A 72,089-nucleotide genomic window follows, 5' to 3' on the forward strand; every position below is an offset into this window, starting at 1 on the left:
TACGTATAATTTTTCACGCTGGTTCCTAAAGTGCATATGAGCGTAGCCACTATAAATTTAGCCTTTTATATACATATTTACTATTTTTGGGGGATGTGTCCAATTAAATAATAAAAAATTAAATGATAAATTTTCTAGGTTTATTTTTCAATTCAAATTGGCAAAAGAAATGGAGAAAATTAATGTCGTTGTTGACATTATATTTACCTACTTAGTATCAAGGGCTTCTAGGAATTAATTTCACAATGTACAGTATTTGTTTTGGATTTTCAAGGCTAATTGTGCGCACCTGCGCATGGATGCCTCGTCACCTAGGCCCGGAAATAAGGAGGGGAAGGGGGGGGGCACGTGCCCTAGGTGGCAGATTCCAGGGGGCGGGGCGAAATGTTTGAAGGGTTATTTTTTAGTAAAAAGTTAATTTATTTTTTCAACATTACAAAACCACAATTAATAGTTTGATTTTCTAGGTTTTCCCCGTGAACGGGTCAAGTTTGAGCAACAGACTTAGACCTAAAAAACATTTTTTAAGGTTAATAACCTAAATAGCCAACAACTGAATGCATAAAATTTTTACTTTCTTAACTGATTTATAAAACCACTATGTCTAACATTTCTTAAGTTAAAACATCAAAATTAGACAATTCATTGAAAAAAATCCGTGGAAACGTGCCCCTATCCACCATACGCTGATTAAAAAAAAGCAAATTTATTTCTGACAAGCAATGTGGATACTTATTTATGTAGCTTCATTGAATTTGTTTCCTTATTTTATCATAGTAAGTCAAATATGATTTAAAACGGTACAGCCGCTCTTGATTTATAAATGGTGTAACAAATCTATGCATTAAATGTAAGGCGGTGCAAATCTCGCCGGGTCAGCGGATTATAAATAAAAATAACCACTCACAGAAAGAACACACAGTGAGAATTTAAACACACAGCCTGAAAGAACATCATACAGCATGCTCGTGGTTTCGAAGCTCCATCAGGAGACGAGGAATTATCTTGAAGGGGTCCTGGTATACGCTGACTGACGCTGATAGAAGGAATCTTATCTTCGTGGATAATTGTACACAAAAGAAGAAAAAAATAAATGCAGAGCGAAACACATGGCACCTTCGCTTTGGATGCATAGAACTAACGAGGTGAACCAAACACACTTGTGGCTCGAGGTGATGACACCCAAGGAGAAGACAGAGAGAAGGCAGTGAGCTCATACGGAAGATATCGCATCTCATGCTAAAGTAGCTGACCCTTCTTGACGTCTCACAAGCAGAATAGGCAGCAGTTTTTAACATTGCGCCGTTAAAGAAAGGCGTTGATTTTTAAGACCAAATTCGTCAACTCGTTGATTTCATGCGGAATTTCATAGAAACATTAGAAAAAAACCAGAAGGTATAAAATCGCTATGAATATTTTATTGGAAAGGAAAACATTTCTCCAAAAAGTAGAGTAATTAATTTTTATTTAAAATACAATATCTGACGGAGAAAAAATATTATACACAGAAGTTCAGGAAGCGTACTGGGTACGCCTGACGGCGGTAAACGAAATTTAAAAGGCGCTTACTGGGTACGCATGACGGCGTTGAGGGGTTGAAAAACATATGGAGCGGTAGTTTGGATTTCAAATGCTCCTCGACCCGTATTTTGCCCAGCTCTGGTCAAGATCACACGGCCAGTTATCGCGGCTGCATTAAACATAATGAGGCCAAAGACGGTGACCGTGCTCGCCGCGCAGCGCGTCAAACGGCCACTGGACGGCTTTCTGTTCTTCCCCCACCTCCCCTCATAAGATCGTTTGCGCCGCCTTTCAGAATTCCCTTCACTTGATACTCCACTTCAACTCCACCTCCCTTCCTTTCAGCCATCAGCATGCAACAATGAAAAAAGTTTAGTTAGAAATAGCAAATTCTAATAAAATTTTTCAAAGTTTTCGGTTCATATGGAACGTTAAATATTTCGGTAACAATGACCAAAACAGTTAGATAAATGCAGTTTGATAAATATTATAAAAATGTACTCCGCAGTTCGATAAGAACTATTAAAATCAAAAGGATAATAAAACGGACTCGTCGGTTTTACGACGTAGCGTGCGCATATGAAAGATTTTCCAACCAGGAAAAAACATTGTTCTGATTGAAAATCATAAAATTAGGAGTTTCTCATTAGTTTTCGCTGAGAAAATACAAAAAAAAGTTGAGAAAAAATACGTTTTCAGGAAACATTGAATGTGCATTCCAGTTTGACAGTTTTTAACAAATCTTTTTTTCCGTAAATTAAAATATTTTTTCTTGGTTTATACGAATATCGCCTCTCAACGGTCAGCTAAGCAAACTATGGCTGAAAAAAAGGATCTCACCAGTCACAACTGCTCGTACTCCAAACTGAGTAATCGTTCAGGATGCAAGGTAATATTTAAAACTTTTACGGACTCATCCATGCATATACTGCCTCAAAATACCCTTCTACGGATCTTTCGTACGTGTTTACCTCCTTCTAATAAAAGGCTTTTGAGTAATGTTATGTATCAACGCTTTTGCAGTACTTGCTAAAACTAAGTAAAATGGGAAAAATACTAATAATAGCTAAATCAAATTACCAGATTGGTAATTAAAGAAGACAAAAAATACCAATGAATTGTGTGATAAGCTCGAATGCCCACAAATTATGTGCTGAGGTCAAATCATAGGCTTAATTGGCTAACCTAATTCCATGGATAGATATGTACAAATGAGTGCGACTGCGAATATGGAACTGTTTGATATTATTATTTTTACTGCCAAAAAATGCTATCGCTGTAGAAGGAATCATCCTGGGGTTGAGGGCTCTTGTCATTTCAATTCAATTCAATTTTCAATGTACGTCCTGAATAAAGAGCTTCATTGCATGAACCAACCATTCAGCTGTACAACATCATGTTGAGCATATTCTATAGCAATGCACGCCAAGTGCTGTTATAGGTAGGTACTCAGTTAATTTTTGCACATCGTATTTGTGGCTGTTTTTTATAATGCTACGTTTAAATTGATAACGGGTGAGAAATTAATGCGAAAAGGTCGGTCAGGGGCTGTAAAGGGCGCCGTGAAATTCTCTCGCCCAGGTGTAAATGTTAATTTTAATTAATTTACTTAGGTGGGCCCTGTTTATGTGTTGTTTTTGCTCCGATTACCATTTGTCTTCCTAATGTTCTCTGCTGACGGTTGCCGAATTTACCTGCGTGTGGTATGCTGGCAACCTTTTAACCCTTTAAATGCAGGGATCGTATGTGTAGGATTGTGCAGACAATTACGGGAGAAACTAACGGGTAATGGTATGGTCAATCTTATCCTCCTACTTGTTCTCCAACCCTCCATTAATACCCAAACTTGTCCCTCCCTGACTAACTAAGGCCCACATTCCAGCGCAATGAGCTATAGCTCCTTCTCCCGTTTACCTTCTATGGGCTCTGTCTAACTTGTAGTAAATTTTAACGGCCTTAATATATTTTTGCCATTAGGTCATTTACAAAATAGCGAAAAATAACGTAATATGCTATCCAAGGTGAATGTCTGTCACCCAAATTTTAATAATAACATCCGAAAAATCGATCATTTGATTTTAAAATGAAGTAAATCAAGGTGAAGAGGTCCAAATTACAATTTCCTTAGAAAAGCGGATCGGGAAATAACGCAGTTTGACTTTTGCATGTATAACTCATGTACAAATGAGAATCACATCATGGCAATTCGTAGCATTAATGAGAAACCCATAAATTACAATGCATATATATCTATAGATAGGATAATTTAGACGACTTTATCCGCTTTGCTACTACAAATTTGTAAGTGTCGAGTCGTCTAGTTACCTATGCATTCAGATGCCATTTTGTTTCTGAGCGCACAATGAAGACATAATTTACATAAAAACAGTATGCACACCATGATTTTAAGAGGTTTAATTGGATAACATAATTTTACAATTCAATGAGCGGTCTTCAAACTTGGGTGATGGAATTTTCCAGCGAATGGTGGTAGTTGATTTAATAGTTATCTACCACTGATTAATAGTTAATCTACTCCTGCCAAAACAAAATTACCCAGTTATGAGTAACTTCGCTGATCCGTCACCGAATTTCCATGGCCTTGCCAGAAGAACGTTAAGAGAAGGGTCGGGAGGTAATTAAAAGGGTTTTCTACCCCTCACAGTGCCTCTCCTCTTCTGAATATTTCCTCGTGCTGTGGAAACTCACACCCTCCCCTCCTGGACCAGCTTGCTCCTCTCACTCATCTGTCGCGGCATTCCCGTAACGCGCGTGACGGACAGCAAGCCCGTCGGACGCATTCCTGGAACCCTTCCTGCCGCGAATTAATTATGACGGAAGGCGACGGTTTTTACACTCGCCACCGTGAAAGTCGCACCGTGATATTTTCAAGGTTAGAGCGGCAGATTTTTTGTTGACCTTGTCCACGTGCCTATGTAAAAGAGACTTGATTACATAAATAAATGGACACAAATAGTTGTATGCATACAATGTACCCACGCGGAAGTGATAAATCGGTCATCGGCTTCGGTCTTCATTTCATTAGAATGCCCTCTTTGGTGTGACTGTGTATTTATCTAAAAAATATAACACCAAAATGAACACCCAGAGGGAAAATTTCAGAGAAAATATTTCACTCGACCGTGATCCGAACTTTTTCAACATACTCTCGATGAGGTATGCTAACAACAAGGAGAATTAAAAACTATTATTTATAACGTATTTATTGTTAAATATTTTAGTACTTAAAAAGTTACACCAGCCAGTTGCACCAGCACATCTAGCTGAAAATTGAAGAAGACGAGTTCGGATTGCGTTCGGACCGAATAATTTTTTCACCACGAATTTCCTCCGTCGGTATTTGTATCTATGCACGCTTGCGCGCGAATACGCACAAAGTGTCTTGTTTGTGCTGCGCTTTGATATCAGCCAGCCTTTTCGTATTTTTTCCAAAGGTGATCGTTGCCAGGAACTTATTGATGGATGGTATTTATTTGGACGGGCGCGCCCGCGGGCGTTCCTTTCAAGGGGCTTCATTAAAAGGCATTTCGGGAGGGAGAAGTAGCTTAACTGCGGAAGTATTCATTTTGAAGGCTGTGATTAATCCTTAATTTCATTTAGCACCCGTTACTTGTAGCTGACACCGCTGGGGGGGTTGTTGAATCGGTCAAAATAAATCCCGTGAGGCAGCCCGGAGGGTTCTTTTTCGATCATTCAATTTTTTTCAAGAAATACAGGCATTGGATTGAAATTCAATGCTTGGAATTTTGTTGAAATCGATGTGCTCATCAAAGATCGAAGAATGGTACCCAATGTATGTAAAAGCTAGCTAGCTAATATGTATTAGGGACCCAACTGAGAAGTAGCAAAACTAGGGAAAGGAGTTAGACAAGTGTGCTCTCTTGCCCGTAGCATTCAATGTGTACATTGAGACAGCCATTCATGTAATCAAAGAGCCTCATAGATTCCCCATAGATGCTGAATCATGTTCATGATCCATGATTTTCATGATTCAGCATCTATGGGGAAATATTATTGCTGCGATTGGCTTTCGACATACAAGTCACATCTGAGATAGACTGGGATTCGAGAAAGACTCCAATAAACATGGAAGGACGATAGCTTGGTATTATCGTGAAATCAATGAAAATAATATAAAAGTGTAGGTACTCTGCAGAAGGGAAGACAAGACAAAGATAAGATTTTGAAAAACAGTTATTGAAGTGGTAAAGAGTTTTGCAGCTTAGGTAGCCGAGTATCCAGCAATGGACGAAGTACGAAAAAAGTAATCTGCAGTTGAATAGCACCGTCGGAGAGGGCACTTTTGAAGAATCTTATTTACAGCGGAGAATGTAAGCCCTGAAGTAAGGAAAAAATCGTCAAATTGTACTTCTTGATTGTGTTTCTTCATGGTAGCGAAGCAAAGACGATCACAGCGGCGGGATAATCACGAATTCGAAACGTGGTGCTACAAAAGGATGATGAAGATAAAAGATTTGAAGCGAGTGAGTAAAGAGGAAGGCCTTAAAAGAGTAGGTGAAAAGAAAAATCTTCCAAAGCCCTTTGGGAGAAGATGGGGCAACTAATCGGCTATATCGTGAGGCATAATACCTTAATTATGGAAATCATCGAGGGGTAAGTGGACGGTAAGATTGGCAAAGGAAGGCCCTGAGTGAGTTAAATAGGATCGTATGCTGTCCCGGCGAACTAATTGAAGAAATTTTTCTCAGGGTCTCCAGCAATTCAGTTTTCTATGGCCGACATTTCGATGATCAAGTCACGTATCGTCATCTGGGCAGATGAATGTCGAACTGAGGTTGCCCTGATGACGATGCTAGAGTTTAGCATCGAAACGTCGGTCATGGAAAAGCTGACCCTGTAGAGAACTGTAAAAGAATTTCTACTGTCTACGTGAGCTATATCTATAGGGCAAACTCGCTTTCGCTGGCTTTTCTGGTGAGCGAACTTTTCAACATATTTTTCTGCTGGGATTTGAATATAGGCCACCGGAAGGGTAAGCCCATGTCCATACTAATTATTTCCAAACTTCTTAATTTGTGAAACATTTGTGCATAAAATAATCGGGTATCGGGGAGAGCATTGAGCCGGCGTCCCACGGTCAAATTTGCATTAAAATTTTTGGACCAAAAATTTTGATGCAAAATTTTGTATGCAACGGGACGGGGGTGTCCCACGATGCATCTCATTTGGACCAAAAACAAACGAAAGACGATATATGTGTTAACAAATTTGGAAGCTTGTGGAAGTGAAGGACTCTTGTCTTTTTTAGCAGGCGAAATTGTCTGAACAGGTCTCTTGAACATTAAAGAGGCGAAAAAAAGAAAACAGACGGAATGCTGAACTTGGCCTTGGCTGGAAAGGGGTTTTGAAAGCGTTGGAATAAGCGTGCTAAACATGTTGGAGAAGGAGTTGGTCGCCGATGTTCCCGTATATTATCGATAATAATTGACGATAAGTGAGGATATTTTCATGTCCCTTATCAGCAAGGTTGAGGGCAGAATAAAACGCCGGGATACAAACGTGAGGCAGTTTATTCCCGCGAGGAAAATGTTATTGATAAATGATGGACATTGTGGTTGAGAAGATGTTATGAATAGCGCTGTAAATGTGCATTTAATTCACATTTTATCTCTCCTAATCTAGCAGTTGCTAAAATAATGTCCTTATTCTATAATAATTGTGATAGAAACGGGTAGCTGTAGTGTTTCACAGGTATAATCATCATTTCATATTAGTCATTTCTCCAGCTGCTCGCTCGCTTGGATTGCATGCCCTCCACAAAGGTAACCTGTAGAATTCGGCCTCGAAACCTTAAGTAAATCTTTTATTCTTTCCAAAACATCGTCATTGTATTGCGATTATAAAGATCGCTTCCTTCTTATTAAGATCAACTCATTATTACGGATTTCATAGTTGAGGGTTTCCATCGCCTATCGAGACCAATTTTTGCTCATTTTTACTTTTAGGACCACACCAGGCGATGAAATATACGATCACGAACGTATATATTTTGAACGTATTTGAAATAATGTTTTGTGAATTCACTTCGCGGTATGGTGATATTATAAATTTAAAACTAAACCTTTTAGTATTCAATACAGTACTAATGAAAAAACTCAACCGGTTTCGATCTTTTCAGGTCTTCATTTAGAGGTTTACGATAATGATAATGACCTGAAAAGGTGGGCACCGGTTGGGTTTATTATGCATACTTTGTGGAATACAACAAAGTTTATTTTTTTGCCATAATATATTTATTTATTAATTAAAACACTCATGCAGACGATAAATAAGTTTTGACTAAGTGGACTGTGTGGCCTGTGTGTCAGCGCTTGGCGATGTTTTTTTGGTCAAAGGCCCTGTGATTGGTTGGTTTCATCCAATTGGATAAAAATTTAGAACCTGTCCTATCCATTTGGACAAAACGGTGTTTTGTACAAACGATAGGACCAAAAGCCAGTTGGATGAAATTTTGACCGTGGGACATCGGCTTTAGAAAGTTCAAGATTCGAAGGGGAGGGTCAATATTTCAGTACTCATGTGGATAGATGGGAAAAAAAATCTCTTCCCTTGGAGTATCGGTGTGGTTACATCTGACGGAATTCTTAAGAATAATCTTGTATTTTTGTATTCATTTAAAATTAATTTCTGTTATAATACTTCTGCTGGTGTCATTTTGAAATAAGCCATAAAATAAGATTAAATGTGGGTTATCTAATGATAAGTCCACTCCATTCACAAATTTGCGTGTTTAATTTCATTATTTTGGCAAGGGTTTTCCGTTCGATAAAGGCAGGTAAAATAAATAAAACAATGCTGTTGGAACAAAGAAATTTATTGTAGGAACCATGCCTCCCTGAGTTTTTTTTTAGGATTTGCTTCTTCTCTCGTATAAAAGTAAAAACATTTACCTTTTAAGTTAAGTAAAGAAAATACATAATTGTCATCCACAGAATGACAGTAAGTAATTCGTTTATCTGGCTCATAGAGACAGAATCAACAATAGTTATACTTAATTGCATAGCTGCACAGTCATTTATTTTGTGCGTTTGAGCTGCATTTGTAAACCTGGTTTTCACCGATATCCACGCTGGTAAAATCTGACTGCACGTTAATCAAACATGTGCTCAGCGTGCTGCTAAATTTCCTCCAAACTTTGCCAGCCTCGGTGAGTTTTTAATCATAAATATACAGTAATACTTGAGGAGGAATGGCTCTTGGCTCTTGCCTACTGAACAATTATGAAGACACAATTAACACATACTGACCCTATACTCGAAGATAATATTCAACACGACTCTGTGAATGCTCGTTGGCTTAAGGTGCTTATTCTTCAATATTTGCATCGAATTTATATTTTTTCTGTTCTAAACACTACTAAATTAATGCTCATAATTAATGAGAGCATTAAAATATCTTATAATCCACAGCTCAATGAAATGCAAGAAAGACCCGTGGAAAATTAAGAATATTTTTTTTAAGAAATGCGGAAATGGACTAAAATTCTTGAGCATTAAATTTTGCTTCTTAACTGAGCATTTATATCAACATATCGTCTTGATGAATATATAATATCACATAAGGATTCTTTCATCGACTAACTTAACATCTACAATATTTAAATGGACATTTATAACATAATATTTTGTGATAAATATGTATAATGAAGGCAGGGAGACGTGTCTTTAACGGATTTCGTACATCAAATATCGGTGAAGGATCTGTGGCAATGGCAATTCATGCACCTTGTCTGGTAACGACAAGCCCATGTACTGCCTGATAGCCAGACGGCACTGATGTCTCAGGGATAAGGGTTGTGACGACATGGCCAGTATGATAGACTTCTGTGCGGGCGTTAGCAGAGGTGATCGCCGGATCATCAACGGGTCATATCCTTCTGCCGCTTCCAGCAGGAGCAGTATCTGCGGTCCTTGGGTTGGTGCGTGGGTTAATGAGTTCAGGATTCCCAGAGGATGACGGAATTGAGTCTTCACCACAACCTGAAAGAAAATGACGTATTAAATATTTAATAATAAGCACACATTATCATCATGACACATGTTATAGAAATGATATTAGTACAATAAATAGTCGCGTATTAAACCCTTCCTTTGCTTTTGCTCTCCTGAGCAATTAAAGTTTCATGTAGCGGATTAATTATTGAGAAGCTTTACTGAAGAAGAAAGCAAGTAGAATATTAGTACGTTATTTACTTATCATTTGGTTATTCGAATAAGGATTTCTATAATTGATTTTACTGACAGTAGAATTTATCTGCCGCATTATGCATTTGAAAAAATTGTAATCGCGTTATGCCTGATTGTAATTGCTGTTATTTAATTTCATTTCAACTTAAGTATACCTTATCAAAATTTTTCTATCATTCAGCTATAAAAGTAAAAATATGTGACGTTGCTGCTTTGTCCTTAGTTTTTAGGGTACATTTTAGAAAATTTTTAATTGATTGTTTTTAATATTCTTATGTAAGATTTCAGTTTACTTCAAAACATCAAGCAACTCTGGCCATTTTTATATTTTTACTCGGAATTTCATTGATTGCTCGTGGGGACGTTTTTATGTTTGAAAATGTTAATTTCAGTTACTATTTCGTGTCACTACGCTTTTTTCGCAAACTTCGAATTAATAATTCACTTAATGACTTGAAAGTATTAGTGTAACTATTAACCTCTCTGAAGGAGAAAAATTCAATGTGAACATTCATTGGCAAATTTTCATGGGGGATAATTTATGTTGTACAATACTCACTCTGGCTCCGTATCTCATCAGTAAATTCAGCACAATAGGACAAGGGTTTTCATTCGAGGCCAAGTACTCTGCGAGGACAGGTCGCAAATTTGGACCTCCATCTCCGCTGTCCACTATTAGGTTAGGATCAGCCTTTCCAACTCCCAGCAGTAAATGCAAAATTTCGGCGCAGTGAGGAATTCCATCGGCGCATGCAACGTGCAGTGGTGTGCCGATCACACGGGCTGGAACATTGGCATCAGCTCCTGTTAAAACAATGAAATTGGTTGGTGGATATGGTACTGAGAATAGGTTGTTTACTTGATTTTTGTTTGTCACGTTCGCGTTATAGAATTCAAGGGTACGGTTAAATTTTAGAGCTTTTTGATTGAAACCCAATTGGTTTTCAATTCGGATAAGAACTGGAGTTCAGCCGCCTCTCTATACTGGGCTAGTTCAAACGTTTCCCGATCGATGCAGGTTGCTTCTTGGGATAAGGGAATGATTTTATTATAAATGTATTGACGACATCATAATATTGAGGGAATGATGGCATCATTATAATCAGTGTGACAATTCGTATGTCTCCAGTTGGTGTAAAGAAGACTGGTCTATGCTTGCTACGTATTCCTTTGCCTAGCCCAAATTTTTAATTACATTTAATTATGACGGCTCCATTATTGTCAGCGGCAATAGAATTAGAGCATGGGACATTATAGAGAGGATCTTACGCTTGAGGATTCGAAAACGAAGGGAAAAATTATCACCATGCCGGTATTTAATCTAGGTACTCCGATATTATTACTGTTGCGATATCCCAAGTGAATATTTGTAATATATGGTTGTTGCAGATGATTCAGTGACGACATTGTGCTAGCAAGACTTGCTTTCCGTGTATTCCGATGTGACCAGGTTTTCAAGATACGATTACGGTAAAATTAAATTGGTCAGCTACGCTTATGATGCTACGCTTCTACTACTATTTGGTTTTCAATCACAGGGTAAGATGAAGTCCTTTAATCTTTTATATCTTCGTCTGCCCCGTCAATTATAGCGAATAATGTCTACAGCAACCTCGAGAGGTTTGGCATTAACGTAATTACATAATTTAGACATACATTTATGCTTTATTTGTATTTACTCAAAAAGCATCTTCAGAAAATTTACTGTACATTATTTTCTAAAAATCAACAGAGGGTATTGATTGAGGAGAGAAATTTGATGCAGTAACTGCAAATACTACCCTCCTTAGTGTGAAGAGTCGTAAAAATGTGACACCATAACACTACTAGTGGATATTTATAAAAATGAAAACTCTCTTCTAATATCGTACATGATCTGGGGTAGAAACCAATTACGGAAAGTAACTATCAGACAAAATAAGTAACAGGATATCAGACCAAATGATATGCTACAGTTAAATATACAGGATTTTTATACTATTTGCTAATAAATTACGCAGAAAATTCTATCCAATACAAAAATATTATTAAATTTCTAAACTATTTTCAGCGTTTTAATTGATTGTAAATAAATGTTTTGCTGAATTTTCATGGAAGAAGATATCAATTTATCTGGAGCACAAGATGAGCAGTCAAGGATATTAGCAGAGAGTAGTGTTGAAGTTTATTCGGGATTGCCACCGGATAAGGTTCTCCATCTCTGCCGACGTTTCGATGGCCAAGTCGTCCATCGTCATCAGGGCTGATGACGATGGACGACTTGGCTATCGAAACGTCGGCAGAGATGGAGAACCTTATCCGGTGGCAATCCCGAATAAACTTCAACATCAGCATACGCCGGGAAAACCTCAGATCTTTCTTCGCAGAGAGTAGTATTAGGCACCCTTGGTATAAGGTATATGATCTACTGACGTAATTAAAGAGAGCTATAAATTTGGATATCTCACCAGCTTCCAGCAGAAGGCGAACTATTTCTGGATCGCCCCGTAGCACGGCCAAATGCATTGGAGTTGGATATCCGTAGTCTGAGGGAAAGTTGGGTTTGGCGCCTTGGCGCAACAGGAGGTTGACAGTGGCAACATTCCCGGAGAGGACAGCGTAATGCAGCACTGATCGAAGATCATTCCGCTCGTCCGCGCAGGCGTTCACATCGGCTCCAAACGATATTAGCAGGAGTACTGATTCAATACCCTGTTGCAACGATAACCATTGTGCCAATGTTTATTAACTTTTTCTAGTCACATAACTTTACAACCGTTTTATTTTAATGAAACTATAGTGGTAGAATGTGGTTCCATTGGATTAAAATGTGAATATCTGACCTTTTTTGCTTAAAGTAAAAAAACGCCTTCAAGTGACTTAAAATAACATCATTCTATTATCTTTAAACTTTCCTTGGATACATTTCTTTGAAAGTTTACATTCTGTGTGAACTTAAAGCCAAAAATTTTGGGAGGCAAAATATTTTTACTTATACTTTTGATGATTTTTTTTAAATGTCCATATTTTTGAAATGTTAAAGTTTTATTGATAATGATACTCGCGAGAAAATAATTAAAGCAATTCTAGCTTTTCATTTTCATTGCGGTTATTCACTTACTATAATTATTAATTTTAGGACATCAGCTTAAATATGTTACTTGAATAAATGAGGTTATTGAACCCTTATAGTGCCGGAAAGCGCTATTGCGCTCTTCCTTTCTCTCGCGAAAAGTGCCAGGAGGATTATAAAATTAGCTCATATTACCAAAAATTCGTCAAATAATACTATATAAAGGTGAAACCACATATGATAATGATTTCCTAAAGTTTTTGAATATGTACCTTTAGTTAGTTTTGAGGCCTAATTTTTTCCTAACCTACTGCAAAATCAGCAAAAATGCCTCGGCACTTTTAGCATATTACCTAGAAAATTAGTTGGCTCTGAAAAGGTTAATTTATAACTCCTTTTGTTATTCAAATAATTTCCTTAATTTAATTCATAATGTTTTCCGTTTTTGTTCGTTAATTTGTGAAATATTGAGATGCTTATTAGAACGAACATAAAATACCAATAAAAATAAAGGAGACAATGAAAAATACAGAATCAAATTAAGGTTAATTATGCATTAAATATGAATCTGAAACGAATAATCAAGTATTTAACTTGATCAGTAGGAACAATCCATAATTTGTCGTTTCAGGAATTTCTTACTTGTGGTAGTCTCGCTGCTTTCATCAATGGGGTGAGCCCGGCTCTGTCCCTTGTGTCCGGGTCGGCTCCGTACGTAAGCAGAAGGTGAAGTACGTCGACCTGCATTGGTGGTACTAAGTTGATTTCTGCTCCGAAGAAATACCTCCTATTGGGATCCGCGCCAGCCTCCAGTAACATTCTCGCCACCTGATAAACAGTGGACGAATACCTTGAGAATTTATCACTTGGTGAGTGTTGAGAAAATTTTGCAAAGTAACTACACATTTATGATTTTTATTTGCTTGACAATGCTCACCTACTGCATTGTTTTCAATAATAGCATTAGCCCAGTGATATATCCATAAGAAACGTATACACAAAACATAGTAAAGAGAATAGCATATATAGTAAATGACTTAGCACAGATGAAGTACTAGAAATAACTTAATGACTTCATTTTAATGGAGATCACCCAATGCCATCAGATCAATTTCTGGGGTTTTCATCCAAGTCAAAGGTGTTATCCCCGATAAGTTTCAGCAGCTTACTTCTCAATCGTCTTCAGGGATGTAGTGGCGAAGAGAGGGAATCGTTACTTCAGCCCTGAAAATGGTAGCGGAGCAAGCTGCCGAAACATTTCGCTCATAACTCCCTAGCACACATTAAGTTGGAAACCTGAGAAGTTTCTCCGTATAGCTTTCAACGGGAAATCCTCAAATTCTGCAGAGATGGCCAGCTAGGTTTGCAAATGCGTACGAGGGCAGAAAAAAGCACCTACGTTCTGAGGAAGCGAATTGATAGGAGAAGGTACGCAGAAAAATGTGAGCTTTGAGTGAGCGACAATCTGGGAACTGGTTATTGAAATAGAGAGTGTACGAGCTTAGGAAGGGAATGGAATTTATTAATGAAAAGAATTCAGGGCAGTCCGTGATGGAGTTGAGAATGTTGCGATTACCTTTCAGGTCACTTTCAACGCGGATTCAAGGAATATTGCAAATGGGGAGACAAGGCAGAATAGTGTCAGTCCTTCATTAGGATTCATAAATTATTTTCATGCTAGAAACTCTAGCAAATTATATATACGTACAAAAGTCCTCAAGTTAGTATAGTAAAAATAAAGAACCAAATTCTGAAATGTCGCGTACCATAGAGAAATTTGGATTATAAGCATTACATGTATGTTAGGGGAGTGGGCGCTATACTTCTCCCTGCATTTATTATTTGTTGTATTGTATTGCATTGGAATAAATTACCTCCAAATGTCCATTTTTGATTGCCAAGCGTAGCGGTTCATCACACAATTCGGTCCTTGGGAATAGTTTCTCCTCCACATACACAGAAACCTCTGGTCTCTCTCTTTCCTCCCCTTCTCCGGCCACCTGCCCACGAAAAATAAAAGACGGTCTATTTTACTTGATTTGCTCAAATTTTACGAGCTTAGTTACCGATACCGATTTTATGTATAGATATATTTTTATATTGGTCATTTTTTGATCAATAAGATTCCATGTTTGGATGACTCTTTAAGGGTATTTTGCGGGGTAGCTTGAATTTTAATTTATTGACCGATTATTGAAACCACATGCATGTTTCATTAATTAATATCATTCTAAAAACCGTGGGAAATACGGTAAAAAAAAGCCTCTGGGGCTATGGTCATCCGATGATCTCAAAGAAAAAAGCACCAAGTTTTGAAATACCAGAGGAAAATTTGAAGAAATCTTGAAGCGAGCGCAAGAAATACCTAAATGATAAATACGATACTTATGCTAATGCATTTTTAAACGGTCTTCAAAACAGCAGTATCACATCATGAATACAATATAATGTACTTCAGAGTTGAATAGATCTTATTCACAATATCAGCCTAGCTGTAAAATATATCATTGAATTCGGCAAAGGAATTGAATGGAGGAATTTTAGGCTGCACAATTTTTTCTTGCTATGGAACAACAGGTTCTGTCGAATATTTAAACTTCATAAATTGGGGGGAGTTTTCCAGACCCCTGGCCCTCTGGATGAGGGGCCTCCTCACAAACATGGTAATTGTATTCAAGGTGTGCCTCGTCTATTTCAACGAAAAACTAAACTGAGTTCAACTAATAATTCTGAATGGGGAAATCCCGGGTGCTGTTCTGGGAATACTTTGATGGCCGGAAGTGCCTGTTTTAAGAAAATTTTTGATTTTCAAGGACCAAAAATGGCTGTATTGGCTACATTTTGGTGAAAAGACAGATATTGAAATTGATTAATATTTATTATTAATTTTATATCAGATATTAATTTTTCTGTGATTATTAATTAAAAAAGTATAAAAAGCGTACGTCGGGAGTCGGGTTGACTCGCAAGGCTCAATGGGCCTTTTTGCAAAATTTTGATTTTTCAAGTCCCAAAGTCGGCTTTTAATGGCTACTTCTACGGATATTATGAAAATATTATCCTTGATTGATAACAAAAACGTATAAATTAGAGCCTATTAAAAATAATTTTTATTTTTATTCGTTTTGGAATGAAATTTTGTCGTTCAAACTAGCTGAATACTTTTTCTTTTTAGCGGTATCGTACACAAATTTCGATTTCATCCTGAATAAATTTCGACGAAATGGGAGGCTGTGGTCCCTTAGGATCCGCCGCTGCGTTGGGGCGAATCCTTCTCACCTCGTTGGCGTCCCTGTTCGCATCTGGTGCCTCATATCCGTCCACTCTGTCATTTCCATTCTCGTCCCGTCTCCTGCCTTCGTCTTCATCGACCAGCCGGCTGCGCCCTCCTTGGCGTCCCCCGAGTCGGCGTCCCGGCCGCGGCGACGGCGGCGGGAAGTTGACGGTGGCCCCGTGTTCAATGAGCAGTGCCACGAGGTCTCCGGAGCCGTGCTCGGCCGCCAGATGCAGCGCGCTGTAGCCGCAGTCATCTCGGGCGTCCACGTCCGCTCCACGGGTCAGCAGGAGCTTCACCGCCTCCGCATAGTGCTGCCAGACGGCATAGTGCAATGGGCGCAGTCCCTGGAAGCATTTAATAAACACACGGTGAACCGGACGAGGAAAAGTGACATGAAATGACGGGCTTAGAATAATCTTTGACTTAGCCTGAAATATGCTGCCTCAAATTATCGAGCTTAGTTACTCTTTAACGATATTGAAATACATACTTGCAATTTTACACGATTATAAAATTAATTACGACCTAAGTTTCAATGTTAGCACATCATCTTCAAGGTGAAACGTAGGTTGTAAAAAATTTTAAGGTGGAAGATTGCAAGTATTTATTCCAATATGGAAAAATTCCACTCCAACGCGCTTGAATCTTCGGATTTTTATACTCTTAGCGATATTCCTCCAAAGAAAATTGGGTGGAGCAGGTAATGGCCGAATTGAATATTGAAAGTAGGTAGGTGTCGTGAAGCCATTTTAAATAAGAATTTAAGTCTCTGGAACCGATTTTCAACCATGCTCGAGGAGAAGAATGTGTAATAATCTGTCGGAACACAGGGTAAGACTCTCTTACGCACTCTGCGTCCTTGACAGGTTATGTCACATTCTCATTCCCGATGATGGTTTCCTACCAAGCGAATAACCGGTTTTAGATACTTTGGTTCCTATTTTAATTGGCCTTAGGATACACTCTTCTTATTTGGATATTCATCTATATCTGCATGACATTTGAAGAGTGTGTGGCCTCTTTCAATGAAATCGGGCTTAATTACGCATTTCATCATAATAGTTAAACACTGTTTGGAGAATACGACAGTGTATTAGGTAGCCCCAATGTTTCCTGAACGACTCAGGTCTTGTTTTCAAGCAAATCTCGAGGCTATCGTGGGAAAAAGCGATGAGCATCAATGAGGAAACGTTGGAAGCACCCAACCAGTAATGTGAAGAATCATCCCTGAACTTTTTATCTGTAGTGAAGAACGCCAGTATAAATTTTGATTGAAGAGATCAAATCGTGTACTTGAGTGTTCCTAACTGATGCCACGTGCCGTCAGTTTCGCGAGAATTATAAGTGCTGGGATTAGGCAGTTGAACTTACCTGGGTTACGGGACCGTTAGCCTTGGCACCGCATGCTAGTAATATGCGTATGTCATCCAGTGGTGCCATCCGCACGATGCTGTCCGCCAGTTCCCGCTGCAGCGGATTGGTTATGCATTCAGTTGGCATCCTTGAATGCAATCCGGCCTCTAGCGCCCTTCGCTCAATTATTCCTCCTCACCTCCCCTTTCTTAAACTAAAAATATCCCCTCCCTTCCACCTCCCCCTTCTCCTCCTCAAAAGTCCTTCTGTGAACGGAAAAATGAGAAAAGCCGACAATTAGCATTGCTGTAAGGTCAATTTAGGGCATCATGTTCTTTTTTTAAATTACGATTTCAAATTGCTATATTATAACAATCAAACATCATAGTATCATTTTCATCAAGCCATCCCTTTCCTGGCATTATAGGGTGAATTTTTGGTATTATTTACATTTTGTAAACGCGATTTGATTTTTGTGATTTGACCTGTAGATTGGTCTTAAAATATGTATTTTTTTGCAAACCTTTTATCTTGGTAATTTTGGTTCCCGTGCTTATACAGTTTTTCTTGAAGAAAGAATTACTAGTTCTTCTTCTTTGTGGATAATAAAAAGAATTAATTTTTACGCGGGAGAGAAATTTTAAAATGTAATTACCACATAATTCAGTCGTTATACGGGAGAATTCTACCATTTCCAATCAGATTTACTGGTGTAATACACAGTGAGATGAATTTTCTGAAATTTCACAAATATCATGATGCATTATCAAATTTTAATCAACCGCTTGAGGTGGAATATTGCGTCGAGATATCGTAAAATCCTTTGTTCATATACCATCATATTCATAAGTATTAATGTTTCCAACGATATCTGATTCACTTTTACTCGCCGGCACATACATTCAAAGTACTTCTCGACCTGATGTGAAGCATACTTCGTTTGAATGTACTTAAAACTGTGTAGAGGGATTACACGCATTTGCCTAAATGAGGTACAGGACGAGAAAGTAGGATTTTCCATCATTCATGGATGAAGCGTACATCGTCACAAGGCAGATGGCTTATGTCGACCCACTGACCAAACTCTTTCGCTCCTTGACGAAGCTTGGATTTAGGAATAGCGGGTATGAACTTGAACTGAGCCACTTGCTGTTTTAAATCCGTTCCACCTCCTTCCCCTTTCTATCTTCCCCTCCCCACTCACTCTCCCTTCCCCTTATCAGCTCACAGGGAGCGTTTTGAGTGGCACAAGATGGACAGCAAGCGCATCATGCGAATCCCCTCCCTTAGAACTATTTCTGTCGTCCGGGAAATTAATAATGACGGAGAGACGATCGCTTTCAGAGTCACATCCGCGAAGAGAGCTCACAGTGTCATGACTTCATATCTCTCAAGTTTTCATTCTGGGTGGCGGTATTAAACCATCTTATACAGGTGAGAGCGGCCTCCCAAGAATGTTTATCCTAGCGAAATCGAACGCTGGCCATTTCAGTTTTTTGTTGTCTCATTGACATAGGCATGTTTAGGTTTCTGTTTACAAATTCAGTATCTGGGATAAATGATTATTAACTGAATGTCATAATGAATAAAAAATAAAACAAGCACTACGTATTGACGGTGTGTACTGTGAAGAAGTTAGAGCTTTTACCCATTTTGTTATCTTGGGTTTTTAGGATTGAAGTTTACAATTTATATTAGATTGTTTGTGATTTTAAACTTAATTTTGTGTAAATACACTTATATTCATTAATTATCACCTTGCTTATTCATCTGATGAAATGAAAATCTAATAAAAACCTCATTAAGCCAGGGATTAAGTTGAGATTAATAAGATTAGGCGTTTTTTTATGATTTTTTTCGACAAGAAATAAGAATATATCTCAAAATATGTAGTTATTTTTTTGTAATAAATTGATATGCATCCAAAACCTGTCAACTACATTCGGGGAACCTTATTTCCGGTGTATTTTTCGTCTTCAAGAACCGAACTAACGATAAAAAGAGAACTGCATGAATGGTAGTAAGTACCAATTTCCCTTAGGTTATCAGTATTGGATCGTTTCTAGCCTGGTTAAAAATCCACTGTTGAAATTTCATAGAATTTTCAGCGATTTTTAGTACTGTCCATGGCGTAATTACCCGTTAGTAACAAAAATTTCTTTAGCATTAGTAGGTATTGGCAATGCAAATAATGGCTCCATGGTTGCGAGGCATATATGAAATAAAATGATGCAGTTGAAAGAGTATTCTAGTAATGATACTTTCAGTAAATTTTTGGGACCTCTACGATGCCTGTGGAATATGAAGTGAGCCCAACAAACCTTTTGGTATCTACTTTTTGTTACTGGCGTTATTTCAAAAAGTAACTTTTCGAGTCTGTGCCTACCTGTTTGAATTACGCGTGAATGGCCTACTTTAGAATATTATTTTGCAGTTAAACTATTTTATCTTTTATCTCATCATCACTGGTCAACAATCCTAGGATTTGTTTGACGCAGCTCTCCACTCAGTTCTCCTATCAGGTAATCTTTTCACACCTACGTATTTCTTCTCTTTCACATCTCTCTTTACTTATCTGCTACCTAAAATATTTTCATATGTAAGTACTATATCTAATTCAGTTGGAGTGTGCGACCTCTTTGATGCTTAAATATATTTCCTTATACTTATACTACTCCTTTTGACACGAATGTGCTACGCGGTGCATATTAAACGCGAAAACGGAAACACATTGCTAAATGAAAGTCTTTGGGCATTCTCCTTTAAGTTATAATGCCTCCTAATGTTTTTTTAATATGCGAAATCTTAAAGATAAGGATAGAATTAGGAGAAAACGGTTCGTTAAATAGTTGACCAATGAAACTGATGTTGATGGTGGAACGTGACCTTTTCTTTTCGGTATAACGCTTTGACAAAGTTGGAAGGGACGGTTTTATACGGAGGCTAATTTTTATAAAAATTTCAATCATGTTTTCAAAAAGTTTAAGTGAAAACTTTTACCGTGAGTAAAAGGCCCAAGGGAGAATGTAGAGGGAGAGTTTGAACCTTCTTCCGTCCGTCACCGTGACATTTGGTCTAATTTTATAATTCGGATCGAAGAGCGAGCCAATGAAAGAGAGAAGTGCATTTCCTCGCACAAACCTCAACCCCTTCCCCTATGGAACGAAAGTTTGACGGCAGGGTGAACGCGAGACGAGGGGTGGGGGGAGGTAATGGGAAACCGTGGCCTGATTAATTACGCGCGTACCTCGCGGCGGATGCGAGTAGTGTCCCCCTAGCAACCTAGGTACCCTTTGAGGCGCAATTATGCGGAGAGGACTGATACGCTTGGACCGAACCTCTTCCACGCACTTCTTCTCGTTTTCTGGAAAATTGCCCCCGAGCCGAAAATATTGAGGAATAAACGCAAGATCCCACTTATTCCGAGTCGGCAATTATATTTTCGTCTCTGAAACTCGAACCATTTAATGTTTTTTTTAAACATCCCATCGTTTTTACGCTCAAGTTCGGAGTTAGGATCTTACTGAATCCAAACTGCGTTATCAGAAACTATCAAAAGTAATAGCACTGTGGCAAAGTGTGGCAATCGTTACTTAAATACAAGTGTAAAATACATAAAAAGTAGTTCAAAGTACGGTATGATATCATGTATGCTTGATGCAAGGCTGTCATTTGGAAATTTTTGAAGCCGTATGCACCTAAATTACTCAGCTCTTATTTTTAAGAGGAGTTGTATACTGTCATCGCGTCGCTTTATATCTGCGTTTCGTCTTTCAAGTTCGGAGTTAGGATGAAACTGAATCCAAATTCTATCATCAGGAGCTATTAAAAGTAATAAATACATGGAAAATTGTGGCTTTTGTTACTTAAATACGTAAAAGGTTGTTACAAGTATGGCAGGGTATATCCATACATGCTTGATACAAGGTTATCATGAAGAGATTTTCGAAGATGTTTGCTCTTTACTTATTCAGCTAGTATTTTTAGGAGAAGTTCCAGACTATACTTATATACATGTCTTTATGAATTTGATATAAAACTGTTAAACGTGTTTGTAATTGTGGGTATAATTTATGAGTAATAGTAGAATTTGGAAGAGGAATTCGCTTCCTTCCTAGAATGTATATAATTTGGCTAAGTTCGATGTTTTTCAACGCACAAAAGTTTGCGATTAGAGATTTCTGTTGAATGACTGGATGAGTTAATGGATCTCCTATTTCCGGGCTTTTTCATGATTGCTGATTTCATTAAAGCAAAGCACCAAGTATTTAACTCTGATAACGTCCTCAAAACACGTCTTGGAAGATGCAAGATGACTTATTCTAACCTTTCGGATATAATGATAGACGTGAGAGAGCGAATCAGATTCTATTACGAAAAGATTGCAAGACAAGCACCGGATATGCAGGGAAAATATACGTGGGAAATATTTGATAATAAGCACGTGATAAGCAGTGGGCTCCTCATTTTATACATGCTACTGTATGTCCAGCGACGGATTCAGAAAATCGAGCAACAAAACAGCATAGCAGTGATTCCTTAAGCCGATAAATGGCATCTAACCACGCTGCAAAAGTTCACGCTCTACAATTTTTGTTATCAAGTTCTCGTATCTCATGCGATACGCGTTAATTGCTTATCTGGATGAATCGCGTAGAATACAATACTTTCTCAATAGGGTTTATCAATTCATCATTCGTTGGTTTAATAACACTTATGCAACGTCGCGATGACGGTGAAAGTTCAGCTGAGTGTTTTGTATGTGGGTGGTTGCCTTTGGTGTGAATACCACAGATGCTGGAATTAATCTATTCGAGCAATTATGGCTTATATATTTTTTTATTTTCTGCTTAAATACTAATTTTTGCGCCATTATAATGCTTGTTATCACACCAATAGATAAGAAAAATGTTAGCAGTTACCCTTAACAAGCGATCAAACAAAATCAAAGGCTCATGTCATATTCAAAACATCGTTTTCAGTTGCATATTTTTTTGAAATCCCGTTTTTGGGGGTTTTTCATAACCTGTAAATCCCCTGGTGATCACCAAACATGGTATTTCTAACAGAAGTTTGGTACAAGGTTACGAACCAGTTGCTCTCTACCAATGAATATGTATTAATTATCTCTAATGATACACCGGCGACGACGCGAAGAAGAAGGCCATACAGCGGAACGCTAAAGCTCCACTATTGTCAACCACATTGCCTGGTCAAAGCAACCTGATGCCGCAAACGTCACGTGATCTTTTGAGCGTCGGTAAAATTCACATTAAGTGATACGGGAAAAATTTCCTTAGGATCAAATTGGCAATCGAACCGCGTACCTTGAGTATTGCGGGCCTCTGCGTAGACCACTACGCTATTCAAATTCCTTAATTTCAATTGCAATTTCATTGCCATTAAAAAAAACTTGGCATCGTGTGGTCTGCACTCAAGGCCTGGAAAGTCGGGATCCGGGGTTCGATCAGGTCCAGGGGAATTTAATCTCATGGCATTGGGTTCGTTCACTTAGATAGGAAATCGTAACTCGTTGAAAGAATTGAATAGATAGAATGGAACAACAAGTTATTACGACAAAAATCTTCCTAACTCAGCCCAATCCCCGAGTTTTAAAGTAAAAGAAAACATTAAAGATGCGTCTCACTCACAACTTCGTAAATTGATGATGTCATTAGAGTTTCAGTTCTTAAACTCGTTAAGGAATAACCGCTCATGGATGAATGGAGTCACTCACGATAGTGTAAACAACGACAAACATCGTGAGGTCGATGCGAGGAGAAGAGGAGTAGCTGAGAAGCGGTGACCCACACGGCAAGAGTGCGTGACGACACGTACTTATCTGCGAGAGGGCCATCGATTTATTGCCTTAAACAGCTCGTAAAGTATGTTAAGGATCGGAAATAGAAAAATATGGGTCTCTTTAATCTTTTAAATCATATCACATCAAAACATCAATTTAACACGATATTTTTACGATATAGTGACCTATCAATTAAAATTGCTGTCCGTTTTGCATCCGGGTCAGGATCTCCATTCTTGCCGAAGTTTTAATCGTGAGTCTTCAATCCGTTGATAACTATTTTGAACTTCCATCCATTTGGTCCGACGTTTCGATGGAAGACTCGAAACGTCGGCAACAATGGATATCCTGACTCCGCTTGCAAACCCGACAGCAATTTGCCGACATCGTACGTCGGGAAAAATTAAGAACTCTCTTGACCCAGTAAGGTTTTTGATTGATCGAAAAATTCTTCTCCTTTGAGATATTGTCTTTCTACCGTCAGGCCCCTATGTATCTGGAGAGAATTTTTAATGTATACTAGCTGAATTTTCATAGATAATTGCGAAAACCAAGGAATAAGTAATGTAAGTAAAATTTAACTGCATTCCATCTGTCCTATATAGGACGCGTATCTGGATGGAGACCGAGCGAATTTCACGCTAGGATGCACATCTCTCCAATAATATGGACTCCCTCTCCTCAAGACCCCCTTGCAGTTTTCTCAACTCCCCCTCCTCCCCTCAGTTCCCCCCCCCTAACCTTTCCCTGCTCCTCATACCACCGTCCTGCACCCCACGCTTCCTCGTACGTCTAAAAGCGGAGTCTATTCTCGCCGCCTGCTTTGATAAACGTCCCTCGTCTCCCCCCACCCCTTCTCCTTCGCGAGTGCAAGATAGCAGGGAATCCCCAGGTTCCTGGAAATGTTCGCCGAGAGATAGAGGAAGAAAGGGAGAAAGAAAGATAGAAAGAGCGATGGGGCAGAAGGGTATCTTTCGCTCGCCACATGTTTCGCGAAATCCTCCTCCCTCCCACTGCGAAATCTACCTTGCTTTTGAAAATGGATGAGCTTTCGGGGAAGTTATTTCTGATTCCCTCCGTTTACGTTCAGATTTCAGCCTCCAAATTGCTGTATTTGTTTGACAAGGTCCCTACGGACATTTTGGTCGAAGATGACGTTATTTGGTAAGCCTCGTATTTGAAAGTATTAAAAATATCCATGCATTTTTTTTGCGGAGACAAAGGAATAAGTAATGCAACTGGAAAAATGTTATAAAATAAAAAATTAGTAATAACGGAATCTTTTACGCAAAATATTTTGTTTGAAGTGCCATTATGCTATTTTGAGACGGCAAGAAAAAATTTGTCAAGAAGCTTAATTTTAGTAAAGGATAAAACAGATGAATTAAACTGATTAAGTGTGAAATGAGAGTCTACTGGATATATGTAATGAGAAAAGAATGTTTCTAAGAAAATTTTGGTCTGTTAAACGCTGATGTGTCTATCAAGAAAATTAGTTAGCCTTATGTGTGTGTAGCTAGAGAAGCAGCCGGTGGCGTAACTACATTATTAAGGACGTGGGGCATTTATCGGCATTGGCCTTACCCAGTTAACTTCCATGTATTTCACTCGCATAGAAACAAAACAACATAAAATATAATTAAGCCATTTGATGAAGGCGAGGGTTGGCAAAAATCTGCTCCTCCCTTCACCTCCTATTTGCGCCTCCGTGATTCGTATCTATGCGTAAATAATTTAGGTTCCTCCAGATTCATCGTAAATATTTGCTCGCGAGAGCCAAAGCCCCTTCCTTTGCATCTTCTGAAGTTCCTGCCATCGTATTTTGCGAACTTCTCCACATGGAGTCAAAATCTACCCAGCGTTTGCAAATGGAAGAGTTGTCGGAAAAGGTATTTTGGGTTTCTTCCGTATAGGTTACGATTTTAGCCTACAAAGTGGAAGTAGTTGTTGTGATGAAAGGCCTTTTCGAGTACTCAATGTCCTTTTATGCTCTTTTCTCCTTCAAGGATATCTATTTCTTGCTCGGTAAACTGTATGCTATACTTTGAGAAAACTTTATTTTGCTGGTTGTCCTTGGGTCGGAGGTTGTCCTTTTCCCTTGGCAACGTTATTTTTTTACTTCATCTTTGAGCGTAAAATATATTTTCCTCCGATTAAGTTTCAGTTAGGGTAACTTCATCAACGTATTTATTGTCACAATTTGAACCACCAGAAAAACAATTTTACTCAGCGTAATTTTTGAAGATCCATCGAACAAAATAAATCATAATTACTAAAGGCTCAAGTTTAATTTTTTCCCTTTAATAATGAACACGTGGTGGTGAATATACCGTTTTATTAGTTGGCTAGGAAGAAATGACATTGCCACTCCAATGTTAAATAAAGAAATCATCCACTATTTTTGCTACTACGGATATCCAGTTGAATTTAGTTTCACTACTGGTTTATAGGGACATATATTTTCAAGAAAAATAAATCCCTCTCTCAATTTTCGATACAACTGCTGCTCTAATTCATCCAGCATTTTTGCTACTCCGGATATCCCGTTGACTTTAGTGACGCTACAGGTTTACATGAATTTTATTTGTTCAAGGAAAATAAAATCTGAAACGTTGTTGGTATATCGTCCATAAAAAATAGCATTTTGATACATATACACATTATATTCATCACTAAGCATTTCCCTACACTTATTTGTAGAACTGTACCTATGCCTTTCACTCGCTAAGATCAGCTGTGAGGTCAGCAAACGCACGATTTCAGTAAAAATGCGTACATCATTCTTAATTTTGAAAAATAATTATGAAAAAATATTTATATGACCTTCTCTCATTGTTTACATTCTGTGATGGTGAAATAAAAATGGTAATAGTTCGCTGTGTTCGCGTTCCTTCTCCAAAATTCAATGATACTGCATGTCCCTTACTGAACTCACCTAAGCACTATACTATCTGTTGAAAGATCAGCCTACGCTTGGTTAATGATCATTTTACATAAATTATTTATTTGGATATGACGCGGGATAAATAATCTTGGAGCAAAGCGGTGGAAATATTTTGCATGCTATCGTAGAAATTTACCCTTTGGGGCGGTTCGTCTGCGGCAGTAGACCAAATTCTCATTTTTTTTAAGCTTATCGCCTTTAAATCTCCCTGGATTGCAGATATAAAGTTATTTATAGCTTAGTGGAACACATCACAAATGATCCCTTCACCCCAGGATATTTTTAGTGAGCATTAAGAGAACCTACTCGGTGGGTATCATAAAATAAATCTACAGCTGGCGTAAGCGTTTGGAAAATGCCGTGTTGGCTGGAAAGTTCCGTGGCTACAGAGAATTGGATCACCACAAAACTGGCTACGCCATGTCAACGCAAAAGGTTAGGGATGAAACAAAATTTATTATCTTGCACTTGTCAGGGGATTAATTTGTTACCTAATTCTGCCAGGGTAGGAATATATAAGTAGAAGTATTTAACCTCAACGTGATTATTTAGAGCTTTTATCTTTACTCTTTATTTCAAGAGGTAATATTGTAATGGCGAGAAAATTTTCTCAATACTATGCTATTACAGATCCTAATCATTTGTACCTGTGAAATTGCTACCGATAGAATGGTGTTGGAATTTCAACCAGATTGGTTAAAAAAAATACTTTCTCAGTTGTTATATGTTCAGAAAATCGTCAGTTTAGAGGTTAAAAAATATTTTTTCCTCTCTTTTGAATATTTAAAGTAAAATGAAAAGCATATCTTCTTGCGTAAAATACATGCATTCATTTTTCTCCCCACCTACACTTCGAGTAAAATGTAATTACTACATATTTTTTTATATTTATTCTAGATTGAGTACATCCGGGGTACACCCAGCCTGGGTACTTGGGAGTCATTTCTCATGTATTACTTGAAGTAATACTTAAAGTAATTTTCATTGTTAATATTAAGCTAGGAAAATGTAAAAAGTTGTTTTTCCTCTCCATAAAAATAGCAATGATTTAAAATGAAAAATTTTGAGCGTATGTAAACGTATGCACATATTAGAAGATAATGGGACAGCCTGCATCAAAATAAATATTCAATTGACTCCTGGTTTTGTAGAAAACCGGAAGTAGGCAATAAAAATCGTTATGGTGTCGTAGAAGAAACAAGTCTGGATGAAATATTGTGTTCATTGACCTCTAGAGCTTGTGTAACTAGTATTTTTCCGTCGTAACTCGCACCACCCGGACCCAGTGGCGGATACAGAAAAAACTCAAGGGGGGGGCGCAACATATCTTGAGTTGTCTTTACTTTTATCGTAATAAAATATGATCAAGTCGCAGGCAAAGTATTTGAAAATTGTATTTAAAGTGATTATAAACATGTAAAAGACAATGCCATCTTATGATATAAAAAAGTTACAATTGTGGTTTTGCAATGTTCGGCAATACAAGCGGACCCGCAAGGGGGGGGCGCGCGCCCCCTGCGCCCCCCATCTGTATCCGCCACTGCCCGGACCTATATTGTACGCTATGTATTCTTTTTCCATTTATCGATAGGGTCTGCCCAATTGTCGGATTATTTTTATTTAATATTGTTTTCCTGAGGCAGACCTTTGAACACATCGGACAAACAATCTTCGAATTGCGCACTTGCCTAGGGAAAGAAAAGTTGTGAAAGTCGCAAGATTTTTGCTTATTCCAGGATGAGCTTTAACCTAACCTGCCCAGAAGAATCTTCGGATCGAATCACTAAGTGAGAGCGGTATTTTGAATGAAATCCACTATTTTCAAATCGTTACAACTTCATGTTAGTTAAAACACTTTGTGGGGTATGTCGTCGCGTCAATTTTCGGGTTGCTTAAACGTTTCCCGGCTAGTCAGTTTTCGAAGAAAATCTGTTTTCAGGAGATTTCCTTGAAAAAGCCACCAACACAGGTCGGGAAACGTTGAGGCCACCCGAATATTGACGAGGCGACATAGCTTAAGACATAAAAAAATAACATGACGAGTATCCGCGAAATTTATAACGAAGAATTACGCTACAACGTCATTATAAAAGGCGATGCATTTTTTCATTATTTGCTCCATTCAAAAGGTGGCTTTATCCTCACATATGAAGATAATAATTTGTATTGGTTGTATGGCACGCCTAACTGCCTATAGTTCTTCTTTTTAGAATTATGTATGGCTGGACTTATTGTTTTCAGGGCAAGGGAAAGAAGGATATGATTTGGGAGGACTACGACGCAGGAGTTTGAGGCGGGACGACTCGGTCTCGATGCCAGCTGATAAAGCGTCCGCCTTTGCCAAACTTTCCATCTCCTTTCCCCTATCTCTTTAACATTCAGTTATTGCTTCGCCGGCTCCTCTTTGTCTCCCCTGCGCAATATCATCGTCCACACCCCCTCACTGCCATTCAATTAACAGGTTATTTCCGTGTTTGATTGCAAATAGATATCTGTGCACAGGGGGCCACAGCTGGTAGAGGTCCCCTTCAAACATCAGCTGATGGCTCTTTGGTAATATAAAGGGTTTGACGTCCAGAAAAACTCATTTCTGGCTTTCCATATTTATTTTTGGCATTTTTTTCTATAGGAATTATATGAAACTGTCGTTTCCTTGTCCTAATAACCTGTAATTAGTCTTAAGCCAATCAGAGGATTATTTTGTATCTCAATCTCGTTTATTCTACAGTCATTGCGATGAATTTTGTCCTGGATTAAATTCTCGCGCCATAGTGTATATTTCATGCCACGCCGAATATTCGAACTTTATTTTCAATATGGATTAAAAATTAAAAATGGTTTATTTATCTTCGACTGCGGTAGAATTTCAACATGTAAGGAAATTTCGTTGACTTTAATTATCGATGCAAATTATTACTAGTCCTCATTAATTCAAAACAAGACGCAAATGAATGACGAAAAAAGCCACTCAAGCCATCGGTTTATAATAATCTCTAGCTTTTTAAGCTGTGATAAGTTACTTTAATCTCCTTGCACTGGATAGGTGTTCATGATTTTTTTTTAAAGTTTTCCTCCTAGATAAGGGAGCATTCTCAATTTATCGCATTAGTCTTCGCTATCTACTACTACTAGCACTTGATGGAATTACTATTAAGTACACAGGCTTATGTGTTCTTATTTACTTTTGATGCTAATTTTAATGGTACTTTCTTTCCTCACGCCATCCTGTACCTCTTTCTGAAGTTAATAGTAAATTTATGCTCATTTATTGTTCGTTCATGATGAGTTGTTTGCACTGTACTTGATGTGATTGACACTTTTCATGTGAATGCCAACACTTGTTGTGAAGAGATTCAATAATCACACACGCTAATAATTGCTTTCTTTTTAAATGCGGCTCGTCAGCAATGTTTCCTGTATTTTGATGGAGTATTAATCTTGATTGTGTGCATCGTGATAAGCTTACTACCACTTTCCTAAATACATACTGGTATAATGTCAAAGTGGAGTATCAAATCATAGTAAGACCTTTAGTCGTAGTTTTAGTAGAAAAGTCTTATTCTCAGATGATTTTATATATTTAAATAGGGTACTATAAAATAGATCCGAACTGATTGAAATCTCCCAACAAGCCGATTGACACATTTGAAGTTCTTCGCAGGCAATATTTCTTTTACTTTGTGAACAAGGTAAATTTGTTTTTGGTTTGGTGAAACAGAAGCTCATAGATCATTGAGTTTTGTAGTCATCACATTTATGATCCGATATTTTAGTGCAAAACAGACGTTTTACATGCTTTGAGGGAATGCTCTGAAAAAACGCCACCTAATTTACCCCGCTTTGTGAGGTTTGTGACATATACCAAGTGTTCACTTAGTGGAACTACATATCTAGAGTGCGAAATGACTCACTTCGTAATGTTCCACAAAAAGTTATTATTCCAACCCTGGTTTTCAACAATTAGATAGTCAATATAAAGGTAAAACGACTAGAACTTAATAATGATTATGTAGTAGTTGAAGCCAAGGGTCGGAATAATAAAGATTTGTGGAACATTACAAAGTAAGTTATTTCGCCTTATCTGAGAATTAATTCCATCTACAAGATAGCCCTTGATAATGATATGTTATGCTATTATAACTTTTTTTATGGCTTTATTCCACAAAGTAAACAAAGACACGGTGAACAGTTCTAGAAATGCAGCATGGTAATCGTCGAATATATCGGTCCTGTCATTTACTTTCCCCTCCTTATCCCACGAGTAGTGCATATGAATCGGAATCATTGCGATGTGGACAAGTACAACGTCCCGTCACGGAAGACCTTTTACTATTGCGTGATCCTTTTGCGAAAGAGAAAGGTCTCCTTGGCTAGTAGTGAGGGTGCCTTTTCCCAGAGAAGCCCTTTCGATCTACGTCGCCCATTTCCGTAAACCCTCGCAGGAACTCGGCCAACTGGGAAGGTCTTACCTGAACGATGACACGGTGACAGCGTGGATTTGGCGCACGGGAGACCCTCTGCGCGTGTGTGTTGCAAGTAAAAGTCGCGCTGTCAGTTCCATTCAGTGTTTCCAGCTGTCGACAGTCCAACGGACGAAATCTCACGGATAGGCTCCACCAGAAGCTTAATTTTTTTTTTAGGAACCGGAAGTTACGGTGGTGTATAATTTTAAGGTGTCCAAAAATTCTGTTGGCATCGTGGCCGGCTGTAATTTTTTCCCTGAGAAATCGTCCTAAAGTCTAATTTCTGTCTTTTCCATGCTCCTTTCGTCGTTGAAGAGATTTCTTGTTGCCTTGTGAAAATCTAGCCGAGTAGACCGGTCATCATGGGCGGAGTTTTGGGGAGGCCAGGGGAACCTGACCCCCTCAAATTATATGGTAATTTGTTCGAGAAAATACGAAATATGTATATTCAAGTACAATGAAAACAAAAAGATTGAAATTTTAAATAAACTTTAGTCTTAAATAGAGCTTGAAATATTTTCAGAGGTTGATTTAAAAAAATTTTCAGGAGCACGTATGAGCTATAGAATACATCTAGGGGGTGTTCCATAGCCCCTAAACCACTCTAAACATCACCCATGCTGATCATATTGGGTAGTGTAAACATTACCTTTGTTCAATTTGCGTGAAAACAGCATTTTTCGAAGTCATTGTTGATAAATCTCAATACAACCTATCATACGTAGTAAAATTGTAATGCATTGGCTGTATCGTATGGTGCGGTACCTTAAAATATTTTACTAGTTGTGGAAATTTTTTTCTCCGGCAAGAACTTGAAATGGAACTGTTTTTTTTCAAATTAATATCGTCAGTCGTATCAGTGTCAATTATGTTTTTTCCACCGCCTTTCTTCGTCAGTGTGATTTTTGTAAGCCACCTGAAAATTTTTGGCGCCAAGAGAAAAAGTATGTAGGTGAGAAGTTGTGTGAAAATCAACCTCGTTCAGTCCGACTTTCCATTTCCTCCAAGTATTTGCAAAGATAAATAACAGTTTTTAGAGCATCAATATTATGTATCTATTTAGTTTAAACATTTTCATGCATCCGTTGTATCACTTTTGTACGGTGAGGCTAGTAAAAGTTATCAGTTAAAGTAAGAGAGTGAAAAATAAAAATCATTTGTTGAGTAAAATTCAGTATTTTCAAATTATGGACATCGTTCTCACCTGTCAGGACTGATGTGAAGTTATTATTATAATTTAAAACATGCAATGATATCAAGTTGAATTTTTAACTCAGAAAATATTCTTTGCAATTATGTTAAAAACATCGCAGCATAGAGAAAATTGTTATTTGCAACAATGTTAGGTGCGGGTATACTTTGCTATCAAAAATATTTGCGTAACTATGCATCAAGTTCAATTGTGAATGTGTCTTACATGAATTCATAGCTATTAGGAATTTGGAGTTGCGAAATTTCTATCTAAAATTTTTCTAATGAAAAATTACATAATGAGTGCAAAGGTTATGGGTTCATTGTGGCTTAGGTATAAATTAGTTGTGTGATGCAACTAAAGAGTCCAGTCACATTATAATTTCAGAAACTTCAGCTTGAAGGAATAAATATTTCAATTCGTTTGCTCTTTACAAGCATATCAAGAAGAGTAATAGATATCATAAACCGGATTTTGTTCCAAATGCTTAAGGAAAGCTTCATGAACGTCTTATCTCCACGCATCACAGAACGATTGCCATCTTGGATTATTTATATTGACCTAGACAACTTTGGACCAAATTCAAGTGTCGTGCTTTGAACTTCCTACGCTGTATATAATATGATGTTGTAATGTTGTTGCCAGGTGCGGTCCTCGAATTTTTCATAATTCTTTCCGACATATTCCACCTAGATTTAATGATTATTTTACCCTATGGGAATACATATCGGGAAATTGCGCTTTTAACTCTGCGTGCATTTATAAGCTCAAAGTTATCATGCTCACTCAACGGGAATCTTTAGTGGATTATAACATTTTTATTGTTCTTGAAATATGTAAGCAAAGAAAAGTATGACTGATTGTGAGTTGAATGAATAGCACAATCCCCTCATAGTGACGCACAATAGATGCATGTAAAAATAAATCACTTTAGAGGAATCAAAATTCCTTTCATCGGTCAAGCTCTTTTGAATTCATAACCAGATAAGATTTCACAGAGCGTATGAACTCCAGTAAAAATCTAGTCCACAAAAAATCGATCCCTATGGATTAAACACAATGATATCGGCCTCTCAGGACAGAGGAGGCTCTTTCTGGTCAATAAAATGATTTCATCCACGGAGACTAATGCTAAGGTGGCCAATTAACGCGTCGTAATATCGGCCCTGATTATCGAAAACCCATTTCAGAACACGATAGTCCATTATTCATGTTATTCACCGACGAAGCACCAAATTTTCCGTCACTCATCAGTCCCTTACTCACTCAAACAGTCCTTTGAACACCTAAACGCACATAGTTGACTTTTATGTAACAAAAATGGCCTTTCTTGTCACTTTTCGCACAGAGTCATCCTCAGGAGTCCACGAGGTAGCAGACTCTTGTCAAAAACCCGAAGTTGAATCCTTCCGCTTACCGGAATTGCGATGAAGGATCCTCTTCGGATGTGCGGGGTCGTGGTTCGATCTATTGTTTTCTCCCAACAAATCTTCTCCAGCCACCTCCTTTATTTACCGGTTGAGTTGTCGAAGCACAAAATAATTATTATATTGCGTTCAGCGTATTTCTCCTCCCTCCTTCAAGCTTTCTTCTCTCGTCTTGTCAACGTTGTTTTCAAGTATGGCGTGGGCCGCGATCCCACCACCCTTATATATAATCACTGGTCTGCGCGCGGGTTCGACGCATGGACTCTTCCGCTATGCCTTGTCTCTCTTTCGTCTTCCCTCTCCCTCCCAACTCCTCCTCCCTCCTCTTTGGCACCGGTATAAACACAAGGGCACGTGACCCCGTGGAAATAAGGCGGGATTGGTTGCATTCGGCGAGGATGGACGACGGTTCCTCGGCCCGTCACATGCAAAGTGTGCCTGGCAACGGCTTCCACGCCGAGTTAATTCTGGACGCCTGTGGCAAGTGGTCGGGGGTTTGCGGAGAGGGACACGGGCGAGGGGGAGATCCCAAAGGTTTTGGGAGAGCCTGGCGGAGGCGAGGGAGCAGCTGATCCCGCGACGCGGATGCGGCGTCACAGCGCGGAAGGGCGGTGGGGGGGAGATCTGTTGTTTTAACGTTTTCTTTTCTCATCTTGGGTGCGACGCCACGGGGTTATTGTTTATAAGAAGAGTGTTTTCTCGATGCGGAAAAGATATCTACAGTTTATTAATAACAATGGCCTCGTGATGCGCGCAGCATTCGTAATAAAGTGAGGATTTCCACGACTACCGTGTTTGTCCGCCGAAAAAAAACGGAGCAAGGAGAAAAAAATTCATCATACTTATGATGAGCGGATGACAGACTTTTTTAAATTTTTTAAGGAATGGATCTGAACAGGAAAGAAATATTACGTCGAATTTCATTTTTCAAGGCAAAAAAAACATAAATTAACTAAATTTGAAAAGTTATTGATATCGAAAATTCAGGCTAAAATTACGAATAAAAAATTAGTTTTATTTGTTACACACGCTTCATTTCCTATATCACTCTCTTTAATGTGCATCCTTACGTGGTGAGTATACATTGTATTTTTCAGTGAGGAAAAGATTCAGATTTTACTCGCAATCATAACCAATTGATGCGCACAACCTATTATTTGTAATTGGAAGAAGAATCCGAAGACTTCTGTCTTTTCTTGGTACAAAAAAAGAGGAGAAAGGTTGGCAAAATAATAAATCATAGGTGTTTTTAATTAAAGTGAGTTATTAACAGGATGGTGTTAAAATTATAAAGTATTTTTTTCTTCAAGCTCTTTCAAATAATACGGAAATACACCATATTAGGGCAACATCTGAAAGAAATATATCATTGGTATTACAAATACAAAAATAAGTGATGTTCAGTCGTAAATATTAAAGTTAACTCCCTCCGGTGCGACGTCATGGGGCTGTTGTTTATACAAAGTACAGTTGTTGGTACGGAGGAAAGAATTTACAGATAGCAATAGCGTCGCGATGCGCGCCGACTGTACATCAACGTTAATTCGGATATTTTATGATTATCCTGTTGCATAAATTTAAGATGTAGTTATGTGAGGAGTATGTCTACGTGAAGGTTGTGGCAGTCATTTTCGTCGTGGCGAAGTAGAGTGAAACGAACAAAATTTGAGGTACCCACATTTGCGTTGACATAGGTGCGCTCTTGTCGAAATAGGAATACTGTTTTCACTCGCATCTAGGAATAGAGAGAAAATTTGCAGCTTCAAACGTTTTCCTCGTCGCTCTCCGGGTAGGATTGCTGATTTACTAACAATGTTTGTCACCGCTGGGACCGTCCTGACTTTTAATCATGACCGCAGCCAGAGGGGAGGACCGACCATTGAGTTAGTACAACAGTTGTAAGGGGTACAACATTCAGTTAGCCCCTCTAAATATCTTCCCATCCGAATAAGATTCCACAAACCGGATATTTTTTCTTGCTTGAGCAATGCTCATTACTATTGGCCGTAATAATTTTGCTGGAGAGGAGTTTATAAATATATAAATTACCATAGGATTTTTAGAAGGTGTCATATTTTGCTAAACGTGATTTGTTTGCGAGGTTTTTTTGTGGTATTGGCGAAGTAAATTAGTTCTCGGTTGCAGCAAAGTGATATACTGGTATCCTACAAATGACAAATTTCCTCCTCTTATTTATGCCCTGATAGGTAATCAATGCGTCCAGAAAGTTTCTTCGATGCAGAATTCTTTGAATAAAATAGAATAAACTTTAACAAAATTTTTAAATTCAACCTCGGAAGAACCCAAGTCGCAGTCGTATAATCCCTGCATCGCGTCGCACTTCTGCGACGGGATTGTCCCGAGACCACGTGGTCTATTGAGCGCGCGCGGCAGTCTAGCTTTGGCGCCAAAACTTTCCACCAGGGGAGAAAAAAAGTGTTTGCGAAATGAAGAGAGCTGCGAGACACAATCATCGCAATGGTTTTGAAGGTTCCTCTCACAAGAGAGGAGAGGAAAGGAAGGTATGGGTCCAAAGAGAATATTCTCAGAATCCTTAAGACTTGGCAGCTCAAGTAAATTATTAAATGTATACGAATCCGAAGGGTCCCTGCGCCGCCTTAAGGATCTCCCGTTGCTTGCCTCTTGTCAGTTTAATATTTCTCCGTCCAGAGAGCTATTGTTAGCCGGTGGCTATGAGGGAGTGATTACTTTCGGCGTAGTTCCCTGTGCTCCCTTGAGTTGGGTGTTGACGGTGACTCACCGTCCGTTGTGTATCTGGGCACTTAAAGCCAATTCTTGAACTTGGATGCGAAAGCCAGGAACAGAATTGAACCGTAAACCCTTCTCTGTGAGGAGTTTTGATTCGTGTCCTTGTTTGATCTTGGGTTGATTGAAACAGCAGAGGAATCGAAATTTTTTATCCTAGTCACTGATACGCCGTTGAAGGTACCACTTTAGGTCTTTTACGTTGCCGTATTTTTTTATGAAAACAGACTACAATACCTAGTTAATACGCTTCTCCAACTTTAGGGATAACCTACCTAGTCTGGAGTCGATCACGTAGGCAGAAGTTGGTCGAATAGGAATAAACGAACGCTGAATACAAAATCAACTGATTTGGGCGTTACTTGGTGGAACGATGAAATATTCATGGTGAAACAAAAACACAGTACTATTCCACGAAATTTATTTAAGCTGTCTACTAGTTTCGACGTTTACACCGTCATTATCAAGACTATCTGAGCAATAGCATACAACATCCAGCCTTATTTATCCAACAATAGTGTGAGGGAAGGAGGAGGGGAGGGGGAACTAAATGAGGAGGAGCATTGAGCATTGTTGGTTGGGCATTGTTGGTTGGATTGGAGGTTCAAAACACAAGGTATAAAAGCTTGGGGGGGGGGGGGGGCAGGCAGATAGAAAGTCAGGTGGTAACGAGGTTAATGAGAAGGGGAGGAGGAAGGATTGTCGAGGAAGAAGTCAGATTTTAAAACAGTAGATAAAAAATTAGAACATTTGAATGCAGTCATATCATTAAAAATTTCGATGTTACGTGCAAGAGTGCATTTGGTGATTTCTAAAATTTCTAAAATATCCAGTTTTACACTTTTGTCATGGACATGTAATATTTTAATATTAATATCACTGTTGTGGCCGGATTCGGACAGGTGTTTAGAAAAATGGGAAATTGAGTCTTTCAAACGATCACTTCTTTTGTGTTCATCAACACGAGTTTTAAACTTGCGGCCCGTTTGACCAACGTACACACCGTTGCACTCGTCGCATGTCAGGGCATAGACACCACTTTTGTCTTCAGGATGCACTTTGTCCTTGGAGTTAAAGTCACTTTACCAAGGGAGGTTGGGGATTAAAAACACACACGGTATTTGTCTTTGGGTATGAGGTTGTGAACACTGTAAGACAGGGGGCCAAGGAAAGGTAATTTGCACCACCGTTTGGGTTCTGTTTTGGGGACCGGCAGTAAACTGGTTAGGGTGGGCGATACTCTTATTCGGTTTTTTTTTTTTGGCCAGTAATTTACGGATGAGGTCATCATTATAGCCGTTATTAGAACATATCGATTTAATAACATCAAGTTCCTGGTTGAAACTTGAAGCAGTCATTGGGATACAGAGTAGTCTGTTTAACATAGAGTAGAGTAGATACAGAGTAGAGACCAACCGACAATGCTCAATGCTCCTCCTCATTTAGTTCCCCCTCCCCTCCTCCTTCCCTCACACTATTGTTGGATAAATAAGGCTGGATGTTGTATGCTATTGCTCAGTAGTGATGGGCAAAGTCGATCATTTTAGTGATTCAATCTTTTTGATCGAATCGTTCATGATCGACCCATCACTATTGCTCAGTTAGTATTGATAATGACGGTGTAAACGTCGAAACTAGTAGACAGCTTAAATAAATTTCGTGGAATAGTACTGTGTTTTTGTTTCACCATGAACGCTGAATACGTTTGACAAATTCTAAGCAGAGGATGAGTTTTCGGTTAGATACCCAACTATTTTTATTGAGGTTGTATATTGAGCTATTATGTGTTAATTGTGGTTTTATTCTATGCTAGGGGTGATTGGAATTTTGCTTGATTTCATCTTAGTTAAAACCTGGTACTAAGAATGCTTTAGTCTTCCTTTATTTGTTTCTATCACTGTAGTCTTGCGCCCCTAAACTTTCTTCGACGCAGCATCTTGAGAGTGAAACGAAATAAATTGAAACGGGTTGGACACTGCGCAGATGTTCAAGGAAACTTCTTCGGGGTAAACAAGATCCATCCTTCTCCGAAGAATTAACGCCTCAATGGAGACCTGCGAACTTGCTTGTTTATTTCAATCTCATTTCCTGGAACTTTTGCTACGCAAGAGAATACAGTGATTGTTGAGCGCTGCTCTCAATAAATCGTCAATATATGTCTGTATTAAATAAATTTTACTGAAAAGAGTGGTAAAACGAAGATAAAATATTAGCGATTTAAATAAATGAATAAAAATACTTATAAGGTAAAAAATTCGCATGCGTTCTATCCAACATAGATATAGAGTTTGATAGAGAGCAGGAATTATGTTAAATTAGATTTTTAGGCATTTGAAGTTTCATCACATACCGGTGTGCAAAGGTGCATGCCTATTGTTTAAACCGAAAAAGGGATATAAATTCCATGGTTTATTGAAGATAATATAGAATTATAATGAGGAAGGCTTAATATATTTTATTTGCCTCATATAAGTGTGGCCTTTCTGTAACCTGAATGGTATCGTTATCAATAGGCCCTAGAAAGGGTCAGTAACTTTTGAAAAACTTGGCTCGAATTTGAAGGATGAAAGCTGACGCTGAAGCTTTTAATTCACCTCTTAGTTTTTCAGTCAAAGACCTCCCTAGAAACGAGCAGATTTTCCAAGTTTTTTTAGCCGGCGTAGATATCAGCAAGCTCCTATTTTCTACGAATTTGGCACGGCGCGGCATTTCGGCTTCGTAATGGCCGGAGCTATTACACTTGCATATTAATAGTGCACCAAATGCACAAAAAAAGTCAGCCCAGGTAAGCGATTTGCGAAAAATTATTGCTACTTTTGTTATGATATGTAATGTTATGACCTTATTCTTGAGATATTTCCTAGTGAATATTGGAACGCCTTGCTATTTTAATTAACTATGACTAAAATTACATTTGTAGTATGATTGAATGCAAAACACAGGCCTAACAAACTATTCTGAATTGATTATTCTTTGATTTGTCGTGATTTTTACACCATTATGAACTTTCCGTAGCGGTAAAAAATAATTGGTGTCGATAAACTGAGGAAAACCACGCAATTAATTTTTACTACATTTACCACCAACAAAATTCAATGTAAAGGTAGCTAAACCCAGATCTCGCTTAAGAGATAGCAATTATAATGGATAGTAATTTAGCAAAATATTTACCATTCAATGAAAATGTTTATCTGCTATTGATTTGAGTGAAGGGTATGATAATTTATTGGCAAACTCAATTGTAATTCATTGATTCCTTTACTGGCAGAAGAATTTTCATCAATTCATTTTGTTCCGTCCATATTTCGTTAGAAGACAGAACGAGAATAGGAACTCGGAGGAAGGAGAGAATAATAACAAGAGGAAAAAACACGAGATTTGTCTTAAATTGAGGAAGACAAGAGAAATTTAGGTGAAGAATACTTGCAGAAACGTACAGAACAACCTTGTTCACGAAGTTAAGCCGCCTATAGGATATTGAGGAGCCACTTCAAGAAAAGGGTCGTGAGTTGTAAAACCCTTAAGGGAAAAAATGGAGAATTTATTTTGAACTGACCTTCTAACGTCCTCTTTGATTTAAATACGGTGAAAGTAGATTAATCTATCATGGAAACCCTGCAGTTGATGATCACTCCAGTTGATCAAAACAACGGCAGGACAAACATATAATACCCATGCCCATGGCTCTAAGTATTAATCCATAATAAGAAAATATACTTCTATCTAATGGCTGCTCACCTGCGATGTGCTGGACAGTGTAGATTTTTGAATTTAAACTATTGTGATGAACACGATCTGCATTCCGCTGCAACGTTCCCGAAATTTAATTTCTCTAACGCTAAGGTCCTTGTTATTACACAATTAAGATAGACAACAAAGGTATTTATTGGCACCCAAATTAATTTGTGATATTGCCCTGGAACGTGAAAAATATTCTAGATTTATGTATTACGTCGGAAGCCACTTGAATAAGCGTGTCGCGAGGGGTGTTAGGACATAAAATAAATTAAAATAAAGATAATAGGTGCGGAGATATTTGTCTACTGAGTCCCACCTGGCATCTAAGGAAGTTATTATCTGGTCGAGGGAAAACAAAGTCCTATACTATCTTTTCGGTACATTATTTTATTTCGTCGTTTCTGGCGGACGAAGAGGCATGGTGAAAGCTTGAGAAATTTAAGCGTCGCATTGAGTCTCATTGTCTGTACCACCTTTTTAACTATATTTATAGCTCATTGGTGTTTGTAAAAAAAATAACACCTACGGGACGCTATCTATTACTGACAAATAAATACCGCTCAGACATTCTTACAATTTTTTAATGGTTCCTTAGCTATCAGCATATCCTTTCCGAAACTCCCCATTCTCTTTTCTCTATTCCATTATTACCTAAAAGTTATTTTTCATCACGAGATATCTTCTTAAATGAATCGCCGTTTTAGTTTACAAAACACGGAATATAAGCGCGCGCAATAAATTGCTACACCCCATCGTATTTTTTAAAAATCACTCCAATATAATATCGGCCATACCCTGGGCTAATTGTCGCGTAAATCTTACCAGTTGGCGCAACTTTTTTTCTGTGGAAGCCACTATTGAATGATGGGTTGTGGAATCTCGCGATATACTCCCTAAGGTTACTTTATATCCGAATTTTTTTATAAATTGGCCATGACGATGTCGTGCTATGTAAACAGCTAAGTCGGACTCAAAGGAATTATGACCTAACATGTGAGTAATTTTTTATGACGACTGTTATTCATTCTTCGATTAGGATGATGTTGGCTGAATTAAATGGCTCGACGCCAGCATTGGTCGGAATCTCTTTTCTAGCAAAGACTTACTTACAGGAAAACCCGAGGCGTAGGACGAAGAGAGACACGCGGTTTCGTCAAGCTCTTTCTTTCTCTTCCATTTTCGTTTTATTTACCCCTCATTTGAGTCGAGAATTCTAAAAATACTGATGAAGTGGTTGTAGCTGTTGGACTGCGTAAAACTCAAAGGCCTCCTCCGACCAAGGTCAAGTAATTTGAGAGATAATGGAACATGAATGCAAAAACGGCTCGGAAAAATGCAATCATTAATGCAACTGGAGAACAAATTTTGGAGATCCTCCTGTTTGAAGTCCGTACGTTGTACTTGCGGGTACCTTCATTTTTTCTTTGACTACACGATCCAGTCCAAAACCACGTTTTCTGAAAAGTTCTGGGTAACTCAGATTTTTAATGAATGGAAAACTGAAAACTCAACCATCGTGGGCGTGCTTGATTGATTTCGCAGAAAGCGCGGGCTTTTTCGGAGACGGAAAAAACAGAAAATTTCAAATTGCACTAAACGTTTCTGAGTATACAAACTTCGCATATATACTCAGAAATGATTGAAATTAATGCTCTTCATTTGATATAGCTCTTACGCGTTACTTAAATTAGATACAGATGTTTAAACGTGAGTAATTTAACGTAAAAATGCCCGTTTTCAATTTTCTCTTTCAGTATACATGCACAGTTTTAAGTTTTTATTTCAAAAAAAGCCATTTTGTAATTTTGACCGGCTTTTTCCGATTTCCAGCCACTGTGGATGGATCGGTTAGTTTGTGGAAAAAAAACGTTGAGCATAAATTTTGATTATGCGTTTTAATTTGGAACCGAGAAGCTATTTGTGATGAATTGATGGCTTCCGGGTCATTAAAATAATCTTCGACGTTTCTGTAGTTTTAATTTTGCTCTGTCACGAGATTTTGTAAAAAAAGGTAATATCTGGAATTAGCGATAAAGAAGAAATACGTCGCTATGAAAAGACTAGCGGATAAGAGAGAAGAATTGCGAGCTGCGTAAAACAAGTCTTCGCATTGTTAACTTATGATGATGATGAGCGACAAATAAAACAGTAACAGAGGAAGATACTTAAACTACCCCATAACCCTCTTTACAAGGCTGTTTTTCGCTACATATTAACTGATTCAATATAAGTTGCCTTTCTTACGGGAATGAAAAAAATATTGGATCAATCAATGTGATTTCAACACACCACTCAACCCGACCATTTCGTATTTTTTCAAATTTTGCATTCTAAGAGATAGATGATGAAAAATGTCCATTCAGGGAGTTTTGCGGCATTTAACAAGGAAGCGCACTTATTTACCACTTGGAATTGTTTTAAAATTAAAGGGTATATCTGAATTTACAGGGTGATCAAAAAAGAATGATACAATAAAAAAATAAATATAAGAAACATAATAGATACTTGTGCTATACATCATGAGAAAGAGATTTTAAAATGTTTTTTTTTTACTTGAAAACAAGTTCGCAACTGTTGAATATGACCCCCTCCAGGCACTTGAGCGACATCGACCCGATACTCAAACTCGTTCCATACTCTCACTTTTGTCCTTGCTCAAATGGAAACAGACTAATCGTTCATTTCAAGGATTGTGTTTAGCTATCAAGCAGCATTCCACACTACGGGAAAGTCAACCGAGACAATGTGCGCTTTAGGGACACTGAGAATCCGCGGGAAACAATTGAGCATGCACGTAATTCACCCAAGGTGAACGTTTTCTGTGCCATTTCAGCCAATAAAGTTTTTGGTCCTTTATTATTCGACGGTGCCACCCGGCAAAACTATCTGGAGATGTTGAATAATTGGCTGTTCCCTCAACTAGAACAAGAAAAAAAACAATTCGGATTCCAGCAGGATGGAGCACCACCACATTGGCAATTTTCTCTCCGTGGCCATCTGAACGACAACTACCCGAGGCAATGGATCGGCCGACAGGAAGCCCGTGACAATGCGCTTCCTCAATGGCATCCAAGAAGCCCTGACCTTACCCCCTGTGATTTTATTCTTATAGGGGTATGTAAAAGGTATGGTGTTTCGACCAGTGGCGCAGCGAGGGGAGGTTTTGGGGGATAAACCCCCCTCCAGAGTTCAGAGAAATTTTTAATTTTAATCCATTTTACTTAGTTGGATTGATATTGCTAAGAAAATAATGTAATAATTAATAAAATATCCCTAAGGAAGCCTTAAAACTCACCATTTTGAACCATTTTTCTTAAAATTCCCCAATTTTTTAATCTCGCACCTACCGCTTATCCTGGTGGGTATTCCATATCCCCACACACATTGGTATTAGTTGCACCTCCCCCAGCCTCAAAAGGGTGGTTTCCTATTATTTTTTTATTGCCTAAATCGAAAGATTATTACTCCTGGAGTATGTATTTCACGCTTTTAGATTTTTAAATGACGATATCTATTTTTCGCGATTAAATGAAAAGTGAAAAATTTCAAGCGCGCAAAAACGCGACGGCTAAGTATGAATGCCGAGAAAACTCCCTGTGACGTCGTTCTGGTTCCCGCTGCCGCAAGTGAGGTGACCTTGGGGCGAGGCTCTGAGCGCTGATACGACGCAGGATGCTAGCAGGTAGCAGAGTACCATGCTAGCTGGTAGCGCTTGCTTTTATAAGGATTATTAATACCTTATCAAACGAAGAAAACTTTCCGACCTTAGCCAGTTTTAATAGGTGATTATTAAGACATGTTTCCCTGAGCTCTGTGCCTCATACATGCATTGTTAACCTCAGATGTAAAACTCTTATCTAGTCGTATAGAAACTAGGTCCCTGTGACATCACGTGGAGTGGCATCGCATGGGCGCCAATCTGGCCTTTTTCAAATGAGGATAAAATTGACCCTTGTCATTCGTCTAAACTGGTATTTCTAAAACCAAATAATTTGTATACTATGAATACACTAATGGTGGGTAAGGAATCGCAATAAATGCCTTTCGTTTTCTTTGATGAAGGAAACTACCCTATTCCTAGCTGCGCCCCTGGTTTCCTCCACCCCTACCAGTAAATATTGAAGATCTGAAATGAGAAATAGCAGAAGCTATCCAAACTGATACGCCCGAGAGTGTGCAACGATTTTCAGTATCTGGCTGATATCGCTCGAGTTTATGGAGAGGATAATATTGAACTTGTTTTCAAGTGAAATAAAAAACCTTTTAATACCATTTATAATGATGTATTACACAAGTTTCAATTATGTATCTTTGGTTAAATAATTTTTTTAAAGCTGTGGCATTATTTTTTAATCACCATGTATACTAATGCCTCTAGCATTAGTTCTACTTTATAGCTTAGGTCATTTAATGGTAGTGCTGATCATGTAAGTATGGTGGTGTAGATATTGAATGAGTTGTTGAATAATATTATCAGATGGACTGCAGTCATTTGTCTTTTCGGTATTTTCTGCCGAAAGAACTACACATTTGGGGCCTAATTTTTTGTTGAAAGAGGAGCGTATTTTATAAATTCAAGGTAATGCTTAAGATAAAATGACCTTTACTTTAAAAATTAATTCAAGCCAGTCACGTTGCACATTGATTTATATATTAATTTGCTTTATTTTTTAAAATAGATTTGAAAATGCTGTAATAATACCGCAAATAGAGCTTTATGGGTTAATAAGATGTGTATATTCACGAATTTCACAAAATTTCCCGAATTTGGTGTCCTGTTACCATCTTATTCATTTTTGGAAACATGACAGCATTTTTTTTTCTTGCTTACAGGGTTCTCTAAGTTTGTTTAGTTTGATAATAATCGGAGATAACCTCGTTTAAGATGCTACTTTTTGTTGAGTTTTTGAAGTTCGACCCAATGGCCAATAATGAGCTACTGACGATGATCTTTTTTCCTTTTAGGCTTAACAGTAATGATAGAAGCTGACAAGGTAGAAGTTTATTCTAAAAGCACGCGTATACTTTGGAATGCATTATCAATTGCTCTCGTGGAAAACGAACCTAACGGTCTTTGTAGAGGTCATCACTGTTTGTTATACCTCTGTTTTCGAAATTTTCTCATCTGTCTTGCAAATTTCCAATCTAACGATTCTTATTCTAGTACTGACCACATTCAAACTATTTACCATGCTGTTTACCCTGCTTTAAAAATAGATAAATACTTTTTTGATTGGGAAATAAGTCAAAACATGATCATGAATAGCAATCTCCCGGCACTCCTACTGAAAATATTTTTATTTTGTAAAAAAAGTGGTTGGAAATGAATAGAAACAAGTAATAATTCTAAAAAAATCGTCTGAGTGGTTTGAAATGTCGTTAGCTTTTTTAAGCGGAGTTATTTTACAAAGCTATGAATTATTAAATTTTGGAGATAAAGAGAATTATTTATGAGAGATTTAAGTTATTGTAGAGATGGTTCGAGGATATGTGGTAACAGTCTCATCGCTATTGTTCTAAACCTATTTATTCTTTCATTTGATCAGTAATCTTTATAATTATTTTTTTAAAAGTTTTTATCCCTCTCTCATCCGATGCTCTTAATTCATGCTTAGAAGTAGTAAAGAAAGGACATGCCAATCTATTATATTCTCGTCAAATACATTCTTCAATTTTACATCAAAGATATTTAATTCTCAGGTAAAACTCTTTCCTTTTTTTTCTTATTACCACTATTGTTTCATCAGGCGATGTAGGCTTTAAAAATGTTTCATCTATTTCTCAAGTGCATAAATGAATAAACTTGAAAAACAAAGCGGCGATACAATCATTTTCAACGCAGCGTTCCTCAAACCTTGTAACCAAATCAACACATTGGTAAACGATAGATCTAACATAAAAATACTATATCACCATTTTAGGAAAATTTCAGTTTCAACGAAGGAGCATTTAGAATGAGGTTACAGAAGCCTTTTGCCAGTGAATAGAATTAGAGTGGAACCCCATGAATGGGAAAATTATTGCAGTGTTTGGCAAATTTTGAACTTGCTTGAAAATTTTGGTGCGCACATTGTCATTTTCATTTGTTTTGTGCGCTTTTCATGCATATTTATTTTAACTCAAACTGCAAACAACTGATGATAAAATCTCTTTTAGGAAGATTATAAGGATATCAATGTGGAATGGATAAATAAGCTCCGGAAAAGGCAACAAGGTGACTGAGGAGCTTCTCAACTCAATTTTAATACAGCGTGTGCGATATTTTGCTATTGGTTTTTAGAAGAGTGGTTGATAGCGTCCTTTGCGTATTAATTTTTTTTCGTATACGCCTCAAAGCCAATAAGATAATTTTTGGCAATTATTAAATTTTTATTATTTTTTTTATGGCACGGTATATATCGCTTTAACCGATTAATAGCAGCTGCACCCTGTCCTTTAGACAGGTATGAGGGAGCCATGGTAATAGATACGGAGGTAGGAAACGTGAGGAAATGCACCCTTCCTCCGGAATGTTTGAGAACAATCAACTAGTTCAAGAAAGTTGGCAGCGCATTTCGTGGCGACTCAGGTGTCTCCCGCAAAAGGGGACTCTTCGGTGAAGACACGAGTTATGAGGCGAGACTCGCTAATTCCCCTTCTATTTTAGTCCTGGTTTTGAGGATAAGTGAAGTCTCTGGTCACGTGCGAAGCACAGCGACTGCGGAAGAAACTCATACTGCGCGTGGAAGCCGAGATTCTTTCAGAAACAATGGCAGAACCAAATTACTCAAGAACGCCTTCCAAATAAACCAAAAGGCTCCTTCTTCATGAGGACATTTTTCAACGTCACAGGCAGGCACGCCGATGCTGAAGAGGATCAATTACCAAAATTCATTTCATGTCACCAAAGGATGGAATACAATCCACGAATATACTGCAAGAATCTGGTATGTATACATACTGCCTCTATGCTGCTTCCTGGTCGTCTTGAGGTATAGTCATTAGTCACACATATTTTTCAAAAATTAACTATTTCGGTCTAAATCAGGCATCATTTTTTCGATTCATGGAGAAAATTATAATAATTTTAGTGAGAAAGATTCACATATTATTAGATACGGTTTCTATTTGTCTTACGCAAACAAGTAGAAACCGTATTGGAGATATATAGCTCCAATTTGGATGAATTTTTTAAATCACTTTTTTGTGCTTTAGTTACTGAGGAGAAAATTTTATTCTCCTTGAAAAACAATGACTAATGTTTAAATTTATTTTTTACGTAATGATATCCAGTTATACTTCAGATATGAGATTTCTTTACAAACTAGAATATTATGCATATCCATTAGCGTATAAACTTTGCAGTTTTATATAAAGTTATTGATACGTGCATTCTCGTTACTCGATCATGCTTTGGTGTCTAAGGAAGTTTGGTAACATCCCAATTAATAGGTAAATGCGGAATAGCGACTTATATTTTCACCAGATATAATTGAAAATAAACCTCCTTTATATGTTGCCAGATACTCAGATATGATTGACTTTACCAGTGAGACCATCAGTTGTTACATATGGATGTTGGCAGGTTTTCATGTGACACCAATGAGTTGAACTACGCTGCATTTCAGGCCCGAAGAATGTTCAGTCATCTAGTTAAGCACGTATTAATATCTGAGAAAGAAATAGAATAGCAGGCTGCACTGAGAAAAAATGCCCGGAAGAAATGCTCAGCTAGGGTGCTAAATTAGCTTGCAGAAGGCATTGCACTCCACGTAGTTGGTGCGTGTATTCCATTCTAAGTTTACGGTTGGAGGTTCAATACTCCCAGACTGGAGCTTGGCTGTCAACACTCCTATTTGCTGAGGCGGCAGACGAGAAAATTCGAATAATAACATTCGCCTAGTATTACTGTGTTCGCCATGAGACAATGAGGATAGGAGGGAGAGGAAAATAGAATCCGAGTTGCTATGACGAAGACCGCAAATTACCTGGAGAGTTACCCTAAATAGAACCTCAAAGGTTCCCTCAAAGGTCTTTGTAGTTTTTGTAGCCAAACTCCTCGGAAACGGCTGGATAGATTCCTATGAAATTTTGTGTGTGTATTCAGTCGGTCTGAGAATTGGATGTAAACTACTTTTTATCCTTCTGCAGGGCCTATAAGGCCCTGGAATGGACCCTTAATCATTTCCATAAGTAAAATTCGTTATTAATGCCTGCATACCTTTTTTCTTTTGCGTATTTCAATTAGTATTAATGGTCGCATATAGTTGAAACATGTAACATTGGAAAGAAAAATAAATAAAAATTATTTTCTTGCATTCGGATTTCGTTTTCCACGTGGTTTACTGTGAATTTTGAAAAACATCAATAAAAATCCTGAAAGTTTACCGTTTTTGGCTTACCGTCCCCTTGACGACCGTCAGTATTGAAATTTGACATCTCTTTCTAAGTTTAGTCACAAAATAAATCTTTCGTTAAAGTCGTTAAAAAGTTAAAGAAGCTTTCTCTCACTCACTAAAGTTTAGGACCTAAATGAATTTCGGCCATTATAATTAATTTAATACTTAATGCGTGCCAAATTTTTGAGAGTCGTTTTCAAACTCTTCCCTTCATTCCACGTTCAACGTACGGCGATGAGAGCAATAATTGCTTGAAATCATCGTTATTGTGGCGTAATGTATATACGGTGTAGATGAAAGTAAATATACCCAATCAAATGCTTCAAGGTCCATCCGCTGAAACATAGCAAAAAATGTGGCCGTAAACGATTTGAATTTAAAAATACGTCAGTTTTTGCCAGAGATTTTAGTGTCATACATATCTACTGATACAGTTTGCGAAACCAAACGAAGCAGTGAATTATCCAACAGAGGTTTTGAACTCATTGGATTTGCCAGGCATGCCTCCGCACCATTTACCGCTGAAGGTTGGATCTCCAGTTATTTTGCTTCTTAATTAGAACCCGCCGCGACCATGCAATGATATCCAATCAGTAATTTAAAAAATGGATGAAAAACGTTGTCGAAGCCAGCATTTTTGTATGGCAAGTTCAAAGGAGAAGATGTATTACTAACATCAACCCCTATTGTTCCGACAGATGTTCCAATTGAATTCAAACGGGTTCATTTTCCCATTAGTTTGGCATTCGCAATGACAATAAGTCTCAAGGCCAAACTATGGCTGTTGGTTAGATTTATGCACACCAATGGTGTGACACCATATTTCTCACACGGACAATCATAAGTGGCATGTTCTCGCGTGGGTAAACATCCAGTTTATTTGTGGAGGCTAAAGGTGGTCTCACTAAAAATATCGTACACTCCATTGCACCATGGTACTGATAATGTTTCATTTTTATTGTCATAATTTGTGTTTGAGATGTAATTTAAAATGTATTGATGAAAATAATAAAAGTATAATGAATTTAAAAAAATGAATGTTTGGTGTTTTGTTATTTTTATAGGTCGTCATCGTCCACAGCTCGCCATTCCGCTTTCAGCCATATACCACATCTCTACACACTTACAATATAACTGCACCAGAATTAGTTTTTATGGCAAAACAACGTTTGCCGGGTCAGCTAGTATTGTATATAATGCATACAATATATTATTATCAGAATGTTACGCATAGTTGTTCGCCCAGTTTTTTTCTGTCTCCAATTTTTTTCAACATTTCAATTGAATACCTTAATATGTTACAGATACGATCTAATTTCGCTGCAAAAAATTCATTGGCATTACTATAATTGCTGCTACGCATGGAAAAGGATAGGAACATTTGCTCTTGGTAGAATAGTAATTTTTTATTCATCCGTTTAAAAATTATAGACTAGAGGCTCAAATAATTGGAGTAAATTCATTCCGTGAGAGTACTTTTGACTTTTTTTTTAATACCATTACAGAGTGAAATGCATCTTTTATCAAATGCTTGTGGCTTATTACTACTAAACCAACCTAATAATCCTTAATCAACTTAATCCGTAAAATTGATTATGCTCAGGAAAAACTTCTATTAATTTTACTGTGCATCGATCGAATATGTTCATTTAATCATATTTAGATTGCTAAAATGTTTTAACCTGCCAGAAAACATAATTGTTAGGTTCTGTCCACAATATAGCAGTAGATAAAATTAACACCTCCATGATACGCGATGCACTTTACCTCTGCATTAGCATGTAACCATGGAGGTTATTCCTACGCCATAAAGAGTCTGCAATATGTAATGGTCTGGCAGTTGGAGGCTATGGCTCCAAAAATACATTAACTTCCTCGAAGACTAAGCAGACAATAAAAAAAAGAGATGGGCTCTACGGGATTAAAAAGATTTCAGCGTTACATGGCAGATCAGCCTGAAGCTGTCAATGAGGTAGCCAAAGTGAGGGAGAAGTTATCGGTTGTCGGAATCAATATTTATGTCCTTGCCCTTGTACACAAACGGCGGGTATCTCCCGAGAGCGCTAAAATCCCCTTCCGATAGATGGAAACCTTTTCGCTCGGATTTATGCACGGAGGGTATTTTGGGCGGAGTAAGTAGTTGCTGGAGTCTGGAGGAGTTAAAAACAGGGCAATGGGTTGCTACTCCCTCCAAGGTTCCTTTATTCCCTCATCCCATCCCAGTTTGGCGTTTGGCCATTTGCAAACCCTTCCTACCAACTCATTCCCGCTCCAGTGGCTTCCTATACCGGTGCTTTTGCGGGGAGCTGAAGAAAAATACTTGTACCAGAAGGGTTGAGGTGAACGCACCCCAGGCGTCAACTTCCTCAGAGGAGGCGGAACTCGCTGCCTTCTTTTTTTTAAACCCCACGTGAATTTGAGAATAGAGGGGCCATCTGGCTAAGTTTCTTATGTCAGCAATTCCAGTATTGTTCCTATCCAGTAGAATGTGATCGTTTGATCGGCGAGATTAAAAATGTTAACTGCGTAGCAAAATATATAAAGAGATATTTAATTCTATATTTTAAATTTATCTCATCTCCTCTGGGATCATAGATCTTTAGACGAATTATTCTAAATTTTGTGAAAAACATGTGATTTAAGTCAACAGTTTTAGACGTGATATCGTGGATTTTATTCTGTGTCATTGCTATTTTATTCTAAAAGAATATCGTACATTTTTTGATGGATTTAATCAAATAGAAAGATTAGTTTTGATGAAAAACTCGAATATAATTAAAATTTGTTAAATTAATGTGTAGACACATTCAAAATTCGATAAATTATTCACTTGCAAATATAATTATTTTCGATTGGTAGAAATAGAATCAACAGAAATGGAGTACTTCACTGAAATGTTTTTGTACTTCAAAAGCATACCTAACCATTTACAAACATTTTGGTACCGAAGCATTTTGGCTCATTACAGATATAATACAATGAATGTGATGTTTTAATATTAATGTAAAATTACTAGAAATAAAATTTATTGCAGGTGTTACTGGACAAGAAGATTGTGCTTCAATAGAAATGAAGTTTACTATAATAAATGTCCACAGCCCCTCATGCTGATTTTTGTTGTGATAGTTGATATTTATCTCCCTACATCGTGATTATTTCGAATGAGAACCCAGCTATTTCTAAATGACGTCCATACAAACTGAAAAGATCTATTGCTAAAAACTTAACCAATTATTCTGAAAGCTATTGTTTATTCCCACCTTAATATTTTTCCTGCCTAAGATAAGTTTCCCTCTTAAATGTTCACGCTCGCTTCTTCCGAGCTGGCTGGATTGGGAGTCGGGACGCTTAGGACGAGAAAATTCATTTTGGCGGGAGTTCTGGAGTGTGGGATGCAAAGGAATAAAGAGGGCTGGCTCGTGTCTCGCCAAGGCTACGACGTAATTTCTCCGGACTGCAGATCCTACGCACTAGGGTACACGGCGGTCTTTTGGAAGATGCGGATATTGTGGAGAAGGAGTTCAGAGCCCTGTTAATTATCCCATTGCCGTAGAATAAGGCGTTATTTTATATCACAGCGATAAAAATAAACAGTAGCAGAGAAAGTCAAGAGTGGAAGCAATGGAAATGTGGTGCTACCAAAGAGTGATGAAGATAAAATGGATGAACCGAATGAATGTAATTAATGAATGAGGAGGTTCTGAGAGGGGTGGGAGAAAAGATTAGTCTCCTAAAAACCTTACGGACAAGACGGGATACCTTAATTGGCCACATTATGAGGCATAATAGCCTGATGAAAACAATCATAGAAGGGCAGGTGGAAGGGAAGAAAGGCAAAGGACTGCCCCGAATGAGTTACGTAGGACAGGATATATATAAAAGATGTAAAAGAATATAAAAAAAAGTCTCTATGAAAAGGCTATAGTATGGCTAAGAGAGAGGAATGGAACTCTGCATCAAACTGATCTTAGAAATAAATCTTACATAATCTTAGGATTGTTGACTAATGATGATGATGATAAAAATTAATTTTCGCTTTACTCTTACATCTTCGCTGTACATCACTCACGGTGACGATAATATTTTTTAAACGGTAATGAGAAAAATACAATGGAATCGTTCATAAATCCTCAATATGACGTCATTTACTCTCTCACTTAGTGATTCAACCCGAAGGTTGGTATGGATAGTGAGGGTAACGCTCACCACGGATTAAACCGGGGGCGAGTGAACTTTCACACAGTCAGGGTCGGGGGGCTAGTTCCATTCCCTGGTACATCTCGCATTTCGAGGATATATTTTGAGGGTGGCTTCACCCGAGATTTTGAACCTTCGGCAATACCGTGAAAAGTCAAGAGTATGGCTCACTATAATCATTATGAAACAGAAAAGTCTAAGAAAAAAATCATGTGTTATTAATATTAGAGTTTACCTACGATCAGAAATACTGAGATTGTTTGGAGATTGGGAGCTCCCCACACCATATCTGTCCGCAAGAGGAATATTCAGGGATGGCGAGTGAAACGAAAGGAAAATTTTTCATTTCGACCCGGAGCGATATGAAAATATGAGGCCTGGGCTTATTAGTTTCGTTCCCGAACGAAATTAAAATCACCAAGGAGTTTAGTTTCGACCCGGGACGAAACTTTACTCCCGGGAACGAAACTAAATTAATCGAAACTCTGCTGCTCATTTTTGTTTGTGCTTATATTTCATCTCATCCCTGAATATCCCTGAATATGCGTCCAATTATCGTTTCATAGTTTCGTAGGTATATTACCCCATTTTCTTTAAGTGGGTTGGGTGGCAAATATTTGGGTCGTAAAAAATGCATTCCATAGTTACCTCTTTTAATAACCTGAGTGTACTTCTCTGTATTTATAAAACTGGTCGGTAAATCCCAAATTTGGAGTTCGTACTCAGGAAAGCAAACGGCTGACTTGTAATTGAGGTACATCGAAGTCATTTTACCGGCTCCAATTCGTTTAATTAAATAGGTTATTCTCTATTAAATTGTTCTATGAAATAACCTGTTATTTGTATCATACTTTTTCATCAATTATCTCTTGTAATATATAACTAATTCAAAGTCTTCCTATGCTCCTGTTTCAGGAAATGTGGCATATATATATAGTGGCCAGTGCTCCCTCTTCCACCTCTTGTGCTAATATGCCAAGGGATGCAGGGACGCCGACTTACAAAAAATATTGGGGGGGGCCGAATCGGGGATCTTGCCCCGGGAAATTTTATAAGTAATGAGTTATAAGTTTTTGAAGCATTTTCGAAGAGTCATATGATCAACATTACAACCCTGGTAACTCGAATCTCGATATCTGGACTCTTCGGGGAAAATCGACAAGCCTGGCACATTTTTCCTCACACACACAACGAATTTTTGAGGGGGCTCGGGCCCCCTCAGGCCCCATGGAGTCGGCGCCACTGAATGGATGGCAATTGAAACGAAACGAAAGTCAAAACCAGAAAAGTCTCAATTGTTTCGTTCCCGAAATGTAGAAACGAAAAAGAATTAAACCCGGGGAGCTAAACTCAGAGTCGAAACGAAATCGGAGTCAAAACTACTTAGGGTCTAAACTAAACTAAAACTCTGTGACGAAACGAAACTCAGATAGTGTTTCGCACCGGAGGGACCCCGAGCTTCACCTTCGAACGGTTTAGTTTCGACGCTCACACCGAGTGCGGAGTATTGTTGAATGAAGAGGTTCGGCCTACCGACATGAAATGCATGGGGCACTCATATTTTCACCACTAGCCAGGGGAACGGTGAACGCAAACTGCCATTCGATTTTTAAGCTCAATGTTTTAACCTCTCTACACGCATATCGAACGTAATGGGTCGAATCTATTCCCACTTTTTCTCCTTCATTCAACTTCTGGCATCGGAAATTAACTATGAGCAGCAGAGTTTCGATTAATTTGGTTTCGCTCCCGGGAGTAAAGTTTCGTCCCTGATCGAAACTCAACTCCCTCGTAATTTTAATTTCGTACGGGAACGAAACTAAACCCAGGCCTCACATTTTCGTTTCGCTACGGGTTCGCTACTCGTCATCCCTGAAGATGCCTCTTGTGATAATGTTCGGAAGCTCGATAGTTTTGATTGAGAGATACGAGAGGAGAACCTTCAAGTTCAAGCAACTGTGATGACTAACACGGAAAACCAAAGTGAGAATTTGAGGTCGTTCCTTTAAGTGAATGACCCTGCGTAGGGCTGTGCAGCTGCACCGGCTCGGGGGTCCGGTTTTTGTCTGAATCAGCAGGACCGTTTCCCTTTGCGAAATCGGCTTACCGGTTCGAACGGGTGAACTGTTTTTTTTTCACTATAAAGGTTTCTCCACTCCCCGGTTCGAACCACCACCGCCATCGTCCCGTTTTTTTTTTTCATTTTTAGAGTAAACGTAATCGAATTCTGTGACAATGGTTGGAAAATAATATTCAGTATTTTTATCGCAAAGTAGTGTTTTTCCGGAGTTTTTCACGACGTATCCATACTTCATTGCGTCATTGGTAAAATTCTAAATATTGGATATTTTTTAGAAACGCCCGAGACGACACTGAAATAAATTTAGTGCGGTCAATCATAATTCATGATGTTTACTTTCACTAGGCGATGCATGTGAATTAAAGGGGATTAGTATGACTCAGGGGGAGAGATAGAAAGTAAATCATCTTTTTTGTGGATTTCATTAATCAATGGGCTTATTTTTATATGCATTGCTTTTTATTTCGAATTTACTGATAGTGCTAGTTTCTTCTTTTCGCTTCAGTAGAAAAGCACAGTTCGGAAGGAAAAAGTGTTACAGTACTAAAATCAGTTCCGTAGATTAACCGGATCAGTCCGAAAACTTAGTCGGTTTTTTTCAGAAGCGTGAACCTGTCCTGGCTCCGCCCTAACCCTAGCAGGCTTCCCCGACGCGTGAAACCATCGCTATGGGAAGTCATGTACCGCGCAGCTCGTCCTATTTTAGTGCCAACGGCGACCACAATAATAATTGTGGCGCGCGCTTTGGCTGGCTTCACGATTCACTCGAGTGATTGATATGAAGCGGGCTGGCAGGACGTTTTCAACCTCCCGTCATAACGCGTGAGGACTCGTCGCGACGAAGCCAAATAGCAGCACTCAACCTGCAGAAATAAGTGCTCTGAAATGGGCGACGCGACGGCACCATTTTTATACGAGTGTGTGATGCTACTGTAAATTATGGGTGAATACAGGTTCTCGTCTAACAGTAATCACCTACGGCTTAACTCGTTGAAAGTTTTCTGTACTCATAGAAAATTCTTAGTTTTTGTGTGTATCATTTATTAAAAGCCAGCCTGGGTTTCAGTGATGCAACTCTGTCATCATGAGTTATTAATGAATGGTGGGAATTCAGACTTAGTAAAATGTTATGTACTGATATTGGGCGTTGAGCGAAAATTCTGAATCCAGATGACAGGCGATGAAAACTGTGACATTGCTGAATATTGTAGGTACGTTTTGAATGTCTATTAGTGACATAATTTTTCAATTTTAATGTACGCCTCAATTATTTCCTTAAATGAAATTTTTATCGCAAATTAGTTTTTTCCGGAGTTATTCACGACGTTTCCATTTTTCATTGCATCATTGGTGGTATTATAAATATAAGAGATTTTTAGAAACGTCAGAAACTGTACTGAAATTAATTATGTACGGTTAACCATAATCCTTATTTCCATTAGGCGATGTATGTGAATTAAACAGGATTAGTATGACTCAGGGGGAGGGATGGAAAGTAAATCGTCTTTTTAGTGGATTTCATGAATCATTGGGCTTCATTTTATATGCAATGTTTTTTTTCGCATTTACTGATAATGCTAGTTTATTCTTTAAATATGAAAGTAAATTAGTAAGTACATTAACAATTCACTAGGGTGAACTTTTCCCTCGCCTATCAAATCGGAGGTTACGTTCAAGACTTAGATTGCTTGAGTTTTTAGAAGAAATATATTTCAGAGCGAGATTGAGAAAGTCATCTTGGAGTCCCTTACGTTCTCGGCTCGATAGAAACAATAAAGTGAGCGAGAAAGTTTACTGAGCGGATCGGTAAATGTTTCCCCCTCGAGCAATAAAGGACCTCATAAAAATATTGGGAGGGACTCTGCATTCTCATACCTCCAACGCGTATCTCCTTATATTTTCTACTATACTTCTACTTTCAGATCATCCGGCGTTGATTGGGAAAGGTAGTTAGATGATAACCCTTACTTCTTCCCCGTAATACCCGCTACAGTTGACTCGCAATTGAAATAAGATGGTTATCGGAAGACGCTGAAAAACAAACAATGGAAAAAACGAATTCCTTTTCTGCGCACGAGACCAGGCTATACCGCGCTCCACATCGTTGATCATTACGTGTGTCCGTACATGCGCAGACCAAAAGCGTCGTATGAACGCATGTCCCAGCGAAAAGGTTTGCACACAGAGGATTAACAGTTTAGTAAGTGTAGAACCATTTGAGTTAAAATTCCACCCTGAACGTGTCAAGAGGGGTGCCTTCCCGGCAGGATGTCCAACTACAGAAGTTGTATGACGTGACGTAACAAACAGTGATGAACAAACGACGCAAAGGACGCGTCGTACGCAACAGAAGTAGCACTACGGGGTTCGGGAGTATGAGGCGCATCTACATATTAACTTCAATTGCAATCGTGCAGCCATATGGAAATGCATGGCAGACATACATCCTCTTTTATACTTGGATATTTTTTGTTAGCGGTCGGTGTCCTCACACCCACCGCCAGAAAACAATTTAGGCGGCTTGATAGATGTATCATCACCAGTTATCAATTCTAAGATAGGTTTGACGCAGCTCTCCATTCAATTTTCCTGTCAGTTTATTACCTACGTAATTATCCTGTTTTACATCCTTCATCGCTGTTTCTGTGTACCTCATTCGTGGCCTACCTTTGCCGTTCTTCCCTCCTAACTGTCCTTCGAGGTTAATTTTCATTGAACGCCATTGTTTGATTATGTGACCAATGAGATTTTCTCGTCTTTTACCCAAGAATGTTCTTCTTTCACACTCCTTTCAGAACTTCCGCATTACTCGCACGGTGTGTCCATTTGGTTTTCGCGGGGTTATAAGTAGATTTACACAAGTTATCGTTCGATTAAAGAGTGAATGATGAATGGTTGGTGTTCTAACTAGTAATTAAATAAAGTTATGCATCGTTATTACAAGCATGAATTCAAAAACTTCCGAATGCTGTTTGGTATAAAGAGATCACGGGTTGTGGCGTAGAGAGGTTTTCTAAACAACCGTGAGGCCCTGTTTAGCGTTGTGCAACCGCCCTTATTCCCGAAGTAGAGGTTGTTTCCTATGGAGAGAGTTTGCTTCAGTTCACGCTGTGTTGTCCAAATAGGATGAATACGTTGGGAAATTATTCTTTTCTGCCAATGGTGCATCGCACGTTCAGAGTTGCTCATTCGTCTGAGGGAGAATGATTCGGGGGCTGGATTTCCACACTAACTCTGGCATCAGTTAGCGGCAATTGAGAAAAGATTGCTGATTGATGAATCCCACACCCACGTGCTGTGTCTTAAGCGCTTCATGCAGAGAGCAGATTGGCCACTCATTAGGAAAGCCTGTAAATTCATGAAAATTCGTTGTATTACAACGTGTGTAGTAATTCTTGGAATGTCAGGGAGTACTAAAGAAATCTTGTATAAATAATATGTGCCACTTAACTCAATTGGATTGTATTAGTATCCCATTCCGAATATTGCGTTCAAGTAGTAATCCATAACTGCCAACATTCATTTTTATTTCCTTATTTTACTTAATTTGTTTTCAGGTTATTATTTTCTGTATTTTTTACCTTTCGTAAATATGAATATTCAATAAAAAATGTATTGTGAAACAGGATGAAATATTGCGAAATTAGTTTTATATGTAGTGTGCGAAAATAGTTTTATAGTTACCGGAATTTCATGGTGAAATTTCAGGAATATTTTATACCTAAAACGAGAAGTTCTTGAGATTCCTCCGGTTAAACCTGAAATGGGATATGTGTAGTTATGTGTAGAGTAGAGGTAACACTGTTCACGTCCAGCACATTGTCATCTTCGTGAATTAATTAATATAATTTTTATTGCCACTAATACTTAAATACATCATATATAATAAAAGGCATTCAAACATTGGGACTTATCCGTTTGCAGCGGCGGATGCAGAGAGGGGCATAAGGCCCTTTTGCCCCCCCCCCCTGGAGAATACAATTTACTCTAGATGGAATGGTAATTTTGTTCTGAGCTCCACTACAGTTGGGGGGTTATCCCCCAGGTCCCTTACCTAGCCCCCTGGATCCGCCATTGTCCGTTTGCCAACAGCTTCATGTGTTTTCAAAACCGCAATCCGCGCTCATCCTGACCTTGATTCCTGTGTTAGTTATAAGCATTCATTTCAAGCCCATCCACCAGGCTGCGAATATATTGCTGCTCTGCGACCAATGCATGACAAGCACCCAAACAGAATTCTCCTTGCCCATCATTAAGTCGGTGTAAATCAATCGACATATTTTCTCCATCACGGCTGTCTCTTAGGGCTTAATAAAACATCCTAGCTCGGCTCACTGCCATAGCTTCACCCATTGCAAGGGATACTACCTCTCTCAGACACCGCTGAGTAACCTGCAAATGTATCTTACGAAAATAAGTATAACTATCCAATTGAGGAAGCATAAGTTCGTAGTTTTCAATTTTTAAGTCCTAATTTTCAATATTTTAATGTTTAAGTTATTAAATTGGACACCTGTTATTACGTATGGTAAATAATTATTTTCTTACATGTTCCAAATGTGCCCAAATGCGGCCTGTGATTTAGCGTCAAATGGAATCGTCATCAACTCGGAGTATTTAGGTTCCTAAGGAGGGATTTATATGGTAACAAGAGCATCCGTTTTCTTTTCCTGCCCGCAGCACAGTGCAGATCGTTTCTGATTGTATTTTTTGGCGTATTTCAAAACGGCATGAATTCTAAAACATATCTGATAATCATTTTCTACTCATTGCATATCATTCAATGTCTATTTAATATATCTACGTGAGAATATATGTCATGTAATACCCAAGATCCGAGGCTTTATTCCTAGCTCCACATGGTTTAAAATTCCTAATTGGGCGGAAACAATTTGTTGCCTAAGAAGCTTACTTATCTTTGAACTATTGAAGACGCTTATTGATGGATAGATACGTGCACTCTCCAAGCAACTCCATTGTCATTAATCTACATATTTTTCTCGGCTGTCACCTTAAATATTGGAGGATGTGACAGTTGTTAACAAGGATTCTCGTACGCATATAGCTCACAATCAGTTAAAATGAAATGCAGTTTTTTCCATGCTCAATTTTCGAACACGACAGTATTAGTTTAAAATGCTGAAGTTAGGCTTAGATCTTTGATCTCTAAAAGCTATGATGGAAATCCTACGTCCACAATATTGTAAATGATGTTATCGCGAATGGACTTTCACAAAAAACTGAAACTGTATGCCATTTGGGAATAAAAATTTTACTACTGCATAGTAAGGAGAAGTAGGTATTTAATCTTAACTACAGGCAGGAAATAATATATTATCTAAAAAATATTGGAAGGCCTTTAAACCGAGCATACCTTGAGTAACATTTACTGATCAAATTTTAATTCCCTATCCGTACAAATTGAGTTCTGGTCTTGTCAAAAAATCAGATATATCTCGTATCCCTGGTATATCAGTAATATCTAAGTATGGCTTAAGTAATCAGTAGTGTTTGTATCCTTATCGTCTTCCCGCGCATAAAGTAAAAAATATCTTCTTTGGGGTACTTACACCACTGCAGTACTTTTCGTGTTCAGTGTTAAAACGCCAACTTATGAGGAAATGATCGGTATTATCATCTTAATATATCGATTTTGGTGAAACTACCTTTTGCAAATGAAAAGCATGTTGAGAAAAATTCCACTCAAATTATTTTTACTCGCTCCTTCAAAAACAATATTTTTTAGCAAAATAAAAGGCTCGTTATTCGATTTATACTTATTGAGTTCTTTCCCTTGACCTAAAAACATCATGTTTTTAACATTATATCGTCAAACAGTAGCGTAGCTTGTGAACTACTTTAAGAGAGTTTTTGAAAGAGTTTTCTTTTATGCTGCACTTTAAAAAGGGCTCTTTGGCATAGAACTATAATTTATACTTGATAATGTATGTACATATTGTTATTTGAACAATAAAAAAACATTCGTAGAGTCTGCAATAAGATAATCGTGATTTTACACGATCGAATTTTAATTTTACATGTTTTCGAACGTAATTTCACTTTTTTCCTGTCTTAACGGAGGTTTAAAACTCTAAATATTTTTGATCAAACACTACGAAATGAAAACACTCTCTGTCCCAGATTTGTCTCACCTACTTCTCTTTAAATTGATTCGGTATAGCAAAGTCAATGTCCGCCGCGGTCCACGAACCCGCGACCTTCTGTGTAGGTCGAAGGGCTCATTACCCTAGGAGACCATCCGGGTGGTGGGGAACGAAGATCGGCATCTGCATCCTTTCCGAGTTGCTGTTCCATTTCCTTTAAACACACCCGCCGTGTGTCTTCCTTGTTCGTACCAACGCAAAACATTTGGAGGGCGTCCAAATCAGAACTGTTGTGGTTGCCCCTTCTTCGCTTGGCAATCGCAGGGAACGAACCCTATTTTGCCAGCTCTCCGAATTGTATAAATATTGTCATTTAGCTTCATAAAGGTAATGGAATTATCGTTGGTAATATTAAAGAACATTCAACTTATCGGCAAGGTTTCTTTCCTTTAGTACGAGCATCATCAGGGCTATATTTTAAATGCAAAGGTAATGTAAACGTCCAGAGGAATATTTATCCAAATTATCGCGATTTATCCTAAATTGCCGTACGAATATGTTGTATGTATTCGTAAACAAATATTTGATAAACGATTCATTTGTCAATTTTTTGTTTTTCTTATCATTATACACATCTGTTTTTGGTAATATGTTTTAACATTTATTTTTATTACTCTATTATTCTACCTAAATTGCAGCATTATATTTCCATTTTTCACACTTTTTTTGTTAATACAACACAAATTTTTAAAGCATTAAAAAAAATATGGTATCATTATTTTATTCGTATTATTCATATTCTACCCACTATTTTTATTACCTTTGTCCTTTAAATGTAATTCTGATGATGTTCGCATTAAAGAACGAAACTTTTATACTAAGTTATAACTATGTAAAAAAATACACAAACATGCTAAATATCGATGTTTATATAAATATTAAATTTTACCTACGACCAGCCTCTCTGAAGCAGTACTAAAGTAGCCGATAATAAATATTCCCACTAAGGATAATAATTGCATTTGATGGGAATAAATCCAGACCCTTATAAAACGACGCCGGTTTGGTATGATATATGTGCGGATGTTAGTAATTCTGGCCCAAGATATTTTGGCCAGAGGATCAAGGGTGAATCGCCAAATGGTAAACCACGTGTATGTGTTGAATGTGAATAATCATTTGACCATAATGAGATGGTTCATGTGTGCTTCGTACCAGCTCGTCATGACCTCATTTCAGAGCTTTGCAAGTGCAAAATCCGCAGTATCACTTTGGTCTCGTCTAATACAAAAAAACTGGAGGTATTAAATGAGAGCTAACATCTTAAATCAAACCACTCTGAAATGATTGAATCTGTTGCGAATTCGTTTAAATATTACTGGCTATGCAAATCGGATAGTTCAACGTTTTATTAAAATATTATTTTTTTCTTTCAAAGGAGTGCTGTTTTACAATGCACCACTTAATTATAAATTGATTATTGTGCACTTGCTAACTAATTTTCAAGTGATGCCTACTAAAGCAGCTGACCCCGTGATAATGACGCAGAGAATTGATCATGATCATTAGTCCAAAATTCTGAGAATGCTGTGATAGATTTATTGTACCGATATTCAAAAAATGTAATTGTGGGTCTAGTCTTTATCCATAGTGACTTATAATATTACAGTCTAATTTGTTTTTCATTCATTATAATACCTTTCAAGCATGAATTTTCGAGTCCCTACCAAATTAAAACTATGCGGTATGCCTCTTCAATCCTCTGATCAACACCCCTTATTTTGTGTGGCCTATATGCATGTTTGAAATTTGTTGAAAGTGAGCATGAATTTTTGTGCTGTTTCATCAATAATCAAACAACAAAAAATTGATTGATCGCAAGGAATCACATTGAAAAAATTCAGTCATTAAATAAAAACCTCTTTACTGGGGAAAACCTTGGGTTTTATTATTCCTACGCCATACAATGTGGTTATCTCTTACAAAGGCTACTGTTAGTGGTAAACATTATTTTTCCTTGTATTTCCTTGATTTTTGATGCGTAGTAACTCTCACTCTACTTAAACCACAATATTCCTATTGTAAATAATTTTTTTTTCGGACAACTAATAACAGTGTCTGCTGTATTTCACGTTCGTTATTTGTTAGTGTTACCTTAAGAATACGGTATTTAATAAGGGAAGCACCCTCTCACTCTGTTTCATTCGCAATATATTTGTGCCCCACGATTTATGACACAATTTCACTTCACCTTACAGCATGAGCAACATTTCAGGGTCCTTTTACGATAAGCTCGGTGTATGCCCGCAATATCGAGGAATGATCGCAAAATACACTTCAAAAAGCCTTTCATCATCATCATCACTGGTCAACAATCCTAGGATTGGTTTGACGTAGCTCTCCACTCAGTTCTCCTATCAGCTAATCTTTTCACACCTACGTATTTCTTCTCTTTCACATCTCTCTTTACTTGTTCAACATATTTTGTTATATTTTTTCCATTCTTGCCTTCCACTTGTCCTTCAACGATTGTCTTCATCAGGCCATCATGTCTCAAGATGTGGCCTATAAGGTTGTTCCGTCTTCTTATTAAGGTTTTCATGAGGCTTCTCTTCTCTCCTACCCTTCTTTGGACTTCCTCGTTACTAACTCGGTCGACCCATTTGATTTTCATCATTCTTCTGTAGCACCACATTTCGAAGGCCTCTATCCTTGATTTCTCCGCTGCGGTCATTGTCCATGCCTCACTTCCGTATAGGAGCATACTCCAGATGTAGGTTCTTATAAATTGTTTCTTAACTTCCATATTTAAGTTTCCCGCTGTAAGCAGGTCTCTCTTTTGGTGGAATGCTCTCTTCGCCTGGGCTATTCTGCTGTTAATTTCTTTCTTGCTTCTCCCGTCACTAGTTATCTTGCTTCCCAAATAACAGAATTCATCCACCTCCATCAGTTTTTGCCTCCCTATTTTAATGCTGGTCTTGACTTCTTCTCTTCTGCTGCATACTAAGATCTTGGTTTTCTTCGTGCTTATTTTCAGTTGATATCTACTCATTACCCTACCCATATTGACCAGAATATTTTTCAAATCCTTCTCTGTTTCTGCTATAACGGCTATGTCATCGGCAAATCTTAGCATGCTAATTTTTTCTCCATGGATGTTCACTCCCAATTCCTTTTCTTTGATTTCATTAATGGCTCAAAAAGCCTTTAGGAAGAAGTATTTTCAAGGGATTACTAATATCCTGTTAAAATTTGCCACCCATCCTCTGTATAAATACGAAATAAATATTTAGGTTCAACAGAAATATTTTTTTTTCTCATAACTTATTTTTATCCATACTAATTTAATTCCGATGAATTATGATTAATGTCATGCATTTCCTATGCATCTTAATACAACCAACTTTTTGAAGTCTTGCGTTCATATAGATTTACGATAGCATAGAGCTGTTCACATTCTCCTCGCCATGGTACATATTACCTTTTGAAAGCCATGTGTTTTATTAATCAGAGCAAATATTTTGGACAATAAATGAGGCAAGTGCTTATTTTGATTCACTCAGTCACTGGTGATCCCCCTTAATCAGTCTGCGACCTCGAGACACATTTCCCCATGAGCAATGCATCGCTGGAGATTTTTGGCGCCACCCTTTGCTGTAGAGACGAGCCGCGTGCTAACAATCCGTCGCACTAATCTTAGAGCAGATATATACAAGAGTAACAGAAATATGGCTGTCCACTGAGCAATTAGGAAAACGTAAAGTAAAATATTGAAACTCCCTATTAAATAACATTACAGGAAATAGAACAAGTTATCAAATGAATCCATACAAAGATTAATGTATTCTTTTTGTATCGGAGGTTGAATGCTAAATTTTATGCTAAATTTATAATCAACTATTATTTATACCGCCAAATTATCGATTTTTATTTCAACCTTCATCATTGAGGATTGCGATGCTTTCGTTATCTAGTATTCTTGAAATCAGGTTAACTTAATAAAAATAATGATGATGATGATGATGATAGCATTTTTATAAAAACAATAAAAATAAAAAGTAATTACTTAATAACTTATGTATATGCTATGCCACCAATTATTAAAACGATTGGCAGGAATAATTTCATCTGTACTGAGTCCAATGTTTACATAATAGCCATGGGGATGGTTGTTATAAAAACCTAAATGTAAGTTAAAGGAATGATACTTCATTGATAAAACATTTTTTTATTAAGAAGACTAGACAGAAAACTAGAAGACATTGCAAATGATTGTGATAGAGACATAACTTATCGATTGCAAGTAGCTTACTAAAATGTTAATACTTCCTTCGTGAGTATGACATTTGCGTGGAATTAAAGTTATTATCGAAATGAAGAGCCCTAATTACTCTAGTATAACCCGCGACTTTTGGTTGTTTCTTTGTAAATAAATCTTTAGGTATACCAATATTAAATCAGGGAAATAATGATAGGTATTCCTTGCGAATTACAATGGTTCCGATCATATGAATTGCAGTAGTTAAGAATCAGCCGGTATCCTGAGCGTAGGTAATATCGTATATGATCGTTATACTTGAAAATTTGGATAAAAGTACATAAAACATAAGGTTGACCTACGCGTAATGAATGAGTGCACTTTAATTTGGAATTTCGAATATAAAACAAACGCTCTCGTCTGAATCAACCAATCAGACCCATCGCGTGATCTCAGATTTTGCAATTGCAGTCTTGATCTAAATCTTGAAAGACGGAAATTACTCTTGTAGGTATTTACTGTTAGTGAGATATCCCCATGAGTCACACTTCGCAGGAGATCAGTGGCGCCACTTCTGACGGCAGATGCGGCGCGGCGGCCGCGAACTAACAATGTGAGCCGTCGCACTGCCTACCTTGAACTCGCTGCCGGGGACTGTTTTAGATATGCAGCCAGACACGGAGTGATGGGACGGACGGTAGTGGGGGTAAGAAATCGGTTGGGGGGGTTAAAATGGGGGGGAGGGCGTGTCCGGAATACTTTGGGAGTGTGATCACACTTAAGAGCAGGGGTAGGGTGTAGCATGGAGTGGGGGGTTGTCGTTGATGAGGATAAGGTTGGGCAGAATCTAACTCTGGTGCATAATCAATCAACAGCTGAATGACTTGATCGCTTCATCGTTTTCCACTCTTTATTTTGTTTGTATCAGGCGAAACTTCATGACATTTGCTTAAAATTTTAGAATAATGAAAGCGAAAGCTTTGTTATTCGGCATAAATTTTATTTGCAAACGGTTTCGACTAAATTGTTCATTACGCTCTCCTAGACTTTTCACGGTTCCATGAGAAGGTATTTCAATACAGGATAAACCCCTGCTTTACATTCCCTGCCTCATTCAGTACCACACCTGTCTAAACGTGCCTAAATATTTGAGAGAATCTTCTTGAGTGAACCCGATGATGAACTTATAAGTTTAAACCGGACGTAATTAAATTTTATGTGAAATAAAAAAGGATTTCGCTTTCACTCATAAAAAATGTTGTAGCATTGAAATTATGCGAGTCGAGGCAATTATTCGAAGTTGGATTACTCGAACAGAATTTGATTTATGTTCACCCATTCCCATGTCTTTTGTTTGAAATTTTTTTACCCATTTATTACTCTATTTTACGAAAATTTTGTAATTTCAATGCTTAATTAATTTTTTGTATCTGTTTTGGCCTATAAGATTTCCCTTTGAAATCACGGAGTCCATGATTTTTCAACCTGGCATTACGAGAGATTTATTTACGGCGTAAGTCACTGCCAGACAATGAATGCGGAGAATAATCTTTATTTCATCTGAATATGTGGCAAAAGGAAATAGCATGCTGGAAATGAGTGAAAATAATTTTTATAACTTAAATGTACTCCTTTATTTGATTTTTTTGAGGGAAACGTAATGTTTAATGCTATTAAAATAACATTAGAAAAATTTCCAAGCAATTCCAAACCCTTTACTTCGTTCAATTGTTCAGCTCACAAATTCTTTCATAATTTCATCAAGCAACATCGTCTAAGTTATTTCCGATGTATTTATTTCCGACAGACCTTTATATAAGATCCACTGTGACTGAAAGGCCCTGAGGCAAATGCAAGGGCTCTTCTGTCCCCCACTTCCTCCGGTGCAGGGCGAATAAGCAACCCGCCTTCTGGAGGGTAAAGTCTTTGCGGTCTGTAGTCTGTATACCGTAGGGTGGCGCACGGGCCCGCCAGCTACCTGGGTCGGTCCGTAAGCCGCGAGCGCCAGGGGGAGGAAAGGACCGATCATAAAAACTCTACGGGACCGACTCAGGCAGCCGGCGGGCACTTGCTGGTCCACGAGCGTCGGGTAAGGGGGGAAAGGAGCGACAATTAAAACTATGGGACCGACTCAGACAGCCGGCGGGCCCTAGCTCCACTCCACGGTATACAGACTATAAACACTCGATTCCATTTTCATATAATAATGGCGGTGGTGGAAGAGATTTTTCAGAGACTGCCTGATCCCTAATTGAGTGCTTTGAAGAGGGAACTTCAAGTACAGCACTCAGTCCGTCGAGCCGTGATCCTCTTGGCGCCTTTCGTTAAGATTAGGCTAATACCGGAGCTGAGTATATCTCCATCCATGCATTCCTACTACCCTTCCCTATGGTGCCAATGTCCTTAGCTGTCGATCGATTCGTTCAAGTACCATACCATATCGAGAGTTCATTATGTCCGACGTATCGAGGTAAGTCACGTTTTTCGTCTTCAGGGAATGATTCTGGTGGCGAGGGGTTGTTCAGGATTCATTCTAAATTCTTTGCCCAGGTGTCTCCTGATAGGCTGAAATTTTCCTCGAGCCTACAACGGCACCAGTACACTCAAAAAAAGGATTGGATGTGGCATCCAATTTTTATTGGGTAAGTGAAAGTTGGATGCAGTATCCACTGCAAAAGACACGGCAGCCAACGCGATTGGATGTACTATCCAACTAAATTGGACGCTCGCAACTTGGTTGTAGGGCCCACGTGTTGATCCCCACACCAATCTTGAAGAGATCGCTCATCCAACAGTTGGATCCCACAGCCAACTCGGTGGTGAATATTGCTTCTACGCCAGAGCCATCTAGCGATAAAATCCCATACAGTTCTTAAGTGCACATGTTTAGCGTGCTTGGAGGTAAGTAAATGGTTTTTCTGTTTGCTCTAGCATTTGTGAAAATATAGCCATCCATTGGCATAATACTTTTTTTATATTCTTAGAACACTTCTTCTTAGAACAAGAAGACGAGAAGATATGGATAATCAAACTAGGGATTTTCTTGATACTTTGGACCTGACCAGTCTCGCGGGAAAATTTACTGGTAAGCTTGCTAATTCCGTTACTATGCGCAACTCTTATTATATTTCGCCGTAAATGGTTTTATCTTGTTATTTGATGTTATCCTAAGGTTGGACTTGTTTTTAACCCTTGTTTTCTCGAAAATAATTCCGGTCAATTTTCAACGACTGTCATATAAATTATGGTTTTTGTTACCAAATGAATGAATACATTTTAGCTTGCATTTAGTACATGTGTAGCACTATTACTAAATGATATATTGGAATTCTCAATTAATCCATTAAGGAAAATTTTCAAGCAGTTTTCCACAAATTCAATATCCACTAAATGTGTGTCAACTCGAGGATCATCACCAGAAGCCAGACTCTAATGAAAGATGTGACATCATGTGACTCAAAAAAGGCTATAATGAGATAAAAATTTGTGAAAAAGTACTAGATAGTTATCATTTGGATATGGATTTCATTATCAATGATAATTTCATGCAAACTATAGCCTGAGTATCACTACGCAAGGTGAAATGCAGACACTAGTATACTAATTATTCAAGGCCTGTACTCTAAATGCATACAATATCATGCGTATGAGCTGCAATTCAGAACTGTGTATCACGAAATTTAGAACTCAGGTCGATATAGACCTTTTCTGCCTGGCCCGTATTCGAAGCTGTGTAACATATCACAGAATTTTATCTATAATTTTTCTCCTGATATACTTACTCTTGATGTTTACACGTGCAAAAAATGGATGCTGATTTATGCATGGATGCATTAATGGCTTATGCTAAGAGTAGGAAGTTGCTGTCTTTTCATGTATAACCTAGGCAACTAACTGTAAAAGAGGAACCAATAAACGAAACACGTATTTAATGGTGTAGAGATTTTAAGTATGGTCAATAAGACTATTTAGCAAGAGTATTACCTTTCTTTGATCATCATTCATTCATTCAACATCATTCTTTCTTTGATCTCAGAAATAATTAAAAATGGAATCTTAAATAAGCTCTTTTTCCAGCATGAGTATTGTTAATGGCATAGTTATTTCTTTTTGCAGATGAATACATTGACTATACAAACCTAATGATGTTGACGAGAGAGGACGTTGAATGTCAAGTGCCTCCCATTGGGCCTTCAGAAAAAGTAAATGAAAGGTGATAAAATACTTCATGTTCGGAAGCACGAAGGTAGTATCATTTTAAAAGGATATAGACTATCATTTATTATTGGAATTGACCTTAATGTATTAATGAATTTTGTGACTATTGAAAATCTTTCATCTCTTGAAAATCATGTGATATATGTACGTGACTATATATCATCAAAAATCTATTGTGAGTGTGTAAGGCAACTGATTTTTTCTGCCCCTTGCTAAGATTTGCCACATGTCAAATTTGAATATGCTCGCGATACAGTGATGGCTACAGTAAAAATTATGTTTTCTAAGAAATTTTGAGGGACTACGATGTTTGTGTACACATACGTCTTCATTTATGTTTAGCCTCTAACAAGTGTCCTTAGCAAAATATGCGTTACACGTGCTCATACGTTGCCTCCAGTATTACATTAATTAGATGTATTTAAAATATCTTGGGTAATTTTATGTGATATACATCGGAAAATTAGTGAAACCTCCAGCTCTAATGTTTCTATCATTCTAATCATTATTCAAAATTTATACCATGGAATTTGGACTACCACTTATTAAATTTGTACTTACATTTTGCAGAACTTTCATCTTCCTGACATCTATTCCCGATATTTGGCTGTTGAACTGTGTATATGTCGAAACAGGGGTTGGAATGACCGGGTTTTTGGGAAGTTTTTATCTATTATGTTATGCACTTCTCCCTGAAGTTATAGGAGGTAAATATTCCACTTAAGAAAGAAAAGGACTCTTTTGAATTACATTAACTAGAGGTGACATAACATAGGGAGTCTAAAAATGCAAACAAAAATAACAGGCTACCTGAGAACAGAATCGGCACAACTTTTGCCTATTAAACCACACTTTCAAAGAAAACGAAAACGAACACACACAACTCCAAACCATTTCATTGTACAAGAAGCACTGAAAAACTTCATCTTCGACACATGAATCCAAAGTACGCACAGTTAATTCCTTGAAAATCGAGTGTGAACTCATTTCACTCCGTTCTTCTCGAGAATCTTGCCGTTAATAGAAGGAGGATTCAAGAGAGATAGTCCACTAATGCCATGGTCCACTAAGACTGATTCAGCTGTGGGACGAAATTGAGGTCAAAAAAATGCATTTAAGTAAACAAGAGACGTCACGGGCCATCTCCTTGAGAGCCTAATATTAATGTGTGGTAAACTCACGAGACACTAATGGGTCTCATAGGTCCCATGCGGATATAAATGACCACGCCTGGAGTAATCACGTCTAAAGTAGTCACACCTTCGTCATAGTTGCCATGATGAAAAAGAAAATAAATTCCGGATATTAAAAGTAGAAAACATTTAGCCAGAGATGGAAGCAGTTAGAATATCCGCTCTCATATGAGCTCTTCGAAGCCACTTAAATCATACCCAAGTGGAAATGTCAGACAAAAGTCCCTTTGACGTTAGGGGGAGTGCGTCACAGGAGAATAATGTAGATTTTTTTTAAGTTGATGAACATGAAATTAGTAAAAGGACGGCTAGAAGGTGAGGGGCACTAATACTATACACTTCTATGTCTCGCCACTAAACACCTCATTATTAGGAAATATCTTTTTAGCCCTCCTTTCTCGTTGTACAAATAGAAAAAATACAAAAACTCTAAGGTCTTTAACATCCTTGTGGAAGGCATAAATTGTATGCAAAGGTATGGAATTGAGGCTGATGCAGAGGTTGGCAAGCAGAGAATTCTTTTTTCTCTCTTTGGAATTCTTGAAGATAACTTGGGGTTAAATGACTTATTGGGCTTTGTTACTACAGTTTAAAGCCAATTATTTCTGTCATTGATGTAAAAGTCAAAAGCAAGTCACACATATTTGCAGGAGAGGAAGGAAAGTGTACGGAATATTGATAGCTATGATAATGAAGATGTCTTGGCAGGATTGATAAATCTGGCATTGTAGAATGTTCTGTTTGGAAAAATGTGGAAAATTTTCTTGAGTACTTTTGGCATATGTATGTTTTTAAAAATATCTTTATAAAAAGTTTCTTCCATTTTTTAATAAAGGCGTATATTAAAATATCATTGTTATCTTTTATTATATAACCTACATACAATATTTAACTGGTGTCACTAGTAATAATAATATCCGCTAAAATATTTCCCATTCATTAAACGCTACGGCAACAATTTCGCAAAGCTGCGGCATCAAATATAGATGGGCGTAAGACCCAACGACGATGGCTGTGGTATCCAACGAGTTGGTTGTCACAGCCATCTCTTAGCCAGCCATTTAAAATGGCTGCCTCATCCAACTAATTGGATGGCGCCCCAGCATCCATTTAAATTGGGTGTGGGATCCAACTCTTGGATACCACAACCATTTTTTTCTTTCAGTGTAGTATTTAGAGACGAATCTATTCCAAATGACGATTGCCGACTGGCAAGGAACAGAAATCGATCGCCTGAAGTCGATTCTCGATTCTATCGATTTCAGGAAATAAATATTATGACAAATAGACTGAAACCTTGGGAAATAAAGACCACCACATACCTGAGCCATTGTGCACTGTACATTATAAACTTTACAATTTATAAGTTTTCTTGGAAATTGCACTATTACTTGCACCACATCTTTTTTTTAAATCGCGACCCGGGTTTGAAAAAGAATTGCTTTAAGTAATAGTGTAATTTCCAAGAAAACTTATAATGGAATACCACATAGTTAGTAATGAGTTAGTGAATTTTACAATTTATGTCTGAAACGGTTAAAGCATTTATTATTTTATTAAAGCTCAGGACATTTATCAATAATACTAATGCGATATTTTTTATACATACTTTTTGGACCACTTAATTGGTTTTGTTATTTTATTCTATTCAATTCTTTAACTTTAGTGACCAATGCTGCTGACAAATCAATATCTCACTTGTTAGTATGAATAAGAATCGGTCGAATTAAAATCGGTAATCGATTTGAAAGAATCGGAATTAGAATCGGAAAAAGTGGAATCGACTCATCACTAGTACGAGTATAAAAACAGGAAAAACCCACGCCACTCTGTCACCCGGTTTGAAACCCGGAAGCACTTCAGTTCAATCATCTTCATTCCAGTTAATTCACCCGAA

General features: G+C 37.9%; 1 protein-coding gene across 1 annotated transcript; it reads right to left on the reverse strand.

Annotated features, from left to right (window-relative positions):
- Positions 1 to 8,361: 8,361 nt before the first annotated feature.
- Positions 8,362 to 33,513, reverse strand: LOC124153502 (putative ankyrin repeat protein RF_0381). Its single transcript, XM_046526704.1, has 8 exons — positions 33,251 to 33,513; positions 17,450 to 17,697; positions 16,081 to 16,422; positions 14,676 to 14,801; positions 13,444 to 13,629; positions 12,197 to 12,440; positions 10,309 to 10,553; positions 8,362 to 9,542 (listed from the first exon to the last, which is right to left on the reverse strand). The coding sequence occupies exons 2-8, from the start codon at positions 17,576 to 17,578 to the stop codon at positions 9,228 to 9,230; spliced, it is 1,587 nt and encodes a 528-aa protein (XP_046382660.1). The 5' UTR covers positions 17,579 to 17,697; positions 33,251 to 33,513; the 3' UTR covers positions 8,362 to 9,227.
- Positions 33,514 to 72,089: the final 38,576 nt, after the last annotated feature.

This window comes from Ischnura elegans, chromosome 2, assembly GCF_921293095.1.
Source record: "Ischnura elegans chromosome 2, ioIscEleg1.1, whole genome shotgun sequence".
Lineage (NCBI taxonomy): Eukaryota > Metazoa > Arthropoda > Insecta > Odonata > Coenagrionidae > Ischnura > Ischnura elegans.

Coding starts and splice junctions, on each gene's coding strand:
- LOC124153502 (XM_046526704.1), bottom strand. CDS start 17,578: ATGCCAACTGAATGCATAACCAATCCGCTGCAGCGGGAACTGGCGGAC. Junction 14,802..16,080: donor CGAACAGGGACGCCAACGAG/GTGAGAAGGATT, acceptor TTTCGTGGGCAG/GTGGCCGGAGAAGGGGAGGA. Junction 10,554..12,196: donor TCGCCTTCTGCTGGAAGCTG/GTGAGATATCCA, acceptor TTGTTTTAACAG/GAGCTGATGCCAATGTTCCA.